Source organism: Cibotium barometz, chromosome 17, assembly GCF_041138505.1.
Source record: "Cibotium barometz isolate CiBa-2024 chromosome 17, ASM4113850v1, whole genome shotgun sequence".
Classification (NCBI taxonomy): Eukaryota; Viridiplantae; Streptophyta; class Polypodiopsida; order Cyatheales; family Cibotiaceae; genus Cibotium; species Cibotium barometz.
The window spans coordinates 12013107-12085195 of NC_141062.1; the positions used below are offsets into that span (position 1 = coordinate 12013107).

Genomic DNA, 72089 nt, shown 5'->3' on the forward strand with positions numbered 1-72089 from the left:
TCACCAAGAGCCTCATATCTACTAGTCAATTGGATGATGGTGGAAACCATACCATGTTTGGCAACCGTGCCTGGAAGATCAGTAAGGGCAATCTTGTCATTGCTAGAGGAGCCAAGTGTGGCACATTGTATACTCTTCATGTTTTGTTAACCCATGATGGACATTGAGACGTACTATGTTTTACGTCATTTATTTAAATATTCTGAGTCATGGGCCGGGCTTGTCGGCACCATATGTTAAGGATGAAGGGATTGGGTGATCGCCGATGAGAGGCGCACCTTGAATATTAGTAGGATAAGGGTTAGGATCGGCCGGCCATGTATGGGCGCCCAAGTGTGAACGGCCAAGTCACCTATAAGAGTCAAATGTAACCCTAAAATCCTCATTCTCATGTGTTGTGAATACAAGAGTGCTCTTGCCTTATCTCTTTGGTTTTCTTCTCCTGCGTGTGTGTGTGAGAGAGAGAGAGAGAGTGAGAGAGAGCGATCGAGCGCACTGTGTAGCGGCACAGCGGCGGCGGTGAGGCGGTAGAGCGGCGACGGCGGCTCCTCCTTCACGGCTGCGACGCAGGAATCCTTCAAGGCGGCGGTTGAGCGGTGAGTGACACACCCTTTGGCATTCTGTTTGAGCTTCCTTCCCTGGTTGTATGCTTGTAGCCATTCGTGGCTCGCATACGGTGTCTGGCAAGTCCCCAGCTACGACCTGTGCAGCAAAAGCGCACATTTTTGGCGTTGCTGCCGGGGAGTTGCCCTGCACCAAGCTCCAGTTTGCAGCTCGGCTGCTGTGTGAAGTTTAATCTACACTGTAGGAAAGCGACTGTGTGTTTGTTGTTAAGGTGTTTCTGTGTTGCATTTCTGTTTCTTTTGTTATATTTTCGCTCCGCGTGTGGGCGTGCATTCTGTTATCTGGTTTCTGCGTGCGAGAGGGATTTCTGAATCCCCAGATCTGTGCTGTGTGTGCGAACTGCGCCGCGGCCAAGGCTGAACCCTAAGGAAACCCTAAAAAACTTATCTCATAAAAAAAACAGAAAATAAAAAATAAAAAAATAAAAAAAATAAAAAAGAAAAAATTAAATTTTATTTTCAAAGAAAGAACCGAACGTGTGGAGAGGAAAGATTTTCTAATTGGAGAAAATTTTTTTGAAAAGAAAGAACCCCAATCAACCCACGACCCCGGCCCCGGCCTCGGTCTTTTGATATATATATATATAGGAGAGTGAGCCTCCATAGCTTTCTTTCAAGTGAGAGCTTATGGGAAGTTGTGCCCTATATGTAGCCCACTCCCCAAGAAGTAAAGTGAGTATGTGGGATAAAGCCCTCACCCTTTCCTCCACAAGCAAATAGGCTTTTGCCCCTCCCCCCCAAGGGAAACGGACTGTTTTGAGGACTACAGGAGCTCTAGATAGGCGAACACGGTGCTGTAAAGCACACTAGGACCCTTTGAACGATACGCTCGTTTCGAGCTATCATACGCCGACCGTAAGTAAGGGGGTCAAAAACGAGTTAAAAACAACACAAAAACAAGTAAAAACGGGGTGCGAAACACCTGAGAAACCACTTGTGTGAGTTTCAAGGGTAGTTACCAACGCACGTAGGGTACCCACGTCACATGCATCTACGCTCTGGTCGGGTGCTGGAGTCTGAGCCACTAGAAAGCGTTTCAGTCTACGCAGGCTCACACCATCCCTCCACGTTAGCATCTTGGCCTTCGGCTGGAACCCAAGGGAGTGCGATGACCCAAGATCCACGAATAGTGGATAGTGGCTCATCTTCTGACTCAGAAGCCATGGAAGGACACCCTACCAAGAACCCTGAGGAGACAAGCCAAAACATGCCAGTGTGGGCCCCACAACCTGGATCTAGCATGTTTAGTCGTCTAATAGAGACCTTTAGTAGAGCTACACGCTCTGAACATGCGACAAGCGAAGTAAATGAAGAAGGAGGGGTAGTGGATTCGCCATTCACATCTTATGTAGACCCTACCCTCCCAAAGAGTGTCCATGTGGATATTCTACCCACTTCGTTTAATGAGGGCCCTACTGAGCTACCACCTCCCGATACTCTTCCTAAAGTAGAGGTCCCTAGAAGCCAATCCATAAGAAGTGACATTGCGTCCACTTCAAGAGAACCGTTTGGCACACCAAGTCTAGATGGGATATTTCTCAATGAAAATTGGGAATATGATCTGCACACAGAGACTCTAACGGACCTATACACGGGTTACACATACCATGTAGGTTGGTTAGAAGTCCTACGATCTACATCTAGCGCCACTAATCTAGAGGAGCAACAACACATGATATGTGATGTTATTCATAGAATTATCCAAATTGAGAGGCAAAATAGGGGAGTGGACCTAGTTTCCACTGGCCCTATGAGGTTTTTGGATACGGGCAAGGCCAAACAACCAACCCTATCACAATTGGAGACTCCCTCGGTGAGTCCCATAGACCCTTCATATGTTGTTTCGCCTGGAGTCTCAATGCAAGTTGAGCCCACGAGTAGTAACTTTAGCTTTCCAACCTTGGCTCAACTTTCCATTAGGGAATCCGCAATGCCTACCCCAATGATGAGCATAGCTGAAAGTGCACCTGTTACCGCTGTAGTTAGTACGACACCGCTACCTAGTGGAACAGTACCTACAACAGTGCGTGCCAGTGCCTATCGACCCTATGTACCTATCGCTACTCATGCTCAGGTAGCTCCTACGCCTCTTAGTATGCCAATGGCATATGCTCCATGACCGCCTTATCACCACCCTTATCCAAGAAGAGCTAGGCCTAGCCACATATCATATCCTACGTCATTTGCCAACCTACTCAGACCAACGCCAACTCCTATCAGCCAGGCTATCCCGGCGGAAGTGCCTCCACCAGCTATGCCTACTCACCTAGGTGATCTCGCAGCGTTTGCTCAGACGATTGGACGATCTATTGCGGAAAACATGCGGGGTATGCCTGAGAGAGAACCTAGAAGCAAGGCAGTACAAGTGACTAAGCTCACTCAAAACTTCAGTGGTAACGAGGATGTTAGGAAGCACATTGAAGTCTTTGAACACGTGTGTGATTCCTTGGAAGAGCACAATGAGCTGCATAAGTGTAAAGTCTTAGGCTTAACCTTGAGTGGGAAGGCCGGAGATTGGTATCGAATCTTAAGGGTTGAAGAGCGCACTCACTACCCCACTCTCAAGAGATTGTTCTTGAAAGAATACATACGTGAGGGTGTGCTTTGGGGAGTAGCATCTCAACTCCAAAAAGCTGAACGCGAGGAAGGGGAGTCAGTGAGAGACTTTATAAGTCGATTGAAGCATCTAAATTCTCGCTGCACTCCCGATGAACGCTTCAATAACAACCAACTCCTCGATAGATTCATCCGAGGATTGCGCCACGAGGACATTTACAATGGCCTAGTCATTAGAGGTCTTACAACGTGGGAAGCAGTCACTGCCAATGCAATCCAGTTAAAAGATAACTTGATGATTGCAGGTAAAAAGGTGTCTTCAGAAACAAAATCCGTTAGTTCGCAAGTATCTGGGCACGAGCCAATGACGGTAAAACCTATTGCCAAGGAGCCCAAGATATCTGAAATGTCTGTGACCGACCTTACTAAGGCTCTCCAAGAATACTTTAGGGGTAACCGAGCTCCTCAGAATAGCCATATGTACCCAAGGAGAGAGCAACAATGGTGTTCGGTGTGCTTAGGACCACATAGCACGAGTGAATGTCCCACATTCAGAGTCAAATTCAATGGGAATTGCAATGCATGTGGTAAGTATGGCCATCAATCTAAAGATTGCCTAGTACTTAAGCGAATGTTGGCAAATCAGGCACCACTAGCCTGGTCAAACACACCTCAAGTACCCGCGCTAATGCCTGCACAACCTGTCGAGCAACCGTCACAGCACATAGTTCCAAGGAATCCGAATGTAGTCCAGTCTGTGCCGTTACCACCGCCAGTTGCTAGGACCACAACCTCCACATCCCCAAGGATAACCCCAATAAACCAGATGGGTTGTGAGTCACATAGTGCATGTGGGGATTATGAAGAGGAGATAGACCCTACTGCTCCATACGGGATTGATACGTTTGAAATGATTCCCCAGTACTACATGGAGGATCATTTCGGGCAAGTCAAGCCTGTATATCAAGCGGCTGCTCTTGCCACAAGAGGGCAAAACCTTAATACCATGGCGAGGAGACCACCTCTTCAATGTTACGAGTGTGGTGGACCGCATCGTGTAGCGGAGTGCCCTAATAGGCTACAGAAGATCGCTACTCATATGCAACCAAATCAAGGGAGCACATCGGGAATGCCGGTACTTACATGTAATCGTTGTGGCATAGATCATTTGATTGCTCAATGTCCACATAATTCTAATGCACCCAAGATTACGCCATTGAATTTGGTTGAGGTCACCAACCAAGCACGAGGAACCACACCTGTTGTACCCGCGAATGTAGTTACATGGTCAATGCTTCAAAATCAAAACTACATTCTTGAAGAGAGGGATACTGCATCAATCGCTCAGGCAAAGAAAAAGAAAACACGACGAAAGAGATCGCTTAATGCCACGAGCTCCAAGCCCAGTTCAAAGACTAACATAGGGACAGGAGACGACCCCGTGTATATGAATGATCCTGAAGATGATTCTGATTCAATAGAAACCATGGGGACCAAAGCCACTACCTTAAAGGAGGAACCCACTCGGGAGCTCAATGAAGGAGAATCAAGCGAGTACATAAATAAGGGAAAACAGAAGGAAACTTCCTCGGTCCCACAACCAAGTCAGTTAATGCCCTCTCGACCACCCAAACTAACTGAGACTCCCTAAGACAAGCCACGTGGGCCAAAAACCCGCAAGAAAAAGATTGGAACTTACCCAAACCCAGTTGAGGAGATTGAACAAGTGCAACACTTAAGGGGTTTGGTGGAAGAAACACAAAGAGAACTGGAGCCAAACCCGAGAAAAATCAAAATTTCAGACACAGTGTTTCCTACGCAAGTTCAGCCTCACCGGAACCATAAACCGTTAGCTATACCTAGTATCATTCGGGGAGAAAGTGAGGATAGGACATCCGGAAGTGGGCAAATACCCTTCTTGCTGGAAAGAATGTTTAGTGAGGGAATGCCTGACCCCATCGAAGAGGAAGTGATTCCATCTTCACCAGTCCCTAGTCAAGGGGCGATGTCTCGAAAAGTACCGTTGAATGTGTCCAAGCTAATGGATTTCATGTCCTCCGAGATCAGAACCACGATCATATCCAAATTATACGGAGATCCTGAGCTATTCTTAGCTCTTCGGGCATTTCTCAATGGAGAACTAAAGGCGGGGTTACCACAATTTGCAAATATGGATAGACCCGACACGCTTCAAGATGAAGGGGAGCATTGGGATCTACAACCCAACTTTGATGAAGATTCGGTCGTGGAAATACCTATGAACAAGTTGGGACAGTACTTTGAAGGTGACGAATCTAATGCCACCCTCCCCATTACTACCAAGGGATTAACTCTAAAGGGAATCCTTGATGGTGGTGCTGGAGTGAGCATTGTGACTAAAAACTGTTGGGAATCTATGGGAAGGCCTCACCTCGAAGTCACAAACATAGTGGTTAAGATGGCAAACGGAACCATAGCTAAACCTATTGGAATGTTAAGGGACCTTAAGATCAAGGTCCTGGGATACAAGGTAAAACATACCTTCATTGTAATGGATTTCTCCAAGCATCCTATGTTATATCAAATGATCTTAGGATGTCCTTTCATGAGGGAAGCACAAATGGTGCATGACTGGTCGAAAAACCATGTCTATCTACAATTCCAAGACTCTGTCATTCGAGTTGATCTTGAGAATGGTCGTGCACATCCTTTAGGAAGCAAGGTTATCATTGATAATCGATCGGATACCACTATTCACTCCGCCCCATTAAGGTATTGCTATACATGCAAAAAAGAGACTGATGATAGGAAGGATTCTCCTTACATGGATGTCCTACCGGGTATGACTGAGTCGGATAACGTGGATTGGGTACACCTAGCGGCAACCATAGACACATGGGGAAATAGAGGCACAAGTTGGGTAACACCTGAGGGGCAAGATATGCCACCGTTAGTGCCAATAAACATGATAGGTGTTATGCACTTGACTCCTGATGGCGAGAACGTGGCAAACTCCACCGACATTGAAAGTAGCGAAGACTTTGACCAATGCAACTCTGAGTATGAATCTCAAGAAGAAACTGACCCTGAGCCTGATGGGGAAAATGAATCAAATATTCACCCAAATGTGGAAGCAAGGTGCTCAAGGCCTAGGACAATGACCTCCTGCAGTTCATCCGAAAGTGAAGATCAACCAAGTGAGTTCGAATCTGATAGAAACAAAAATAAAAAACTTGGTAAGAAGAAAACGAGACATAAGCGCCAACGCTATCGAGCTAATGTACGAACTGCAATAAACAAGGAGCGATCCACTGCAGAATGGCTTAGTTATGTAGGAGCCATTGATGCTCATCGGAAGATAGCGGATAATTGGGGACAATACCTCCAAAGTGTCATGTGGTATATTCCGCAACCTCATGACGTCGCCCAATTAGAAATCGAAGAGAAGCCAAAACTAAGTCGTACTGCAAGAAGGCGGCAAAACCAAGAGTTGGCTCAACAACAAAAGGAGGCGGAATTAAAAGAAAAAAATCGGGCACAACAAGAACCAGTAGACTTACACCCCGCACCCGAGCATTTCAAATCATTCACCACAGGGGAACATAAAGTGGTCTACACAAAAGCCCAACGAACGCCTACCAATGGGAGTAGCGGTGTCTACGATGGCCCTGCGGTAGTCAAGGAGATAGACTTAGCAGATCCGGGTGAGGAGTCTAAACCAGTTTTTATTGCTCAAGACCTCACCAAGGCGGAAGAAGAAGCACTTACGAAGCTTCTTAAAGAATTCAAGGACATATTTGCTTGAACATATCATGATATGAAGGGTGTTCCACCCTCTCGGTGGTGCAACACACGATTCCAATGATTAGCACTACTAAACCAGTCCAGCAACGTCCCTACCCAATGAATCCTAAGTACGCAAAGATTGTAGAAGAGGAAATTGAAAAGCTGGTAAAATGTGGATTCATATATCCTATTGAGCACTCAGAATGGGTTTCTCCGATAGTCATCGTGCCAAAGAAGAATGGAAAACTCAGAGTGTGCGTTGATCTCAAAAAGGTTAATGTAGCCACCAGAAGGGATCATTACCCCTTGCCATATTCTGAACATGTGCTTGAAAGAGTGGCAGGCAAGGAGGCATATAGCTTTTTAGATGGGTACTCGGGTTACAATCAGATCACAATTGCAGTCGAGGACCAAGCTAAAACAGCATTTGGAGTGTTTACCTTTCGCGTCATGGCCTTTGGCTTGACCAATGCACCTGCAACATACCAATGATTGATAAACACGGCCTTTAAGGAATATCTAAGGGACTTTTGTGAAGCTTTCTTAGATGATCTTTGTGTTCATTCCTCCTGGGACGAGCACCTGATGTGTTTACGAAAAATATTTGAAAGGTGTAGATTATATCGCATCTCCTTGAATCCTTTCAAATGCCAATTCTGGGCTAAACACGGAGTTATCTTAGGGCATATAGTGTCCAAAAATGGGATTTCCACTGACGAGAGTAAAATCAAGGTCATTCTGGAATTACCCCCACCCACCAACTACAAGGGAGTGGGATCTAAAGCTCACGACAGCTTTATGGGCCTATCGTACTGCGTACGAAGTGGCTATTAATTGCACACCATTCAAAATGGTATATGGCCAAGAAGCAGTCATCCCGTGGGAATTTGTCATTCCTAGTCTTCGTGTTGCTACTCAAGAGGGTTGGGATGGTAATCCCTTAGTAGAGCGTCTATATATCCTTGAGCGGCTAAACGAAGAAAGACAATTGGCTGTATACAATGCCCTTGTAGAGAAGGATAGAAGGAAAAAATGGTTTGATCGCCATCTAAAGGACAAAGACATCAAGGTTGGGGATAAAGTCCTGATGTATGGAGTGCGAAATGAAAAGAAGAAGCTCAAATATGCTGGTAAGGGACCGTATAGAGTATGTGAAATTACACCGCAAGGTACCATCAGAGTGGAGACTCTCGACGGAGTTGAAACCATTGGATTCCTTAATGGGAGTAAATTCAAAAGATACTATGACCCCCTGAGCCAGGAGGAGTTACACGCAATCCATCAAAAGAAGGCAGCTAAAGAACAGGCTGAGCTTAAAAAGATACAAGCAAGAGTCGAAGCCAAAGAACGTCAACAGCGTGCTAGGAGACAACGAGAAGCCAACTTGGGAATTACGCAAGTATTTTTCGAGGAAGCAGAGAAGGATGCACTGGAATCTGACCCACCTCTAAGATACCCAATTGACTTACAGAGTCCTTACGGGGAGGTGCTGTATAATGCATTATTGGATACAGGAGCTCAACACAATTTGCTATCATATGGCGTGTGGTGTCAACTGGGAAAACCACCTTTATCCAAGAGCTCTATCCAAGTTCAAGGAATCAACAAGAAAACCCTTGTCTCAGGAATTCTGCACACTCCGGTTGCTTATGACAAGGGAACCATAATTCAAAGCTTTTTGGTTATGCCTGCTGGTACCATGGAAGGGACTGTAAACTTAGGGCGCAAATGGATGATAGCCACCAAATGCAATATCGATTGGGCAACCAGACGAGTCACGATGCAAGAACCAACACTAGGTCTGACCGCTCAAAATCTCGCTCCTAAGCCATCGACTCTGGACAAAATGATGGATAACGAAAAATCACCAAGTCCAGTGGCAAAACCATCTTTGATTGTTTGCCACCCCTCTAACGCTTCAACGCCAAGACTGGAAACAGGCAAGGTGGTCTCTAAAGCTTCGCTTACTATGCCAAAGAGTACATACAAATGGGTTCCCAAAGCTTCGTTAACAGCTACTTCCCCTGCTCAATCTCGTTCAGCCACCAAGAAGCCTTGTAAAAGGAAAGCAGCTACCCACCCGAGAAAGGGCAATGTAACATCGCGATGGATCCCTAAAAAATTATTAGTAGCCCAAGGGTACTACGAGGGAAATGATCAAATTTGGGTCCCTAAACATAAGTTGAAACCCTCTACATCACCTGTAAAACCTTGCAAACCAATTGTTGCCACCCCAATGACAATTCAAGACCGTGGTAAGGGAAAGGTAATAGAGTGCTCTGCACCACTTCTTCCAGAGTTAGTTTGGATTCCCAAACGATATCGATCATTACCACCTAGCTCAGGAAGGGGGGAGCCACTGAAGCTTCTAGCTCCTCATGCCAGGCACACACTCATATAGAAGTTTCTACATGCTCTACACTTACTCTTGTCAACACCCAACAAAAAATCGATGAGTCTACGTCTCCCCTTGTAATAGTATCGTCGGAAACCATTTCCTCCATTCGTCAATGGGAGCGTACACTACCATCTCTGCAATTGGATGTGGCCACAAGGGTCATAAAAAGCTATCTGCCCACATCACAACCTATGACCCGCTGGACAAATTGGTTCCAAGGGGCTGCAACATCATTGCAAATAATATGATCTACCCAAGGAAAGGGGGAGCATGTACTCACGCTCAAAATTCTATTGCTTCCTCCTTAACCTTCTCCCCTGACCATGTAATTGCCAAATTCAAGGGGATGTATATATATAGCTTCATACATAGAAAAGAAAAGAGAAAAACAAAAATAGTAAAAAGAGCAAGAGCACAAAAACAAAGAAATATCCGTATACAATCAAGAACTAGATTGTCCTGTCATAAACCTACTGATGCTATCTCTGTGTTTGCAGATATGGCAGATGCCCGATCATCATACACTTCATCCACTCCTACCTTTGGTGAGAGGTATCATCTGTACCTTTCTCAGATATTCCACATGTGTTATCCTGTAATTGAAACTGAATGGGATCATATAGATGTACTAGCCAGAGAGGAAAATATTGAGGAATTAGAATGGCTAATTCGCCTATTGACCATGACTGACCCCTACTCCGTAGAGGACATATCCTCGATAGCCCAATGCTTTCCTTTTCCACAAGATGACTATCCTCACATGGTTACATTTTTGATGAGTTTATGTGGATGGGAAAATGAAAAGGAAATATCTGACAATGATGAATGGACGGATGAAACTCATGGCACTACTGAGGTTGACTTTATTTGTTTGGATGATGCGGATAGAGGCTTAGCCTTAGGGCTAGAGCCAGGACTCTACAACATCCTCTTACCGTATCCTCAGTAGTAGTGTGGTGACTGGTAGTAGGTTAGTGTTTTTAAGTTTTTTCTAGTTTAGATTCCTTAAACAAGTCTTGAAATTTTCACACTGATGTGCCTCTCGAGGTATAGTGCTTGTTAGTTGATTGTACAGGTTAAAAAAGTTTGGTGGGTTCGCTTTCAAGTCCTGAGACTGCCGCAACGTTCATCAAAATATATCTACATCAAATTGCAAGCTGTCTCATCGAATCAAGAAGATCTTCAATTACAGGTGTAATTCTTCCATACCCACTCTCTTTCGTTTTTACTGTTCAATCAATTGCATAAACTATAATGCATGACCACATGGAAATTGTCAATGTACTACTTAGTTTTTGAAGTTGCTTGCATGCTAGTGTAAATCATTAATGAGCTTAACTTTATTGGAAATATTCCTAGGCAGCATGACGTCTTTAGTTAACCTTGGAATACGATTGTCTTAGGTCTAGGGTCAAACCATCTTAATGTTTGACACCTGGCCATGTGTGTGTTGACCTGTAGGACATAGCTATTACCCCTTTGTCGAAAGGATGCAAGACAAATTATAGTTCAGGAGCGAAGATCAAAAGAAATAGATTATTAAAAAAAAGCCTATAATAAATGGCAATACAAGTCTATGATGTGCTTTAATGTTGGCCTATCGCCTTATTGATACTTGGTAGGCGAGGAGTATTCTACTCCAGACCGATGTCTTGGTTGGTAGGGGGTAGCCTTGCCTAAAGTAAGCTAATAGATTCCTGGATAATGCCTTGTGTTAAACATGGTACCAGGATCGATGTTAGTTTTGCCTTAGGAAGGTTGCCATTGTGTGTAAAAATTGTCACGTGCATTTAAAAAAAAAAGGCAAAAAGCTCCTGTAACTCTGATGTTTCTTGTGTCCCAAGGCTTGTGGTATTAACTTGTTCTTAGAGTAGACACAGTGTGGTCATCTGTTTATTTATTAAGCTTGGTTATTTTCCTTGACTTAGGCCAGTTATAAACCTTGATTAACCTTTGACACCTTGCTTACTCTTTGATTTACTTTCAATAATTTTAAACTCCTGTTAATTTGCTACACTAGCTCATTCATGTGACCCTTAAACTAAGTTCTCATAGCAACATCCATTGTGGTCTAACATGCTTGAATTTATACACTTTATATCTTTTGAATTCCAGCATACTTTCACTCTACTTCCTTGTTTTGCAGACGGTCAACAACAGCCCTCTCGAGCTTACCATACCATAGCTTCCGAGGACGGAATCTACATCAGGAAGGGGGGCATGTTAACCCATGACGGACATTGAGACGTACTATGTTTTACGTCATTTATTTAAATATTCTGAGTCATGGGCCGGGCTTGTTGGCACCATATGTTAAGGATGAAGGGATTGGGTGATCGCCGATGAGAGGCGCACCTTGAATATTAGTAGGATAAGGGCTAGGATCGGCCGGCCATGTATGGGCGCCCAAGTGTGAACGGCCAAGTCACCTATAAGAGTCAAATGTAACCCTAAAATCCTCATTCTCATGTGTTGTGAATACAAGAGTGCTCTTGCCTTATCTCTTTGGTTTTCTTCTCCTGCGTGTGTGTGTGAGAGAGAGAGAGAGAGAGTGAGTGAGAGAGCGATCGAGCGCACTGTGTAGCGGCACGGCGGCGGCGGTGAGGCAGTAGAGCGGCGACGGCGGCTCCTCCTTCACGGCTACGACGCGGGAATCCTTCAAGGCGGCGGTTGAGCGGTGAGTGACACACCCTTTGGCATTCTGTTTGAGCTTCCTTCCCTGGTTGTATGCTTGTAGCCATTCGTGGCTCGCATACGGTGTCTGGCAAGTCCCCAGCTACGACCTGTGCGGCAAAAGCGCACATGTTTCTACTGCTAAGGACCATGTTGTCGTCTCGTACCTGAGCAGTCGAATGTTTCCTTATGGCATGGCCGGTTGGGACACATGAGTCAGCATGGAATGGAACTTCTATCCCGTTTTCAATATCTCTTGTGTTTTAATTTTTCAAATTTTACTGTGTGCGAGCATTATTTGTATGGAAAACAAGCTAGGACGCCACATTAGAGGTCTTTACAGAAGAGACAGGTTGAGCCATTGGACTTGGTCCATAGTGATGTGTGCACTATGCCTAATGTTTCGTTAGGCGGGGCAAAGTATTTCATTTCGTTCATAGATGATGCCACACGAAAGGTGTGGGCATACCCTCTCAAGAAGAAAAGTGATGTGTTTGACATTTTTCAAGCATGGCTAGCCTATGTAGAGAATCAGTCAGTAGAAAGCTTAAGTGCTTGAGGACTGACAATGGTGGAGAGTATACTTCTCAGCGGTTTTGCAAGATGCGTGGCATCAAGAGGGATGTCACCTCACCTGAAAACCCTGAACAAAACGGTATAGTCGAGAGGATGAACACGACCATCAATGAGAGGAGTCAAAGCATGCTATCTATGCAGACTTATCGCATGGCTTTTGGGCTAAAGCTATGGACACGACAGTGCACTTGATTAACAGGTCACCTAGTAGGCCGTTGGACTTGAAAGTCCCTCAGGAGGTGTGGATTGGCAAACCACCCTCATATGAGCATTTGAGAGTATTTGGCTATGAGGCTTTTGTGCACATCTCTAATCAGAAGAGGAAAAAGCTTGATCCAAAGAGCAAGAAATGTATTTTTCTTGGCTATGGGAGGCCTGGATAGATGGGATACCGCTTATGGGACCTGGAGGCAAAGAAGCTAGCGTAGCAATGACGTCATCTTCAATGAGGCCAAGATGTATAAGCAGCCACCAATACATGATATAGAGTTCAAGAAGGTCATTTTTCATGATGACATGCATACTCCATGTTATGTTGCACGACAGGTACCGCCGGTTAATCATGAGGTGGGAGAGGCACAACAGGATGTGCAGCCTCTAATTGTGCAGGAGAATGGTTGAGCCAGCGTTAAGATGGTCTACGAGAGTCTCACGCCCTCCAGTGAGGTTTCAGTCAGGTGTGGATTACATATAGCTCACAGATTGTGGCGAGCCTACATGCTTCAGAGAGGCCGTGTCACGAGATGACAAGGTGAAGTGGGAGTTAGCTATGCAATCAGAAATGTGCTCACTGATGAAAAATAAGACATGGGATTTGGTGTCTCTACCACATGGAAAGCACGCTTTACCATGTAAATGGGTGTACAAGATGAAGGACACAAAGGGTGTGCCTACGTATAAGGCCCGTTTAGTTGCCAAAGGATTCAAGCAGGAGCAGGGAGTAGACTTCAATGAGATTTTCTCACCAGTGGTGAAGATGACTACCTTGCGGATAGTGCTTGGCCCCGTTGTTGCGAAGGCGGACATGGATCTTATCCAGATGGATGTAAAGACTATCTTCTTGCATGGTGATTTGCATGAGGAGATATACATGCCAGAGGGATTCGTGGTGTAGGGAAAGGAGCGCATGGTGTGCAAGCTCCAGAAGAGCCTATATGGTTTGAAGCAGGCACCACGGGAGTGGTATCAGAAGTTTGATGCATTTATGCGGTCACACAGGGCTATAGGCAGAGTGATATGGATCACTGCTTGTACACGAAGAAGGCATCAGATGGTAGCCTTCTCATATTGATCCTATATGTGGATGACATGCTTATTGTCGGAAGCACACACATGAGGTGGATGTATTGAAGCAAAAACTACATGAGACCTTCGATATGAAGGATTTGGGGGAGGCAAGTCATATACTTGGCATGCGGATAAAGAGAGACAGGACGAAGAAGCTTCTTTGGCTGTCTCAAGAGAGAGGAGTACATTGGTAAGGTACTCGAGTGTTTCAATATGGAGGGGGGGAAGAGCATAAGTACTCCGTTGCCTCCAGACGGATGAGGAACGAGCTGAAATGGCCAAGGTTCCATACTCATCGGCATGTGGTTGCTTGATGTATGCCATGGTGGCTACATGTCCAGACATTGCATTTGCAGTGGGAGTGTCAGTAGGTACATGGCAAATCCTGGCAAGAAGCACTGGGAAGCAGTGAAATGCATCATGAGGTATTTGAATGGTATACGAATCTTGTGCATATGCTTCGGGGGAAAGGATTCTTTTGTAGTCCTTGGTTTCGTGGATGCGGATTATGCAGGAAATGTAGACAACAGGAGGTCTACGACGAGCTATGACTTCAGTTTTGCAAGGAGGAGCAGTATCATGAATGTCTCGTTTTTGCAGGCATGCATCACTTTATCTGCCACTAAGGTAGAGTAGGTTGCAGCCCCACTGAGGCGTGCAAGGAAGCCATATGGCTTGCTCGTTTAGTGGGAGATTTGGGCATTGCAGCAGAGGTTCCATTTCTGCATTGTGGCAGTCAGAGTGCCATCCAGTTGGCACGGAATCCTGTGTTTCATCAGAATACAAAGCATATCGATGTGAAGTATCACTTCATCATGGAAGTGCAAGAGGACAAGCGCATCAAGCTTGTCAAGGTTCACACAGAGGACAAGCGCATCAAGCTTGTCAAGGTTCACACAGATGACAATCCTGCAGATATTCTTTACGAAGAGCTTATCCTTCGAGCGGTTTGCACATTGGAGGTTACTCATGGGCATCAGTTGATCCTAGGATGTCCATAGGTCCCTTAAAGGCACATTGCCTTTAAGTGGGAGGTTGTTGGGGTAAACGGCCATGTGCCCGGGACCCCACTAACAACCTGTGTACAGCTACACGTTATAGCTCATGTACAGCTATATGTACATGTGTACCATTCATATATAAGTGAGGATAAGGTTTTATTAGGGTACGGAGTACCCACACATTGTGTGTTTGTTCTCTCTCTCTCTCACACACATTGCACAGTTCTACTGCGTAGAGTGCATGCTACAGCTTAGCATCACCCATTGTAAGGAAAAGCCTTTTCTTAAGGTGACTATAAACCAAAGGCAAAATGAGCCCACTCTTCTAGCAAGGATACATACAACATGCTTTTGTGTTTCATATACATCGAATCTGTAAAGGCCATGAGACAAAGTACCAGAAACAATAATTGTATTGCCATCACTACTACGATCATAAACAATACATCTGTCATCCATATGCATACATCATGTCACATATGGGCCAATTCTAATGATCCTGATGGACAACATTCCAAGTGTACGTGTAAAAATAAATTTTCCCAATGGTTTGGCATATGTATCCAAATAGTGCATCTTCAAATCGTCCATCGTCCATTTCCAACTTGTACGGCCTATACTTTCACTTCAATGCAGCATCTTCAAATCATCCATCATCCATTTCCAACTTGTGTGGCCTACACTTTCACTTTAATGTGGACAACATCAAAGTCATTTCAATTTATACGTGGCTCTTTACACACCTATCTTGCATATGCATCACGAATAGCTCGCTTACCATTGCGAGAGTTGGTGTCAATTGTTGTACCAGTAATGAGTCCATTCTACAACTATAAGTGTTTCATAAAAAAATAGTGTCTCAAGTTCATTTTCTCATATTTCTGCCTTGAAGCGTGGGGAAGGCTCTACCAAATTTTTGCCAAATCTCTACAAACCTATATCCTTGCCATCAACCCCATCAACAACATTTTCACATGTTTTTGCCTTGAAGCTTGGGGAAGGCTTTGCCAAATTTTCACCAAATCTCTACAAACCTATATTCTTGCCATCGACCCCATCACCAGCAACATTCTCAGCATTCTTACCAAATCTCTACAAACCTACTCTCTTGCCATCAACCCCATCCCCAACAACATTCTCATCATTGCTAACATGACTAGAAGCAAAGAAAAAAGCCTATTTTTAAGTACTCATTTTTGTTAATCATAATTAATAGTGTGATTAGATAGTAAACACACATGTACATACTTAAAGGAAGAAGATGCTACATTGCACATGAATATGATTTTGGAGGTTCTTGTTAGCACCTCACTACTACACATCAGTGGATTGCCTTTATATCAACACACACTATGGCAACCCATAACACATCAACTTTCACATATTATTTTGCAGAGCCAGATTAATTAGCTCGTAATCATGTCTAAGCACTAAGATATAGAGTTAGAGTAAGAACCAAACTAGGTTAACTGAAAAGAAGAAGACGTCCTGGTGTACATCACACAAGTGTAATCATAGTTGGTGGTGAGAATCATAGCTTTGTAGTGACCCACCATTCTTTGGAATTCTATGACGCGTTCAAGAGATTAGATGTGCAGGTAGTAGCTATGTAGAAGATAAGACAAAGGAAAACGATCGATACTCTACCATGGGGACTAGAGTTTTGCAAAGGGTGGTCTAGTATGTTTCAACATGCAACTTGACTACCAAAGAGGGTACATTTAAAGATGATAGTGGAAAAGATGTACCAATTGAGCTCAACATTGATATGGTCAGAAGTTATTTGGACCTACAAGTATATAGTGACAAGTTATTTGAACCAACATTGATATTGATATGGTCAGAAGTTGTTTGAACCTACAAGTATATAGTGACAAGTTCAAGCATAACAAGCTTACAAAGAAGGATAAGGAGAATATTGGATTCATCAAATCTCACAAACAAAAAAAAGGCTCTAAAGCTAGAACACAAGGTACTAGCAAGCACTCCACTTTATCACTACTATCAAGATAGTGTGACGAGCACAATAGGTGTAACATGAGCATGGCACAAATGATTAGCCAGGGCAACTAACTACTTCACCATGCTAAGGAGCAAAACCTACAGATGTTGACCAAAGTCATCTACCATGCTTGCCAATACACCATAGGAAGTAATGAAAATAGTAGTAGAGGCTATCTAATAGAAAAAAAGGCTCTTACACTAAAGCTATGGCTAGATAACTTTTTGGAGAATCTTCAAAGGGTCTAAGGAAAAACAAAAGGATTAGAGGCCAAACAACAAAGAGTGCCACACATAAGAGGCTACTATAATAGTAAAGCCAACTTAACCATTACACCTACCCATGAAGTGGACTACCTTCATGAGATGATGTAGAAGATGTCTTAGAAGTGCACAAACTTACATAAGAGGTGTTGAAGATATAAGCATTTGAACTGGTAAAGAAAGCACAGCTGATGGGTAGGTACATGGGGGGGCAAGGTGAATAACCTTCAATCCGCTAATCATATGTTGGAATAGAATAGAAAAGAACCTGAAGTAAGGAAAGCGGATGACTGAACTCTAAAGAAGCATAGGAATCACATAAATGCATCTAAATTCTCAAAGGTGACAGAGAGGAGACAACGTAAAGAAACAATTATCAAATTAGATAAATTTTTTAAATTTAAAGGGACCAAAACTAAGGAAGGACTTAAAAGAGGAATGGATGGAGAGAAGACACGCAAGAGGTTGAGAGGACTACTGTCTTGAATGTGTTAGCAAACTCATATCAAAGTTTTGCTTCATCACCTTACGCTGTAGAGGCTGAGGCACCAAAATCCAAGTGCCATTCCGTTCGATATAGCATCCAGCTCTGTCTGCATAGCATGACGCCAAGACTCATGTGAAAGAGCCTCGTCTACAGAAGTGGGATCAGAAGGACCATTAATGATTGTAGACATAAGAGCATAATTAACAAACATGTTGCCCTCATGAATTTGTTTCCCTATAACTTTGGAAGAACGCCGAAGAGAACCATGCGGAGGAGCAAAAGGAAGCTCACGTAACCCAGAGTCACGAACTGTCTGATAAAACCAACTAGGTACAGATCTGCTCGAACTCGCCGAAGGAGGAGCAGGGTCATCATCATCTGACTGAGAATCCTCAGCGGAGGTGTAACAGTAACAGCGGGAGCAGGAGGACGAGGACGAGGAGGAGAAGGAGGTGCAGGAAGAAGAAGCTCACCACCCCCCTCTGAAGATGTAGGAGTCTCGTCGAACACCACATCACGGCTCACAACAACTTTATCGGCTTGAGGATCATAAAGACGATATGCCTTGGACACAGTGCTGTATCCGAGAAAAGTCATGCGCTGAGACTTCGAGTCCAACTTGAGCGGTGCTCCTTAGGCACATGAACATACGCCGTACATCCAAATATCCGGAAATGAACAACGGAGGGCTTCTCACCATGGAAAGCCTCATATGGAGTTTTGTCAGGAAGAGTAGCAATAGGAGACCTATTCTGAATGTAGACAGCAGTGGAAGCCGCCTCAGCCCAGAAACGTCGAGGTAATAAAGAATGCTCAAGCATAGCACGGGCCATCTCCATAATGGTCCTGTTCTTCCTCTCGGCAACTCCATTCTGTGATGGAGTATATGCTGTAGTAAGCTGTCTCCAAATGCCATGTGTCTTGCAATATTGCTGAAACTCCTGGGATGTGAGCTCATCCCCTCCATCTGTCCTGAGAGCCTTGACCGAGTGGACGGTCTCTATTTCCACCTCGGCTTTCCAATCACAGAAGTGATGAAAAGTCTCATCCTTGGTCTTCATCATCAGAAAGAAAACCCAAGTATATCTGGTAAAATCATCCACCATCACGAGCATGTACAACGCCTTACTCAAAGACGCGATACTCATAGGACCACATAAGTCTGCATGAATGAGAGCAAGTGATGTCGAAGATCTGTGTGTCGCCTCCTTTCGGAAAGGCGGCTCGGTGTTGCTTCCCCTGTAAACAAGAGGAACAAGCAGAAGACGGAGCCTTGATGGTTGGTAATCCATCAACCAACCCATCCTTCGAAGCTCGCTACAGAAGCTGATAGCTCAAATGGCCAAACCGAGCATGCCAAACAGCAGAAGAAGCACCAGAAGAAAGCAGAGCGGTTAATTTGTAGAGGCCACTATCTTGGACTCCCTGAGCCAAGATGCTACCAGTCGCCTTATCATCATCACGAATGGTAATAACGAAAAGATCACCTCCGCACCCTGAGCTGTAAGAGCACTCACTGACAAAAGGTTAAAAGACAAATCTAGAATATACAAAACGTCAGAGAAGTACCTCTTGTCCTCGTCAGAACGGAAGATGGGGATAGTGCCATAACCATGCACTGGCACAGAAGAAGAATCACCCAGAGTGATCTCGCCTGGTTTGGTAGTGAAGTCCTCGAACCAATCTCGTTGGGGTGTCATATGAGCAGTAGCACCGCTATCAACAATCCAAGACCATGACTGAGAAGTCACAAGAGCAAGTATACGCCTGCTAAGAGAAGAATTCCATCATCCTTCTTGGGTTGAGACACTGCCGTTGAGGAAGAGTTCTTTGCTGCTTCATCACGCTTCTTCTTGTGACATTGGGGTGACTTGTGACCCTTCTTGCCACAATAATGACATTCAATGTCCTTATTCTTTAAAGATTTGTTGTCTTTATCCTTATCGAAATCCTTGGAGTTCTTGTCAGAACCCCCTTTTCCTTTCTTTTGTTGAGTCTTCCCTTTATCTCATGCTGCCACCAGAGCTCCATCAGAGCCACCGGAGGTGCCAGTCCGCTCCTCAAAAGCGAGACTCAATCTGTATAATGGAGGGGAGAACTACCTCCCAAGTAACTGGAACAGGACGAGGAGAAGAAACCAGAGACTGAAAGTATAATCAAACCTCTCTGGAAGTTTGGAGAGCAGCTGAATAGCCATATCCTTTGTGGAGATGTCCTTGCCACAAACAGCAAGCTCGTCTCGGAGATCTTTCATCTTCGAGATGAAAGCAAATAAAGATGGAAACGCAGAAACTCATAAATTCATAAGTTGCTTTTCCAATGCCAAAATCCGACCCGGAGACTTAATCTCATAGAGATCTGCAAAAGCCTTCCAAACTTCATGTGCAACATCTGCTGTACGCACATGAGAGAGAACAACGTCCTGACAGTTCAACATCAGGAAGGAGAAAACACGTCGATCATTCGATTGCCAAATATCAATCTGTGCCTGAGTCACACCACCGGAAGCAAGGGTGGGAGGGGTGGCATTGGCTGGTGTAACAAGCCAATCCCAGAGATCCATGCCACGCAAGGCCGATTTCACCTTCACCTTCCATAGGGTGTAGTTGGAACCATCCAACTTGGCAGACTCAGCAAACATATGAAGAGAAGTGGGAGCAGCCATCACAAAAGCTTGGGCTCAATCTCAAAAAATGCACAAACTCTAAAGAAAAAGTGTCCTCCATAGGTACCAAGAGTGCCACCAAAGCCTGCAACACCACAAGCCCCCTCTGTAAAGGGAAAGGGCCACTGGAGAGGAAAACGCAGCAGTGAACAAGTGCTATCCTGTAAAAAACAGGCCGCCGCCTGCAGTCCAATCTCCAAGTGGGCAATGAAATGTTGATCAACAAGAGCCAAACGGCTGAATCGGTGAAGCCAATCTGAAAAAAAAAACGACCAGCAGAGTGGTGCTGTCCAGAAAACGTAGCAGCAAAAGCTATGGATCTAGAAGAAAACGCATAGAAGAAGGTGCTGAAAACAGGGCTGAATCTGGGACAACAGAAAGGTTGCTAAACCGGGAGCGATGATTTCATGAAAGAGTGCACAGAGCGGAAGCAGAGTTGCACTAGAATGTGCTGAACAGAGAGTGCAAGAGAGAGAGAGATATGGAGCAAATAATGCTGAATATATTGAACCAAAACAGTCCCAAGCAAGAGATAGTGTTAGTCTCATAAGTGAGGGAGCAAATATGTACAAGAGTGAATGAGAAATGAGAGGCCAGCACCCACTACTTATAGTGGGGAAGTGCTGGCTGACTGGAGCTCATAAATAGGCCGATTGGAAAAATGCCAGAATGGTTGGGAAAAATCCCAGAAAAATAGTAAAAAAGGGATGGCCAGCCCACAAGCAAGGGCCATACAAAAGGGGACCAAATGGGCACCATAAAGGAGCAAAAGCTGGGGATGAAAGTGCTAACAGGTAAATCCTTTCCTCAAGGTAGTTACAAGCCAAAATCAGAGTCATTGGGCAAGCCTGTTAAACAAGGAAGGCGACAAGTCAAAGAAGAAGGAAAAATGCAACTACTGCAAGAAACATGGTCACTACATTAATGAGTGCAGGAAGTGACTGGAGAAGGAGAAAAAGAAAGAACCGGGTATGGTTGTTGCTAATGCATCAACATCTAATGTAGAAAACAACTAATCTACAAACTATGCACATGATGATTGGGCGTTCATTGTGCAATGCAGTTTTGACCCTTTGCATAAGGATGTATGCATGGTTGTTATAGATGTACATGTCTGGTATTTTGACAGGGGTGTTAGTAAGCACATTACTTCTCATCACAGTTTGTTCTATTACATGCATAAACAACTCTTCATACCATGTAAAAGGAGTTGGTAAATTTGTTCTCAACTGCTACAAATAGTGGAACAATCATGCTCTTAGATGCATTATATGTACCAAGGATCAAGAAGAACTTGTTATCTGTCTCTGCCATTTCTAAGGCATTTTTTTTTGTAATGCTAGATTTTTATTTGTACCAAGCACTGTCTTACTGATGAGAGCGCTGGAAGTATCCCAAACAATGTACCAAGCAGTGTTCGTGTCTTACTGATGAGAGCGCTGGAAGTACCCCAAACAATGTACCAAGGAGTGTCTTACTGATGAGAGCGCTGGAAGTACCCCAAACAATGTTCTCTATTTTTTTGATTGCCCATAATCTATACAAGATTAACCACAACCCCACCTCCTTCCACGTGGGCAAAGGAGGTGGGACTATTTCAAAATAACCACTCCTCCTGCAAGCGTGAGGAGGAGTCAAATCTCACATCTTCCAATGCAATTTTGAATTTGAATCTAAGAAGATCTCATCTCACATATTTCAATGAAATCTTTGTATATATGCTTACATACCTATAGATACACACACTTATATATATTATGTATCTATGTATATCTATAGGTATGTAAGCATGTATATATAAATAGTGTGCATGTGCATGCGTGTGTGTGTGTGTGTGTGTGTGAGAGAGAGAGAGAGAGAGAGAGAGAGAGATTACATATAAGATGCATTTATTTGAGAGTGAGCACACCTCACCACTCATCCCTAGCATTAAAATTTAATTAATTAAAATTATATATATGTGTGTAAATCTATTTAAGTGTGTGTGTGTGTGTGAGAGAGAGAGAGAGAGAGAGAGAGAGTGTGTGTGTGTGTGTGTGTGCATGAGAGAGAGAGAGAGAGAGAGGTTGAGAATTTCTATATGTAGGAGATAGTTTGTGTGGGAGGAGATAGTGTGTGTTTTCATTAGTGTGTGTGCGGTGTGTACATGTGTGTGTGTGTGTGTGTGTGTGAGAGAGAGAGAGAGAGAGAGAGAGAGAGAGAGAGAGAGAGACAACAGATAATTTCTACGTAGGAGAGAGTTTTTGTGGGAGGAGAGAGAGAGAGAGAGACGACAGATAATTTCTACGTAGGAGAGAGTTTTTGTGGGAGGAGAGAGTGTGCATTTAGATTAGTGTATGTGCAACGTGTACATGTGTGTGTGAGAGAGAGAGAGAGAGAGAGTATATACATGCATGTGTGTACATGTGCATCTATGTGTAGAATGTGCGAGAGAGAGAGAGTGAGATGGGGCAGACCTGGAGAGAGAGAGAGAGAGAGAGAGAGAGAGAGATGTAATGAGGGAGGGTGAAAAGAGAGAGAAAGAGAATGAGAGATAGAGAATAAAAAGTATCTTTTAATAAAATATAAATTAAATAGAAAACATATATGTATATGTGTGTATAAATGTGTGTGTGTGTGTGTTTTTATTTACATTTATATATACATACATACATATGTGTGTGTATATATATATATATATATATATATATGTATATATATATGTGTGTGTGTGTGTGTGTGTGTGTTTAGATGTGTGTATGATATATCTATCTATATATTTAAAAGTGACCACAACTTATCACCCATCTCCGCACATTAAACTTTAATCAAAATTAATTAAATTATGTCGATGTTTGTATTTATATTTTTAAATACATGTATATATGTATAAGTATATGTGTCTATGTATAGGTTTATGTATCTAAAACATAATATTGTATATACTATATATTTACATATGTGTATGTGTGCGTGAGAGAGAGAGAGAGAGAGAGAGAGATTGAGAGAGAGAGAGAGAGAGAGAGAGAGAGCGCTTCTATGTGTGGGAGAGTGTAAGAAGAGAGAGGGGGTGTGTGCATGTGTGTGTGTGTGTGAGAGAGAGAGAGAGAGAGAGAGAGAGAGAGAGCAGGTGTGTATGTGTGTGCATGTGTGAGAAAAGAGAGAGTTTCAACATTTGAGAGTGTGTGTACGTGACAGAGAGAGGGAGAGGGTCATGTGCATGTGCATGTGTGTGTGTGAGAGAGAGAGAGAGAGAGAGAGAGATGGTTGTAGAGAGGGAATAGTTCATTTCTGGAACCTTAACGCGCGGGTGCAATACTAGTGTTCTATATTTGAAGTCCTCTTTGCAGTATGCGTGTTTGACAGAGGAAAATGTTCTCGCCAGCAGACCCTCGCTCGAAACCCAGGGATAAAGATGGTGCCGCAGCCGCTGCGCGAGGGAGAGCCACTCCCCTCAAGCACAGGGACGGGCGTCTGCTTACTTTCGGGGAGGAAGCGTCGCCCGGGTCCCCCTCCACCCCCTTGCAGATGCAGCACTCCTCCTACCGCTTGGCTTCTCCAGGACTTGGGCCCTCTCCTTCTCCCTCGTCTCGCCGCTTGGCCAACACATCCATCAGGTAACTCTCTGCATTCAGGTTCACAAAAGAAATAATCTTGTAGCGCGTGTTAGAAAAGACATGATCCTTTCTTCAGCTTCCGTCGTGGTAGCCGGCAAATGGGAAGGCATTCACCCTATCCTTTGAATACCACCAAACGTTTACTCACAAAAGCACACAAGGCATGGTGATGCTCTCACATTCTCACTTGTGCTGATGCGTTGTACTGAAGTTGCATTCTGTCTTGAAATGCGCCTCCCAGCCACCATGACGGTCAGGAATGGATCGCTGGTATGCCCATTCAACCTCAGCCTCCTGGCTACACTGGTTGTCTTGACCAGTGGAAAGGGGCATCCTGGCGACCATTTAGTACTCCTTGCAATGCCATGTTTTGATTATTGTGGTTTTTTCCCTTTTGAATTGGGGGGCTCACAGGTCGCCCTCTGTTCTCAAGAGTCTCAAGAAGAGTACAACAGATAACAGTCAGCCTGTTTTTGTGAGTGATTTTCCACAAAAGCTTAGGACCGCACAACTGGACGAACCACCACATTTAAGACCAGGTGGATGTTTTGTGGCTTGATTATCATTCCCATTTTTGTGACATTGTTTTATCACCCACTAGTATAGTGGCAGTCCTTACTCAGCCTTGCTGCAGCAGATTACTCCAGAGTATGCGGTGGGATGGATCACAGTATGGGGCTATCATGGATGATTCAAGGCACCCACATGTTTGTTTGGAGCCATGTTTCTAGTCAATCGCCTGAAAGTTTCAGGATTTTACCCATGCCTCATCTACTTTGTACGGCTAACCATGACAGCATTGATCCCAAGCATGGCGACAGCTGGGCAGTTTGCATCATTAATTTGCATAACGAGACACAGGTGGGGAACAGAAAATTTGCTGAGAAGTGCACGGCTGCATCTATGATTATGTGCAGTCAAAAGTCTCTAGCGGTTGTCTTTTGGCCCAACATTTTCTCAGAAGCAGGCTGTGTACCTATAGTGAGTATCACTTCTGAGGAAATTATTGGGGACAAGCCCAGTGTAGCGGTAGGACGAAAGGCAACATCTGGTTGGAGTGGTGCTGTTGCAGCCAGTCATGTTAATTCAATGGTAGCTTCTCCATATATAGGTACAGATAAGCAGGGTTGTGTGGCTATAGCCTGTCGATCAAGTGGGGAACTGTGGCGTTTTGATTGTAGCTGCAATGGCATTTCTCGAGACCGTGTTCCAAGAGAAGTGGACGATGGACCTGCTCGAGGTGAATTGGGTCAATCTTTCTTCATCATGAACAGTTCTGGTGCAAGATCCGTTACATGGCAAAATAATGAAGGCTCTTCAAAGGAAGGTTGGAGGCAAGTACTGCTATTGACTGCCACTGGGTTGGAATGCTGGGATGTTGAGCTTGATTCAGGCCACCAGGTCCATTTAGCATGGACATTTGATGTGCTTGCAGATCTGGACGACAGTAAAATGCTTGCTGGCCAAAAGCAGGTTTGGTTATTAGATTTGCAGATAGATGTGGCAAAGAAAAGGCTAAAATTGTTGCTTGCATCCTACTCTAAGGATAGAATTAACGGTTCCAGCTATATGCAGTATTTCATTGCCACCTACTCATGCCTCTCTAATTCTGCACAAAGGGAAGGGGGTATTCAGGTTATCCTGCCTAAAGCCAGGATCGAAGAAGAGGAGTTTCTATATTCCATGCGGCTTCGTGTCGGAGGGAAGCCTGAGGGCTCAGTCATGATATTAGCCAGTGATGGAACAGCTACTGTAGCTTACTGCAGTGGAGGAACTATAAGATTATATCAGTTTGACCTTGCTTGGGATGCGGGTAAGGTGGTGGATGCTTGTGTTCTTTCATCGTCCGAGGACAACGAGGAGGGTTCATGGTTAGTCCTTACAGAGAAAGCAGGGGTTTGGGCAATTCCTGGCAAGGCAGTATTACTCTGCGGGGTAGAACCTCCAGAAAGAAGTTTGTCACGGAGGGGCAGTCAAAACGAGGGAACTGGGAGAGAAGATCGACGGCGGTCTTCTTTGGGGAACAACCCGATGCTGCGGAGGGCTAGCGCTGAGACAGATGGATTTGGACAAAGAAATGAAACTTCTATAGTTCACGCACAACCTTTACATGATGAAGAGGCGGAGGCTTTAGTTGGTCACTTCTTCCAGGACTATTTAACAACTTCTCAGACAGATTGTGTGCTAGAGAAACTTCAGCAGGCTGGGGCCTTTGAGAAAGAAGCAAGTACAAATGTGTTTGTTCTTGCTAGTAAAGGTCTAGTGGACACCCTTGCAAAACATTGGACAGCAGGCATGGTTACAAATGCAGCTATACTGGCTGCAGTTTCTTCTCAGCTTGCAGAGAAGCAGCGCCGTCATCAACAGTTTTTGCACTTCTTATCGGCTTCAAAGTGTTATGAGGAGCTCCAACAAAGGCAGAGTATGTTTTCAAATTGGCACTTGGTACCTGCTATTGAAATATTTTCCTTTTGTAAGTCAATTATCTCAATGATTTATGTATAAACACGGAAAACTGCAAGGAAGCATTTTTGCTTCATGATATAACAAATTACTGGGTTTTTTCACCCCTTCAAGCAGCTTGTTTGATAAGAAATTTATTTTGTTGGTTTCTTATCTAGGAGGTGCGTTGCATGCTATCATGGAACATGGAGAAAAGCTGTCGGCAATGATTTGGCTCCGAGAAATGCACAATACTTCGGTTCAAGCACGGCTACAGAGCCCACCTGATTCTGCAAAGTCCATAGAGACACAGTCTGCTGAACCGGGTGGAGCATTGTGGGACCTTGTACAGCTTGTGGGGGAAAAAACACGCAGGAACAATGTCATGCTTCTGGACAGGGACAAGGCAGAAGTCTTTTATAGTCGGGCTTCTGACATAGAGGATTTGTTCTCTTGCATTCATCAGCATATTGATATAGTTGTTAGGAAGGATCAGCCTGCCCACACACAGGTGGAGAAAACTTGCGAGATCTCGTATGCGTGCACTAAAGCACTGCAAACTGCAATTCGGTACAGAGATGCTCAACAAACCTGGTATCCTTCGCCAGAGGGTTTGACACCATGGTACTGCAAGCCTGTTGTTAGATCAGGACTGTGGAAGCTTGCCACCCTCATCCTGGATTTGAAGGAAGAAGCATCTATTTTGGTGCCTTCACTTGTGGCAACATTAATAGTTCATTTGGAGGAGCTTACTGACATTTTGCTGGAAGCTTATGCTGGTGCCATCACTGCCAAAGTGGAGTGCGAGGAAGAGTACAGAGGCTTGCAGATGGAATATTGGAGCAGAAGAGACACACTTCTTGGTGCCATGTATCAGTATGCAAAAGGAGTTACGGAGGCTGCAACTGAGGTAAGGTGTTTTTTGTCTTGATGTTTTTCGATTGCGCCAGAGTCTTGTCTGTGCATGCTCAGGAATCATTCTTTGAGCAATGAGACTGTCCAAAGCCTTTTAGGTAAGTGATAATTGCATTCTGTTACAACCATGTTCTATTTGCCTTTCTAAAGCTTCACCAGACGTACTTGTTTGGATTATTTTTTTTGTCAATGTTGTAAAATGCATATTGTTTTTCAGGACCTTGATGGTGCCAATGGAGAACAGCAAAAGCTGAATGTTATAAAGAGACTGTATCCACCTTTAGTGTCTCTAGCAAGACGGCATGCGGGCTACCAAACTTTGTGGGATATCTGCACTGAACTGAATGATATGAATTGTTTGCGAAGCCTCATGGTGCTTACTTCTTTCTTCATTTTCATCAAATCTTCTTGCTATCTTGCAGTTTAATATGTGTGAGTAGATGCAAAAGCATAGCAGTTTATTTGTGTTAGGGTCAGAGGGTTGACAGAACTTAAAGGCTGAATGACTTTGTGATTGTAAATGTGTACTGCACTTGCGAGCATGTTCATACAGTGACAAGATTGAGTGATGGTAGGCATTTGTGCATTCTTTGCATCGTGCAAGTTCTGCATTTTCTCCTTTAGCGATTTCTTTAATGCTTAAGCAAAGTTACCAGTTTACCTTGAACCACTCTTCACACACCATATCCCCACTGGCACTTACATCCAAGTCACTGGTTTACCTTGGACCACTCTTCACACATATCATATCGCCCCACTGGCACTTATATCCATAGACCTGGGCAGTCCATACGACCATGTGGTCCATCTAGTGCCACCAATCCATGCACCCATACCAACAAAAGGCGTCCCCCCCCCCCCCCCCCCAGGAATAGCAATGCCATGCAAGCACTGCTCCGAAATCAAAGCAACCATGTATGGTAGTAACGGGTGAGTGGCGATAGCATATAGCAAGGCACTGAGAGGACAGCCTTGCCAGACAGAGCGGCCCAATGTCCAAGAGGAAGAGAGAGCATCAGCCAATAGGCAGCGGGTAGAGCCATCCGCATAGAGCCAATGCACCACATGTTGCATGCGATGACCGAAGCCCAACTGCCGCAATGAAATCTCATTGAATGGTATCAAAAGCTTTCTCAATGTCTGCTTGCATGATAAGAACATCCTGACCAGTGTATTTGGCATACTCTATCCCAATGTAAGTATTAGCAATATTATCAAGAATCTGCTTGTGACGAGGCACAATACCATACTGGGCAGGGTGCAAACCAGCATATAAAATGTGGGACAGCCAGCGAACCAGCATCTTAGAAACCAACTTATAAACCACTGGTATCAGAGTAATCGGATGCCAATCTGATAGACACTCACACAATGGTTTTTTGGGAGCAAACACAGCAAACCTGTTAGATTACTGTAACACCACTACGGGCGTTACCACGAGAGGGGACGGCCTCTTGCTCACCACCCAGCCATAGAGGAAGAATGAGGATTACCCCTCATCCCCCAGGCTATATAGTGTGTGGCCTGCCGTCCACACTAGCCTGGCCGCCCATGACTCCGCATGGGCGTCTCTCCCAATGAACCCCGGATGGCCACGTCCTCGGCCATCCGGTCTGCCGTCGGTCACAGGCGTTACAGCCTATGTGACATTACCCCCCCTTTAGAAGAGTTTTCGTCCTCGAAAAAACAAACTAGGGAAACCTCTTGGAAATTGCACTACAGCGTTCCCAAGTAGCTGCCTCCTCATCCCTGTTTGTCCATTTAACAAGTACCTCCTGGTACACTTTATGTCGGGTTTGTCTGTCACGATAGTCTAGAATCTTTTCAGGTTCATGTGGTATCTTTGGTGGCTCTATCAAGTCCACCAAAATCTCTGGAGAAACTGCGTTCTCTAACCCGTGAATTGATTTCTTCAGTTTACTGACATGGAAGACAGGATGGACTTGAGAACTCTCCGGTAACTCAAGTTTATATGCTACGTCCCCAATCTTCTTAAGGATTTTAAAAGGACCACAATATCTCGGAGAAAGTTTATCACACTTTTTCGTTTTCATGGTTTCTGACTGCGCAGGAACCTTAAAGAATACAAAGTCACCTTCTACAAAGGTCACCTTTCTATGTCCTTTATCCGCATAAGTCTTAGCGCGATCCTGAGCGCTACGAATGCTCTCACGTGCGGCTCTGAGCATATCATTCATATCTTCAAGGAAATCCTTGACAGATTGAATCTTCTCCTTATCTAGGCCTACAGCCATCGGAGATCTCGGCTAGAATCCATACATTAACATGAATGGTGTAAATCCAGTCGCTGAGTGTTTGGAGCTGTTATAGGCAAACTCCAATAAGGGCAAGTACTCTTTCCAATTAGATTGCTTCTTACTAACATAAGAACGCAACATATCCTCTAGAATTTGGTTAACTCTTTCAGTTTGACCATCAGACTCCGGATGATCTGCCGTACTCATACTCAGAGTAGTATCCAACTTTTTGAAGACTTCCCTCCAAAAATGACTGTTGAACTTTCTATTGTTGAAATCATAGTATCTCATGTGGAATTAAGTTGTAACATTGTGAGTCGGCCAACCTTCATATGTGGATATATAAACATACCCATGCACACCATTGTAATCATCTATTCATTGCTAATCAAGTTCAAGCGTTGTTCACCAATCTCTCTCTCTCTCTCTCTCTGCGTCAACTTCTCTCTCTCTCTATGTGTATTCAAACTTCCGCATGTTCGATTCTGACATGGTATCAGAGCTTAGTGCTCGTTGATTCTTGGGTACACGGAGGAGTTGGAGAAGGTGGCTGCTGCAGCACTGTGGTGGCAAAGAGAGACAGAGGGCAGCTCGCGTGTCTATGCTACATGCTTCGAAGGTGACACAAGACCTCAAAGGGCGGCAGCGTTTCAGCGTTTTTTTTCAAGTGGCAGAGCACAATAGCGAAGGTGTTGGCGGCTGCAACAAGGCGGCTGGCTGAGAAGGTGAACAACCGTGGCCTCTGTGCTATTGCGCAGGCAGAATCCCTGCGTTACAAACTCTTAGGTGGTCTTGCTGTCCGGAGAGCTTGCTATGGAGTTCTGAGATTTATCATTCATGTTTTCCCGAGGGAACTGTTGAATTGTATGCGGAGAAGAAGCAACACACGTGGCTTGGGCAGCGTTTCATAAAAACGCTACTGCTCTCTGTGCTTGGCAAACTTTGAAGCGGGCAGACCGGGTTGACTGAGAAGAGGTGGACGGAGTTTTCGAGATGGGACTCCCGTGTTCGAGCAAGGATGACAAACTGAATGGCGACAATTATGCGCATTGGAATTTGATCATGAGGCTGTGGTTTAGCAGAAAAGGCTTATGGGACATTGTTGATGGCTCGGAGGAACGTCCCCGAAGGGATAGCAATCGGTTTACACGTCTTCAGGAGGAGTAGTTTCTCAAATCTCTTGTGGATTGGGATGCTCACAATGCGAAGGCGATGTCAGCGATTGCAGAATCTCTCACCAAGGAAATTTCCCCTGCCATTCAGACTTTAAAGACTGCCAAGGAAATGTGGTCAAAGCTTGCAGGAATGTTTGATCGAGACTCAACAATGCGAGCAGTAACCCTTCTCGGCCAGTTGTTTTCCATCAAGTTTGAAACCGGGACCTCTATGCAGTCACTTCTAATGAAGGCAAAGGTTATTCATGATCAGTTATCGGCTATGAATAGTGCGTTAACTAGTACCCAGTTAGCTGCCTTGGTTCTTACGAAGTTGCCTGAGGAGTACGAGATGGTCTCGAGGGCATTACGCTTACAAGTCACGAAGGAAAAGCTGGAATTTGATGATCTCAGCTCTTTTCTCATTGAGGAGGAAGCAGTGCTCATTTCCCAAGGCAAGATTCGAGTTCTGAAGGATGTAGAATCGGCACATGCTGCATCGGAATCCAATAAGAAGTCTAGGAGAGCCGTTGTTATAAGTGCGGAAAGCGAGGGCATTTGGCTCGGGATTGCAAATCCAAAGCTAAAGCTCAAGGCTCGACGAATGACAAAGGCAAAGGCAAAGCTGACGAGGATGACAGTGACAGTGATTCTACTAAGGATGCTACGGCGTCTGCCGGTGTGGCGAGGACTACACTGGCACATGCTCCAGCATTCTAGCTTGGTGGATGGATGCTATCACGTGCTTCAGCCAGAGAGAGGCATGTGAGTGGCAGAGAGGGGCAGTCTGTGCTCCCGTTTTTTTGGTGATTTGGACCCGTGTGTCCGAGTTCAAGGCACATGCATCTGGCATGGAACAGCTTGACAAATCTATGGACGTGATGAGTTCGTAGTTCATTGGTAGCACACTATGGATGGGATGAGTTCCTAGTTCATTGTCAGAGAATTTTGGGCGTCATGTGTCGACAGTTCAAGGTTCAGAGGATTTTTGGACGTGATGTGTTCTCAGTTCAACGAATGGGGGATCATGGACGTGGAGTCATCTGCAGTTCATTATTCTATGTGGCAGCTGAAGCTCAAGATGGCATTTTCTTGTGGAGACAGGTTGATTGGTGCATGATCCGAGGTGTACCTAGCATAGGCCATGCTAGGGTGTCCATGGTTGCATCTGCATCGACTTGGTTTCTTCATTTATGCCCACTATGAGCTACAGAGAGGGTGTTAAAATTATAGTATCTCATGTGGAATTAAGTCGTAACATTGTGAGTCGGCCAACCTTCATATGTGGATATATAAACATACCCATGCACACCATTGTAATCATCTATTCATTGCTAATCAAGTTCAAGCGTTGTTCACCAATCTCTCTCTCTCTCTCTCTGCGTCAACTTCTCTCTCTCTCTATGTGTATTCAAACTTCCGCATGTTCGATTCTGACATCTATCTCTATCCGACACTATATCTGCGGGCAGGCCATATAGCTTTTAGAGACGTTCAATAAAGAGTTTTGCCAACTCTGGCGTTTTAACAGTTTTCTTCGTGGCGATAAACTTTGCCATTTTAGTTAACCTGTCCACTACCACCCACACCGAGTCATTCCCTCGACTCGTCTTGGGTAAACTGGTAATGAAATCCATGAAAATGCTTTCCCATTTTCCCTGAGGAATCTCCAGCGGATGGAGTAGTCCTCCAACCTTAAGACGTTCGTGTTTATTGACCTGGCACTTATTGCATTTCATCACATAAGTCTGGATGTCCTTAAACAAACTAGGCCAATAAAACTGTCTTTTTACTAGTGCATAGGTCTTTTGAATCCCGGGATGACTCGCACTTGGACTATCATGACTTTCTTTAAGAATTTGGGCCCGAAAGTCACCAATAGCTGGTACACATACTCTACCCCTGTAGAGTAAGTACCCGTCGTCAATGGAGTAATTAGCATATTTCTCCCCCCGACGAAGTTTATCACTCCTCTTTGAAGCCGTGGCAGTCAAAGGTGATGAAGGGTCTACGTCAGAGCTCTCCGGCTCCAAATTGTACCCGGAAGACACGGCTAGTCTCTCCGGACTAACTCTCGCTTCCCTTCCCGTTGCACCTTCGGCCAGTCTCTCCGGACTAGCAATCCGTGCCAACGAGGGAGGTGGTCACATCTGTGAAGAAGTGCGTACGCGTACAGCGCGCCAGACCTCTGTAAAAGATGGATTGTGCTCACATAAACCACGTAGTGACTCCAAGAAATCATTCTTGAAGACTGTGAAACTAAGTTCATTAATCTGTGGCATGCGACTAAGTGTATCTGCCACCATGTTATACTTACCTTTCTGGTAACGTATCTGAAGGTCAAACTCCTATAGAATCTCCGCCCACCGAGCTTTTCTACCCTTCAGTTCATTTTGACTTGAAAGCTATTTCAGACTTTCATGGTCCGTCCGGACCTCAAAAGTAGCACCATATAAATAGTGTCTCCACTTTTTCAGTGCATGAACTATCGCTAATAACTCTCGCTCATAAGCCGAGTAGTTACGCTGCGCACGATCTAACTTTTTACTCTCAAATGCAATTGGGCGTTCCCTTTGCATAAGTACGGCCCCAACGGCCTCATTACTAGCGTTTGTTTCCAAGACAAACGGCTCATTTGAATCGACAATAGTCAAAACAGGTGCAGCTGCTATAGTCACCTTGAGCTTATCAAAGCTCTTCTGTTGGGCTTCCCCCCAACTAATGTTTTTAGTTTTTTGACCGTAACTGGTCAGTTAACGGGACTGCGATCTTCGTGTAGTCCTTCACATACTGTCGGTAGAACCTCGACATGCCAAGAAAAATCTGCAGTTCCTCGAGATTCTTCGGCGCTGGCCATTTAAGAATAGCCTCTACTTTTTCTGGCTTCATCTGCGTACCATCGGCGGATATAATATAGCTAAGGTAGTGAATTTCTGTTTCAAAAAATTCACATTTGCTCTTCTTTGCAAATAGTTTGTGCTCTCGCAACAACTCGAACACTAGACGCAAATGCTCTATGTGTTCTTTCTGTGTCTTATTATACACAAGAATATCATCTAGGAAAACTACTACGAATTTTCCTAGATATGGACGTAAAATACTGTCCATCAGCGTCATAAACGTCACTGGAGCATTGGTTAGCCCAAATGGCATAACCAAAAACTCAAAATGCCCGAAACGGATCCTAAATGCTGTCTTCGCAACGTCTTCTGCTTTAATTCTAACCTGATGATACCCTGATCTCAGGTCTACTTTTGTAAAGTATCTCGATCCATAGAGTTGATCAAACAACTCATCCATGCGTGGCATTGGATACTTGTTCTTAATCGTTATCTGATTAAGAGCCCTATAGTCTATGCACATCCGCATAGATCCGTCTTTCTTCTTTACCAGAAGAATAGGCGATGCCCACAGACTTGAACTAGGCCGAATGAAGCCTTTGTTCAAATATTCCGTCAATTGTTTTTCCACCTCCTGTGCCTCGGAGTGGCTTAATCTATAAGCAGGTTTGCTTATAGGTTTTGATCCTGGCATAACTTCGATGCCATGGTCTACTTCTCTAGATGGTGGTAAACCATTTGGCAAATCATCAGGAAAAACATCCTGAAATTCCTCTAATAAATTCGTTAAAGTATCTACGTACTTCTTCTTTAATGTCTCTTTCACCTTGGATTTTTTCTTGTTTGAATCGCATGCATGCCAAACAGGGTTTTCAAACAGTGGGTCTCGTCCAAGGCTATTTTGTTTTCCTTGTTTGTCTACGTAAACATCATTTACAGTTTCATCTACGGAAACAGAATTTAAAAGAGGGTAACAAGCATATACCTCTGCTATCTGGTCTCTGCGGACCGCTGTGCATAGCTCCATGGAGGAAATAAGTGGTGTGGCGGGGACAGTACGGTCGCCTTGCAGGGTAATGACTCTACCTCCATGCTCAAAACGTAGCGTATTATGTAGGTAATTCCAAGCTAGACTAGGGCCCAAGCCATACAGCCACTCCCTGCCTAGATATACGCCTGCTCTGGCTAAGTGCATGACCTGAAACCCCCAATTTGGAAGACGTTAATAAAATCTTTCTTTCTTTCTTTCTTTCCCTCTCATCTCTTAAAGTGTGAAGTGATAAAGTGGATTGCTAAAGACTCACGAAACTCAGGATACAGAAGGCGGTTTGAGACTTTGTGTGATAGGATTCTACATCTACGCATAATTCCATTGCATGTTACATGGAGGAACTCGTTCCTTAGTGCGCCAGTATAGGGAGAACATGTTTGCGTGCATAGCAGCTATCCTTAGCAATTGGTTTTGCTCCAAGAGTAATTTGATGAAATCTTCATTGCTTTGCGGAAGCGTTTTTGTAGTGGTTGTGCTTCTTTGTAGATCTCTCCTTCCATATCTTCTCTGTAGCTTTCTAACGATGTCTCTTATTGACATTGTGGAGGCTTGGGTGGTTTTTCCTAACCGTAGTTTTACCATCCACAGAATGCTCCCACTTTTGGGTAGCCAAGCTGGGTCACAACTTGCAGCTTTGATACCAATGTAGCATGCAATAGGTTGATCGTCATGATGCGCAACAAAGCCTTCTTTAATTCTGTGAGTCTATGCAATTCCACTTTACTTGAGAGAGAAGAGAGAGAGAAGATAGAGTTGACACAGTATTGGGTCCCAATCACCCATTGAAGTTCCCCACCGTGCAAGCAGGAGTATTTGTTGATATTTCTTTGGAGAACTTTGTACAATGAGTATGAATGATGATTGAGGATTGTCCGACGCAAGGATGAAGTAGACCGAACACATGCTGAGAACCATATGCTGTCCAGGCTCCCTTTATTTGCTCTTCAATTACCACAATGCAAACGCAGAACTGAGGGATGCACATATGCTGGCTGAATGTTGAAGAAGCTCTTCATGGAGGCCTTGGGGCTGTAGCACAGTGAAGTGCTGAATGCTGAATGTATGCTCAAGAGGCCGGAGGCACACATAACTGCTTGTAAACTGATTTGATGAGAATGCTTATATAGGGATTTATGCTGCTGATCGGTTCATCCATATCTGTCGGCCTGTTTTGATGGGACAAAAAATGCTATTTAATAGCGTTAAACGCGCATGTTTCCAATGCTATCCCTTATGCTGGCCGACTATAGGAGCATACCCAACTGTTGCTGATCCAGATTTAATGCTGGTCGACTCATGGTTGTTTGCAAGACATGCTGGCCGACCGATGAATGGAAGCTCTTGTTGCTGGCCAACTGCAATATGGAGGCCTCTGTAGGCTGCCTATGCCATCCAAGGGCTAGAAGGTGGCTGATATGCTGAGTATGCTAGCTAAGCTAGCGATCATGCCAAGGAGCATTGGCATAGGGTCCTTAGACCCATGTGCTAGGCAACCCCCATGATGAGGTGCCTTATGGGCTGGTCCATGTGCATATAATCCATGAGAATGATGGAGAAAGAAAGAAAGTTATATTAAACGTCTTCAAAAGACCCAATGGCTCTATGAGACCAAAAGTAATTCCATGTAATCTCATCATGGTACAAAAGAAAACAAAAACTAGAGCTATGAGCTGGGAATGTCAAATCCGAGCCATATGATACAAAGTGGGACCATCATCATCATACAACCTATGGAGAGAGATGCGATAGATCACAAGCGAGAGATGTTGCACAACTTAAATGATATTCTTATTGCCATACGAACCTCCCAAGTGCATGGTTTTATAGGCATCAAGCCTCATCTTTTGATCTAGACCTTAGTAAGGGCTGTTCACACCTCTAGAGGGTGTTCATACCAACTAACTCTGAAATCCCAATAATGCCTTTGTAGAATCAAAGATGAGGACTGTCTTTTGCATATAGTAAAATGGGCACAACCGCCTAAGCTAATCGTAAACATGTCCCCCTTAAACTTGTCCACAAATGATGAAGTCTCATCTATATACAACCCAGATAGTGTAGGAGCGAGTAGGCAGCCCTGTTTTACCCCAATAGTACTACCAATGTCCCCTAAAACTCCTCCTGGTGCCTGTACCCTACCAATCACAGCCTCATATAACGCCATCACCTTGCAGAAGAGGGAGAGTAAAGATATGATCTGGAGTAGAGTGGTTTCTCTTGAAACCTGCCTGGCCTGGGGTTCTTTGTCCCCCTCTCTTTGCCAAAAATGTAATCTCTGTTGTCCTGTAGATCTTGGCCATTGTTATTAACATCTTCTAAAGACCCAAAAAGTCTATGAGACCAAAATGATGTTATCTGTGATCTTTGAGTCAAGGCAACATAAAAAATGAAAAAACTAGCTGCAGAAAAAAAAAGCAGGGCCAATGCACTATGCAGGCTGTGCTTGTTCAATAGAGTAGGCAGCAATAAAGCCTCATGTGCCATCCTCCTCATAAACTGAGTACATGGCCACTATATCCACTAGCTATGTTGTTGAAGCAAGTCCCGGATTCGAAGCAAGGGTCCCGAGACTGGGAACCTCTAGTCCTCTGGAGGGCTGCTCTCTCGCAGAGGACTCTGCAGGTGTGTGGGGCTAACAAGCTGCGGGCTTGGGGGTGCTCACTCAGTGGGGGTCACGTGGCTCTCTCCTGGTCCATCTGTCCCAGCGGATCTCATACAGGCTGAGAGAGAGAGATTAAAATTTGCAAAAGACCCAGAGGGTCTAGGAGATTAAAAAGGTAGTACAGAGAAAGAAAGAAAGAAAGTTATATTTACGTCTTACAAAAGGCCCATCGAGCCTATGAGACAAAAGATGATTACAAGTCTCCATGGAATATCATTATCATGGAATACTAAAACGAAACTGAAACTGAAACTGAAACTGGAAACCTAGTAACTGAAGCAACTGCTAGGTAAATGCAGAGAACAAATGGGGGAGCATGCTATAAAGTATCCAAGAATGATCATAATGCACTGTATCCCGAATCTATGGAGGGGAGGGGTCTATGAAGGAGATCCATCATCAGGCAGGAGAGGGTGGCCGCAAGATCTGAAATAGTGAAGAGAGGCTGTGAAGAAGAGGCCTCCATTGTGCATCGGTGACGTGTAAGGATCACATCGATCTGGCCCTGATGGACTGGGTATGGTCGTGGTCCAGGGGGCTGAGGTGGTCTCGCAGCTCAGAGCACTGTGGCTCGCAGGAGAGAGAGAGAGAGAGAGAGAGAGAGAGAGAGAGAGAGACTAAGTTCAGTGTGTCCAATGTAGCATGAAAGTATGGGATTGAAGGAGGGCAGATTCAGCAATTTTGTTTTTGAGCAATGCTACCGCAATCGACAATATTCCAAACTCTTGCGCTTGGGGGAAGAATTCAAAGACGAACTTTTATTATTCCTTCAAAATCACAAGGACCTCCTTTGGCTCCATGAGCTCTACATGCAGCACTTCACCCTCGCATCAAGCACGCTGCGCTGGTTGGCTCTGTCGAAGGATGCAGCAGTGTCTGCTACAGTGGATTCTATTCAAGGAAATTTGAAAGCTTCCTGTAAGGTTGGGAAGCTGAACTTACGTTACAGAAAAAGGCTTCTGAACTTGGCTAAACTTTCAACTCTTGCAGGTTTGAACATTGTTTGCGCCGACTGTTCTGGGAGGAATAATTTCTGTTTCCATTTTGATAGATTTCAAGTATGTTCTCAGGTCAAAATGAATTTGTGATGCATGATCCAGGCGGAGAAGTGGTATCAGGTGATAAAGCTATGAGTATCAATGCAGACATTGAGATGATCAATGTCCAGGTAGGTTCTCTCTCATTGGAGTGCAAGCTCAGTTTTGTGTCGCTTAGTCATTGAACTAGAATGTCTCTGAAAAGCTTGTACTGGAATTTCTGCAGGGGGAAGCTTATCAGTTGGGGATGGTTGAAGATGATGATGTCTTGACACCAAGACAGCTTGTGGAGGTCTGCCTCAATTGTGAAAGCAGGGACCTAGTATTGCGGGCATTTGATGTTTTTGCTTGGGGTGGAGACATATTTCGAAGGTGTAACAAAAGCCTTGTTGAGACTGCTTGGTTGAAGGCTGCTGACCAAGACAACTGGATTATGATGAGACAAGTATCAGAAAGAGATGGTTGGAGTGATGAACAACATTTGGAAGCCTTACAAAATACAGTTTTATATCAGGCAGCGAAGCGCTGTTATGGTGAAGACTCCTTTTGTGTTGGAGGTTCCTTCCAAGATATCCTACCCCTATTGCAAGAGGAGGCAGAAGAAAATACAGATTTGGGTAAAGAGACGGATATATCAAGCGTTGAAACCGTGTTGATGCAGCACCAAGATTTCCCAGAAGCAGGACAGGCCATGCTTGCTGCTATTCGGATGGGTAAATGCACAGTTGAGCTGTATGACAAAGATTTGAGCGATGGAATGGAGGTTTAGCTGTTTTGGGCTGCTTTACTTGATTGTTGTGTAGTGGATTGACAATTGTGAGAACTTTCAGTCAACTAAAATATGTCAGTTTACTACCGTAAATGATACCAACTTCACATCTAGCCATCTTTTTTGTGTCTTCAGGATCCAGGATGATTTTATGAGACAGCGGTCAGATAATTGTCATAAGGAGATTTTATGATGGCTGTTGGTTTGCTCAGCACCTTAGCAATTCAAACAGGGGAAAGGGTGGATAGACGTGTCTCATAGGGGGCCTCCTTTGCCTCTTTCAAAGGCCTCTCACTTGCAGTGCCAATCAACTGCAGACCCTAATGTCAGCTAGTCATCTCAATGTTGCAATGCAAGTGCTCTGGTCTTACTTTGGTTCTCAATTTGTTCGTGGGTGGAGTTGAGAACCTCCCCGGGGCACTCGGCACCCACGGAACCTCTCTCGCACCCAGGAAGGCCTAACGTGCCTACCCGGTGCGTGAGTGCGTTCCTAGGTGTGCCTACCATGGGTCCGTGCTTTGCCTCTCCTTGCACCTCCTCCCCATATAGATGCATATTCTTCGGGGCGGGCTAGCATACCCTGAAGGCACCGAGTCCCCTTGGATAGTTTTCCCACGTCACATAACTCTTGAATGATATTGTTTTCTCCTAGCATGTCTTTGTATCTTATTTAAGAGGGACGCATCTGTGAGGCTCGTTCTTGTCGCTTGGCCTAGAAGACCGAATCCTATTAAAATAAGCAATGGAATTCCCCTCTAATTTAAGAGAATGTTGGGCATGGCAAGATGGCCTTCGTCTCTATCTTGTGCATGTAAAATGCCGTGCATATTCACTCTCCCATGTCATAGCTTGTGCGTTGAGAGACCCTAAGACAGAGAGGCACGCGATATTTTAGGGGCCCTTTTAAGGAATTCATTAATGATTTTATCTATTGGACATAAGCATACAAACTTACTTAGCAAAAAGTGCTCATATTGAAATTTTAATTTTAAAATTTTTAATTCTCCATCTTCCTCTCTCTCACTCCACCATCAGATTGGTTTTGGCCAAGGCGGGTATATTGTCATCAACTGATCACAACATATCTCACTCTACATAGGATCATCTCTTGGTATCCATGGTACCATTGTATTACTTTTGGTCTCATAGGCCCTTGGGGTCTTCAGTAGACGTTAATATAACTTTCTTTCTTTTTCTCCACCTTTTCACACCCATCATGGTGGCCCAACCATTCGGACACTCAAAAACGGTAGATCACAAGACCATGAGGGCCTCTTGCGAGAGTACATATCCCATGTGGGAGGGACTCTATCGATCTCCTTGGCCCATATGTTCACAATCGGGCTCTTTTGGAAGGCTTCGCACCCACTTGGATAGTCCATATCATCATGAGATCCCATGGACCCTAACAATTACAAGACTATTATGATTGGCCACACATTGGCCAACCTTTATGGGTTAGTATTGAGATGGAGCTCAGCACACTAGTAGAGAGACATGGGCACAAAGAATTAGGACATGTTGGCTTCCACAGGTCATTCTCCACATTGGATCACATCTTCAGCCTCCAAGGAGGCCCAGAGTGTGACATCGATGGGTTTATTGCATTTTCGCGAAGGCTTTGATATAGTGCCTGAAGCTAGACTATTGCAAAGACTCCAAGATTTGGGAATCAATGCATTATATGAGTCGGTCATAGGGCAGGTGAGATGCCCAGGAGATCTCTAGTACTATCAAGGTCATAAGGCAGGTGAGATGCCCAAGAGGAGATCTCTAGTACTATCAGAGTGAAGCAAGGATGCCCACTCTCTCTCACTCTCCTTGGCCTCTACACTGATGAGATTTTGGTCTTCATTGATAGAGGGGGGAGAGGAGGCATATCACTAGTAGGCATCCTTGTTCCCATACTACTTTATGTTGATGACATTGTGGTTATTGCAAATTCTCCAAAGGCTCTACAGAGGCATCTTGACACATTACAAGACTTTTGCACACATCTCATAGTAAACCTTGGGAAAGCCAAGGTTATAGTCTTCAACACATCCTCTCTTTTCACATCTTGATTGAGTTTCACCTACACGGATAGCTCAAAGGAGATTGCACACTCAGGGAATCATTTTTACTGGAAAAGTCTTCTCGACGAACCATGCTGTAGAGGCTAGACTAACGCATAGGTATGCTTCTCTCGCTCTCATGAGAGACAGTGCTTCCAGGCCCATTTCTAGGAGCCGAGGACCAAGATGTGGATATTTGACACCTTGGTCACTCAAGCATAGATATATGGATTACCCTTTTGTGCACGTGCTCTTGCAACAACCAAATGGCTGAAGATAGAGAGGCCTCAAGTCTTGATGCTCTCCCGTATGATACGCACCAAACCATCGGTCCCACATGAAATTATACTGGTAGAGTTCACGGTAGCACCCATGTCAAGGCACTCTTCTAGACAGTCACATACATTCACCGGATCAGTGGCATGGCCCCCTGGAGACTCCAAGGCTCGCCCTATAGTCCTCCCAGTAGCTAGTAGAGCAGATGGGCACGAGTCATGGTATAACTGAGTATGCACCTGCTTTACAAAGCAGAGACTTAGGGTGGATCGTCTTCCGCTGCTCCATTATGACCCAGACATCCCATTCATCATGCAATCTCAAGATGATAGGAACCAGGTGATCAAATACGATTTATCGGGACTATACATATAGGTTACCTGGACCACAACACATGAGCCACTCTCACACAAACGATAGTACTACATAAATACTTTTTGAGGCTTATAGAGGGTGGTTTCATACTAAGGGCTAGATATCTTGACATATACATGTCACATGCCATGTAGATTGCAATGACCAATTGCGGGTGTGATTGCACCTTTTGAGGATAGAGATAAGGAGAGTCATGTAGAGACCTCACACGATGACAGGATATGCACTATATGCTAGAGGGAGGTCAAGTTAAAGGAGCACTTCATATGCAAGTGCACCGTATATTATGAGATTCGAAGGAGGTTCCACTATCTCTTCAGAGAGGGGTTTGAACCCTTATCCAGGATCATGGATTACCCAGATGAGCGGTGCCTAGGCCTCTTCCTACTAGAGCTTCATCGCCATAGTGACTCGCTCATTAGGGAGTTGAGACCCCATGGGAGACGTGCACCCCGATCCCAAGCGACCACCATCACCCTGTTCTTCCGACCATGAAAGGATGCCACACCAGCCATTGATAACATACCCATAGTCTCATCGAGCCACACATTCTCGAGTGGTTGACCTCCCACTAGACCCCACTCTGGCATGACTCTAGATCGGGCCACATCACTATAACAAGCCCGATGCCCGAGACTCCATGGACCTTGCCAACAACAAAAACATTAGCCCTAGATTTAGGAGATCTTGGAGAGTCACAAAGCCACCTTCCCACGCCCAACAGAGCTGTCGAGCCTTCTATAGGCTATTCCCGTGCTTGATATCCTTGATGCATTAGGGGAGTATTGGACTCAATTTTGGGCCTTTTTCCTCGAGAGGGTTTAGACTAATAGGAAAAGAGCCACCGTAACGAAACTTTTGGTAATTAGATGTTTTCCATATATTCTTTTTATAAATATATTATTAACAAAGAAATGCGAAATGCGCTTCAAAAAACTTAGAGCACACTTACTATATGTCAGTTCTTTAATATATATGAAAACTAGAGTGTCGTTAGCTCATTTTATATAGGTAGTTTTTCGGTCTAAAATTTAACCTTGAAAACGTCTAGATTTCAGCATTAAGCCATAATCATTATTACTTATATACATTCCTTTAAATTCTGCGTGTAGGTACCACGGAGAAAAGAAAGGACCATTTCATGTAAAGACATTATCACACGAAGCAAGTTTTCCTGGTGCTACCAACTATATCATAAAGATCATCACTATAACATGGAGATACATAAATAGAGCCTCCTATATTTTCGATAGCGAATAGTTACACCAATGTCGTGTTTACATCAATTATGAGAAAATTTTGTACATCCTGAGAGCAGTTAATACAAGGATCAATGCCTTCTTACATTGTCTAATATATTGAATTTACATATTGCATGAGAGATTTGTTCTAAACATTGGATGAGGCTTGCTTCTGCTCTTGGGAAGGTGGCTCTCCGAAAGGAAAACCTTGTTGTTCATGAGCCAGTGATGCTTGCTCCTGTGCGGGCCACTAAGGTGGTGGAGAATATCAGACATGGATTCACTCCCTATCGAGACTGGTGTTTGCGGATTTGCTGCCATGGACAGTGTCCTATCAGAGAATGTACAAGGAAATTGAGATATCATTAAAAGAAAAATTACATGCTTACACTTTTCTGAGGGTAGTCCCAACATTGAGTGCAATAGCAACATGGCATTGTACCACACTCTCCAACCATAGCTATAGCCATCCTCTTGGTGTGGGACTTGGTATCTAATAATTTGTGTTGTCTCCAACATCTCCTCTTGGGTGACGACCTCGGTACCATCTATTAACTTTCTAATAGATTTGCACGTGATTTATAATTATCAATACTAAAAGCTCTCTCTCTCTCTCTCTCTCTCTCTCTCTCTCACTTTCTCAGTTATATTAAAAATGATTGTGTGGACTTACCGGCTTACGATACTATGAAAGCCATTGGATGAATTGGCAAGATAACATCGCTCTCTCTCTCTCTCTCTCTCTCTCTCTCTCTCTCTCTCTCTTACTTTCTCAGTTATATTAAAAATGATTGTGTGGACTTACTGGCTTACGATACCATGAAAGCCATTGGATGAATTGGCAAGATAACATCGCTTTAATTCAATATCAAAAGCATTCAAACTCCATTGTGAACTACAAAAAGTAATTAAGACTATGAGAACTAACACCTAGTATCTATATGTCACAATACCAAAAGTGCAATTTAGGTCACATGTCACTTACTCTTCATGATAAGCCATAATAAAGACCTGGGCTTCGTCCAAATTCACACGCTTTAACCATGGACATACATCTACATAGGAATACTCCTCTAAAACCAAAATTGCAGATATCAAGGAATCCAAAACATACACTTTATGCTGAGACCCCCGTGTGTGATTTGATAAAATTAGGCTACACACATAATTTACATTATATTACATACTTTAAGAAGGCACAACACTTTACAATAGAGTTAATTACATGGTCATAGCATTAGATTTTTATTTTATAAAAAAATTATACATGCATAATTGAAGCATCGTATGGACCATTTGGCCCTCCCCCTAGGCTTTATGGATACACGAAAAAGCTTAAAAAACCCTAGTTGTGTTGTGGCATCTAGGGCTCCTTAGGTTTTTCTAATGGTAGGACCCATATGGATTTATTTGATGCCTTAATTGGGCATTAAATGTTGTCATATTTTGAGCTTGTCACTTTAGCTCTTACATGGATACCCACATATTGTTCATTCTAACATTGCTTGAATATATATTTTGATTTGAGTATGCAATCTCAAAACAATTCAAGATAGCAATAATTTAGGAGTCATGATATTCTCCATTACCTTTGGAATTATAGTAGTGCTAGGAATTGCCTCCTATTATCAATATAATATGCCAATGTAAAAGATATGTCAAAGTAAGTTTGTATGCTTATGTGCCTTTAACAAAAAAAGATATAATCATTATCAGTTTGTGATGTAGCATCTTGGGCTCCTTAGCCTTTTTTAACGCCCAAAACCTAGGAGATTTATGTTAGGAGCCATATGGATTTATGAGGTGGCTTCAAAATATTGGAAAAAAAATATAGGATGAAGTTTAAGACCTCTTTTGTCTTCACGTTTGATACTTTAACTAATGTGGCTATCTTGTCCTTTCTTGAAATCCCTCAAACATGTTTTAATAATAGCAAGCTGTTTTCTAATATTTTAAAATAACTTCCTAGCATCTTGCATACTATTAATTAACTAAAGATTTTTTACTTATTGAACTAGTATTGTTCTTTATCTCAAAATTTTGTGCTTCTAATAATTGACCTTGGCATTTAGCTCTTTAACTCGATCTCTCCATAGCCACAACTCTTCATCATGCCTTTGTCGCATCTCTTGAACATCACAAAGTGCAAGGAAATATAGCCTATTACAATATCCAAAAAGTCTATTTTTCTCATCACCGTTTGTACAAATGTAGTTAAACGAGGGGGGAGAGAGACTCCTACCATTTGTTTATAGATCAATGCTTTTCCAATTTCTTGCATGCAAGCTTTTCAAAGTAGGATCTATTATAGTTTGATTTCTCCTGATACTCCAAAGTCTTATATACTGAAAAATCAATATCGACTTGCAAGCTAAATTAACATGAGTGTGTTAGCTTTCTGAGTGAAAACTTTTGAGTGGGTCATTTTCGAGCGAGAAAATTCACACCATTCAATTTATATAGTTCTCTAGGAAACTATAAGTTCACTAACCTACCTCGAGAAAATAAATTAATATTTTCTCTTCAAATATTATAAAAATATCTATTGAGTTCATATTGTATGCACCCTATTAAAGGACCTTGGGAACACTCACGAGAGCAACATCTCATGTCTTTGGCCCATGGGATTCCTTTTTCTGTGAGGTATTCTTGGTCCTCTTATTATACTTCTTCAAAGACCTATACTCAATAGAGAGTCTATTATGTATAGTTTCTTAGAGAACTATATTTAAAAGGGTAACTAGACATATAATTTTGGAGAAGTACACTTATGTCCCTACATGATGCTCATATTATAATATATAAAATCTTCTATAAAAACAACTCTCTAGAAAATTAAAAAGGCAATAATTATATGATGAAACTTAGAGGTTTCATATGATAGAATTTGATATATTTGATTATGTAAATAAGCTCAAATGATGTTTTCTATTTCATTTGGGTGGTTGAATGACTTATGTTTTGATATCGAATGTGAAAGTTATGACTCTTTCAACAAGTGTTATCCCTTGGTAGTTCACCGGGCGAACTACCCCTTGAAGATCTTTTCAAAACATAGTTCTTTAGAGAACTATGCTTGTTAGATGAGATCCCAACAATAACAACTTCAAACCATAGTGGATATGTGTGCATAAGTCTTCCAAAAGACTTAATTAAATTAGCATGAAGAAATTTGTGTGTATCCATGTATAGTTCTTTGGAAACTATACCTCAAAAAGCTCCTCCTAGGGATAGTTCTCAAAGAACTGTATTATAAACACCCATAATCCCCTCTTGTCTAGCTTACCTAATATTCTATTCACTTAAACAGATATATGAGGATCAACATTTTTTTAATCAACATAACTATAAAATAATAGTTCTTAGGAAAACCACATTTGGAGAATGTGTCAAAATCACATATTTGGCCCAATAAACATGAGGTTTTTCTCCCTCCTCTTAGACGCTCGATAAATTTTTCTCAAAAAATTGATCCCCATTTGAGAGGGTTGTTTGTATTATCCTAGAGAGGCATCTTACATTGATGCTTAACTAAAGAGAAAGGTAGCATAATATAATTAATAACTCAATGATTCATGACAAGTAATTAGTGGGAGAAAAGAGGCAAGAGAGATGGGATAAAATGGACTTGCAACAACAAAATGAACGAGAGGGAAGAGGTATGGGATCTTCAGATAAGTTTGCATCATCAAAACTAGAAGAACAAAAAGAAGAGTTAGAGGGAGAGGATAGCTTCCTTGTGCTACAAAGCTCCAAGTAGTACTGCAAGAACTTGAGAAGGTGTTTTAAGACTTAACTAAGTGTTGCAAAGCTTATAGTAGTAATGTAAAAAGTGTTGCACAGCTTAGAGTAGTAATTTAAAAAGCTTAGACATAACTAAGTGTTGAAAAGTTGAGTACTAATGCAAAAACCATAGGGTATCTCAAAGTGGTGCTACAAATCTTAGAGAGGTGCTACAAAGCTGTGGAGTTGAAGATAGGAGAGGAGAGAAATGAGACACGAATAAAGCATGCACCATCAAATAGAAAATGAAGAGGAATGTGACGAGATAGAGGGAAGACGAGGGAGGGATATGTAAATCAAGCAAGGAGGAACATGAATTCCAATTGGAGAGGAAAAGAAGGAGATTCATATGAGATGAGAAAGAAACAAAATTATGTTAAACGTCTTCAAAAGACCTAATGGGTCTATGAGACCAAAAGTACAATGGTATCCATGTAATCTCACAATAGTACAAAAGAAAACAACAAAGACGAGAGCTACAAGTTGGGAATGTCAAATTCGAGCAATGTGATACAAAATGGGACCATCATCATCATATAGCCTATGAAGCTAACACTCCAACGGCAAAAGGGAGCCATTAGTTGTACAACCTACACATCGAGCTTGAATGTGAATATGAACCTATGAGTAAGAGAATATACCTAATACTTTGTCTACCGATTCTAAAGAAATGTTTAAGATGCAAGGAAAGAAAAACATAGATTTTTGGTTTGATGGGAGACTATATCTTAAAGACTCTTTTATAAACTCCACACCCCCATTTAGGGATATGACATCTCTACTTAATTTTATTGGAGATGGCTATAATGGGCTTCTTGAATATACACATCTTTTGGAAGCAACAAGCAATGTTCTTAGATTAGAAATAGATTTATTTGAGAAGGACATCATTTATTTAAAGCAAACCATGGAGTAGTGTGTGCATAAGTATTAAGCAACAAGGAAACCATTAAACAAAGGGATGAATTAAGACTTCAGAATACCTCATCAGATCTCCGTAGACGAGAAAAAAAACTCACGGATATTGAACAAATGAAGCTAGGAGGTGGTGGCATCAAACAAAAGAATACATGCAATCAAGTAGGCTCCTTTGTATTACTCAGTTGATTGTTGTTATTGTAATATTTTCATAAAAATATTATTATTATTTTATCATTATTTGCGTATGTTCATGCATATCAATTTGTGAATTTTTATCATTATTTGCGTATGTTCATGCATATCAATTTGTGAATTTTAATTCGATATTAGATCATTATTACATCTTGATAAAGAATAAGAATCAACAACAAAAACTTCTAGCACACATTTTAGTTTTCTTTTGAATCACCGATATGTAGAAGCAATAATGAAGAAAGTTGGAGATAAGCATATACAAGACTTTATTAGATTATTATTGCACCTTGATAAAGAATTAGAATCAACAACAAAATCTTCTGGCGCACATTTTAGTTTTCTTGTGAATCGACAATATGTAGAAGCAATGATAAAAGATAATAAATATAAGAAGGTTGGAGATAAGCATATAGAGGATTTGATCAAAGAGAATCAACTCAATCCACAAGACATCCAAGCAATACTTGATGAGGCGAATATCACACAATGGATACTCCACCATTTATAAGACTTTGCAAGCAAAGCTGAAGGAATCTAGTATGAAAGGATCATTAGTGCCAAATCCTTCTGTAGTAAAAAAAATCATTCCGTAAACAAGTAAATGACGAGATACTACAAGCATTGGAAACCCCATTTCATATTGAAGATACATATGTTGTACCAACGAGAGATGTGGTCTACAAATAGATACAATAATATTTTTTACGACTTGAAGGCCTTGCAATATGGCATTCAATTGTTTGAAGTTACTCCTAAAGAATGTGATGGTATCCTCAAATTTGTGATAAAGCTTGATGAATGTTGAATTGTAAAGGAGAGAACGTTAGAAAGAATTACCATCACACTAATGAATAAGGCACTTGATCCTCTATTAAAAAAGATAATCCTACATGATTTAGTGTTTTGAGGTAATATATATATATATATTTGTTTATGCAAAAGCATTAGCTACAGCAAACAATGAGTGTAGCATTCTTATACTCTTTATGTGTTGCAGGTTAACTCAGAGAATTTTGATATTCTACATTGGGTTTTTCATAGGACATCTATATCCAAGAACATCACCAAGCATAGATATGGCAAAATCTTTGATGTGGAAGGCATGGGACAATATAAGGTGGAGTGGTATATGGCACGCGATCTTAAAACTCTAAAATATGTGTATAATGTATCAAAGAATGTCAATTCAAAAATCCCCTGCTTATTTTGCGTGTGTAGTGCAAAGGTGCTTAATAAGAGGTATTGGAAGAAGACACCGAATAGGAACATGAAAGACCCAAACTTCAAGCCAATTCTCGATATTCCATTGTCGAGAGTCCACATTTGTATAATGCATGTTCTCTATAGAATCATTGAAAAACTTTTGTTCTTATACATATGTTTTGCATGGACTCTACGGCCCAATATAGCAAAGATTAAATCCATCAAAGTACTAGAGAAAAGTTCTATCAAACATTGGTTTGCATTTTGGACATGTAAAGATTGAACAAGATGAAAAAAGGTATAAGGATGGAAGTGATATACCTAAGAAACCTTCCATTCGGGGTGTTGAAGCAAGAAGGTTTCTATATTCACCAGAGGTTAACCCTCATCGTCAAAGAAGACAATTAGTGTAAACCCTAAAATACAGCCGTCGATGGAAGTAGATTCATAACGTAGTAGTAGACCATGCAGATAACGGCCAAGCAAGATCACGTAAGACCAACGTGTGAAAATGTTTAGACAATATGTTTAAGTTCTGTGATTTGAAAGTGTGGACCAAGAAGGACCATGAGATCTTTCAACAGTGCTAGATAAGTTCAAGAGATCAATGATTGTTGCACGGACATATCAACACATCACCCGGTATATGGTATTTGATTCATTATGCATTGAACTAGTTCAGTAATTAAAGTATTGTTTTATTCTTTTACATCGTATCATCGCAAAGGAGTATTGTAGTTTATGAATATGGTCAACCCAAGGAATGGAAAAAACACATTTTCAAGCATGCTTCAGGTATTTCAATCATACGAACATGGTGGAGGAGCAGAGAAAGCTAACAGTTTAGAGGAATTGCATCAGTGGACATATAGGAAGCTTGTACACAGAGACAAAAAGAAGGAGTAGTTCAAAGCACTCGAAATTAATCAAGAAGTGAAACTTTTAAATCGAGAAAAAAAGCAAAATATATGGAGGAGTCTAATGCAAGTATTAAGCATGTTGAATGGGACAAAGAAACCAATGACATGGAAACATTTGGATGCCATAGATTCATGATTAACATTTTTACTTCAAAAATAAACATAGCTTGAAGTGTCATTGTATTACATCAAAGAGCCAATTATTACAAGAGATAGAAGTCTACTACTACTCCTGATCCTACTGACTAGTATCCTCTGGTGCGTAAAGTCGTGCCCTCTTTGAAGATGGCTCAGCATCATCATGCAATTGTAAAACTAGTGAAACTCTTAAGTCTTTTGGATTTGAGAAGCTCCCTTTTGCCATATTCACTTAGCATCTTGGGATCCCTGGTCCCACATGTTAATCCATATGCAGTATAGACTAAGTAATATTTACTTCTTAGAGCATACACTCTAGGGCCCTACCCGAAGATTCACACTGCCAACTGCTTCTCTAGAAGCACGACTTTGTATGCATTCCACCTAATGGGATATTCTCCAAGATATTTAGATAATGTCTTGATTGCAAACAATGGAAATTCTACATTATCCTTTGAGAAATTTTTGTGGAATATAATGAATTGTGGACGTTTCAGTCGGTTAATGTACTCTCCTAGTACCGAGTCCTTTCTCAATCCTCCCACTCATTTTCCTAATTACCCGTGAGAAAATCATCCTCATACACCACCAGCTACAAAATAACGTTGTCTATAAGCCATCAAAATAGATGCAATATGAAACTTCATCACGATATTCAACATTATTGTAAGGAAATCTTCTGATTCTTGTCATTAACAAGTAAATCATTTGTCCATATGTTGATTGTTGAGTTAGTGTCCTTGATGGTTGAAGATACCCCTTCCTTTCTCATATGCGAAATATTAAGTCTTTGTTGAGTATCAATGAATCCTTGTACATCATTGCTAATGTCTCAGAAGGAGTATGGAACTCACTATCCTTGACATTTAAATCCAGGTGGAAGATATTTATCCATATCTTCTTGAAGATTCTATGCGATAATGGCGAGACAGTAGTCCTCCCTAATGTCAAACACAGCTTGAATATCTATTATTAGGACATACTAATTGTCACCTATAGGATAGGTAGGGAGAACTGAGGTCAGAATGTGCTCTGTTTCCTCTGTCACAAAGGGATCCTCATCAACTATTGATACCACTTGGGTGTCTTCTCTTCTAAGGGCATTAATATCAAGCTACTCACTAAGGTCCCTCTCCGTAACTAAGTTTATCTCCTCTGCAATCTCCTGAACCTCATCTTTTGCTCTTGGAGGTTTTCCTCTGCTCTCACCTCACCTCCTTTAATTGAAACTTGCTCATCCTCAAGCAGCACATGTAAGTAGCAAATAAACCCATAGTGGTAGTTGACAAGATGACATTTGCAGTTGTGGATGGGTCACTTCCTGTTTGCTCTTTTCTTATCCTTCGGCACCTTTAAAATACCCATGTTTACCTTTTGTTAAAAGGATGTTGAAGGAACAAGATCAATGGCATGCATGTATCGAACATTGTCCACGATGACTCCATCATTCGAAGTGATCTCCTGGTATCATTGCTCTTTCTCTCTTGGAGATATGAGTGTGCAGACAAGATCATGTCCTCTATGGACACATTGCAAGCAAACATACATGTTATCTTCGAATGGCGACGATGATGCTGACCAGCTCTATGAAGGAAGTCAAACAATTTCTCTTCTGGGTTTCTTCAATCATCCCAGCATTGGGTTCAACCTCAATCTCAATTAGATCCATCTACAAACAAGTAACTATCAAGAGAACTATCAATATCACACTATCAAAGTGAGGATCTGCAGGAGAGGAACAATGTCACAACTTGTTGCAGAAAAGCAAGGATGTCTGAAAATCACGATCAGTTTTGCAGAAGAGCAAGAGTGTCTATGATAATCATGTTACTAATAATGCATGTGGAAGTGTCTTATTCATGATGTCAAATGGTCTTTACGTGTGGTAGGCATGCATTGGCAAAGTTGTCCCATGTTCGCCTCCACACTTGCGCTAACACGTGTCATTCATGCATTTAATATTATCATTCAATACCATGAGTACATGATGTCATCATGCCTCATTCACCACTATTTAAAGTGTGACCTCTCTTGTTAAACCCTAAACCACCATATTTAGTAGAGCGCCCTTCGAATTGACTTTTTCATGTGTCTGCCTCAACATCATCAGTTGGGCCTCTTCTACGCCATTTCAACTATTCACACTTGTGGGTCAATGCTAACTCTACTACTGTAGTGGGTAAGTCTTCTTCTCCAAAATGAATGTTTTGATCAAAAAATCAAGTGTTCCATTCACATCAATGCGCGTCAACCTTGGCATTCATCATAGATGGCAGACATGGTATGATTCACACCAACACGGGACAACCTTTGTATTGACCATATGGTGCGAATCGGCACAACGCGTGCTTGGTTGTACAATTTTTTGGAGACTCCATCACCGTATTTTATTAAACCAGACCATGTTTGCTCAAAGCATGTATAATACCCCATTATATAACGTGTTCAATTCATGTTAGTCTTGAATAATCTCCCCCGCCGACGGGTAGGATCACAACACGAGGTGGGTGCCATTCACATTTTCAGATTGCCCCCCCACTTTGTATTGATTTGATGGACATTACATAGTGAAGGGTCTTTTACACGTGTAGATGAATTATTATGTGATCTTTTGCTCTTTGTTTAAGAAATCAGTACTACGTGAGAAGGGGAATTGTTTGGATGCAATGTGCTAATCTTGTTGTAGTGATTTTTCTCCAGTAAGTGTCTGATCGGTTCGAAAAGAGTGTTTGAAAATCATGCTAGCCGTAATGCATGTAGGAGTGCTATATCCACGATGTAGAGTCGTCCATACATGTGTAGTATAGCCCTTTGTCTATGAAATCAATACAACGCAAGGGGGATTGATTGCGTGCGATCGTATTGTAGTGGTTTTTATTCAGTAAGTTTTTTTTTGATACTTTACTGAGAAGACTGACCATCTATCCGTCCATTTTTTTTGAAGATGGTGCGTACAAAGCAGACCGTGAGGGTTTCATCATCCAAAGATCCTCAAATAGCTAAGAATGTACGACTAGCTAAAAACATACCCACCCTTCAGTCAATGAGAACTCAAAGGTATAAGCAACATAGATCTATTCTCCACGAACTGTGAAAGGTGCAAAGGCACATGCAAAGCACAATTCTGAACCTCCCATTTCAATGCCTGGTTAGATCCATTTGTGAAACGAATCATATCACTATGCATTGGCAAGTTTCTGCCCTTGGTTGCTTGTAGGAGGCTGCTGAGGATTGGCTTATCGAGTATCTGTAGGATAGCAACATTCTAGCCGCTCATGCACACAGAGTTATAGTGATGCCGAAGGACATGAACTCCCTTCGACTGCTTAGGTTCTGGTATGACAAGACCCTAGAGCCAATTCAACTTCCTGACACAAGGATGAAAAGTATTCTGGAAATCCCTCCGTTGAGTGATAGAGTTAAGATCGCTGAGCTAGAGGTCACTCATTCCCGTGACACACGGCTCAAAGCACAAAGGACCCAAAACCAAGCCAGAAACAAGAAGAGGCTGGAAAGGGTGAAGGCAACTGCTTATCTAGAACTACATCGATCCAATGTAGAAGCATTGAGTTATTTGGGAGATAGCTTCAATGGTGTTTAATCTGTCAACAAGGGCATTCGACCAGTGATAGGTGTCGAGTCCTAAGGGCGCACCATAATGGAAATTATACTTTTTGTGGACATTATGGTCATGAGGCTTCATAGTGCCGCACACGTTTGCAAACCCTTGCTAATGCTTTCGAACCTCAGCAGTTGGCTTTACCAACTCCATCATAGCCACAAGCCATAATGCCTACTACAGCACCTCAACCCAATGCTAAGCAAACGGCACATCAACCTATTGCAAGGGGGATTTACAATGCACAAAATGTGTGGTTACCTTCACTAGTTTTGGAACCTCAACCTCCGAGGATCACACCATTGAATCAAATAGATTTTGAAGAACCTTTTGAGTTTCCAGAATACGAGATTGACTTGGACAGTGCCTCACATGTCGCTGAGGGCTCCATGGAGCTTTATCCGGACAACTATATAGTTGATGCAAGAGGCGAAGTCAAACCAGTATACCAGCTAGCCGCACTAGAAAGAGGTCGAGACATCAACAACTCTACTTTCAAGAAAATGCCTCTTCAATGCTTTCATTGTCCAGGGACCACACCGAATTTCTAAGTGTCCCATTAGAAACCAACCAATCACCCAAGTTGCATCTTCCAACATACCACCTGCAATGTGGAATCCTCGTGGCATAGATCATTGCCAATGAAAGTGGTGGTTGATCAATAAAATGGTCCTAGGTCATCACACCTCCCAACATGATTGAAGTGGGTGGTCAAACTCAGAGATCAATTTTGAGAAATCCTAACCCACCTGTGAATGCAATAACAAGACTCATGGCTCAAAACACACCTGTTGTGGAAAAGAAAGTAAAAAACGAGGCTACTTCAGTAGCGAGATCCAAAAAGAAGAGGGGCCATAGAAGAAAAAAATCCATAAAGGGGGCAAAACAAAGAAAATGAAGCGAGTGAACTTGGGAACACCTGACAAATCAATTTACATGAATGATATCGATGAGGATTCTGATTCAGTGGACACACACGTTGGTTCTAAGCAAACTAGAGACACTCAAACAACAAAAACTAAGGAGACCAAAAAGGAAAGAATGCAAGTCCTCAAGAAACCAAACAAAGAGAAACTTGGTTCATACCCTTACCCTGTAAGAGAATTGGAACAACTTCATGACCTCAAGGATATGGTCACACATACTCATCAGGAGGAGTTAGAATCAAGGCCAAAACAAGTAAACGTCTCTAACACTGTTCATCCAAACAACCTAAAGACTATCGTAACCCACAAACCCTTGGATATACCTAATGTCATTCTTGAGGTCAGTGAGAACTCACATGTCCCAAGCATAGATTCTCAACTCTTCATGAGAATGTTTGAGTATGAGAACCTTGAACTCGTATAAGAGGTGAAAATTCCAAGATCACTAGCACCCTCATATGGTAAAGAGGTGACGGGTACTCCCTTGAACATCCCTAAATTGTTGGAGTTCATGGCCTCTGAAATAGAGACCACAATGACTACGTGCTTGTGTGGAGATCTTGAACTCTTTAGAGCATTGAAAGCTTTTTTAAATGGAGAACTCAACATAGGACTACCACCATTTGGCAAAAACCCACAAGACAACCCTACTATCGCCGACTCAAGTCATAGAAGATCCAAGAACCCAAGTAGAGGATAAGTACACCAAATCAATGGTCAAAATTCCATATGGACCTCTAATAGGTCCAATGTTCTTCTCATTGATGTGAAGTTCATTCCACATGGTCCCACAAAAGTTGTTGAACCTTCTCCATGTCTCATGCATGCTACTCTGCACTAGTAGAAAAGATCAATATATCATCCAAGAAGATAAATACACACTTTCCAATTAGCTCTATGAATACTCGAGACATTATTTTATTGAATGCTGCTGATGCATTGGTGAGACCAAACGGCATCACCATGAACTTATAATGGCCACCTCGATCCAAAAAGCCGTTGGGATGTCGGCCGTAAAAATCCAAACCTTATGGTAGTCGCCCTTGAGGTCTATTTTTGAAAATTACTTAGCACCATTAAAACGCGCCAAAATGTACTCAATCCTCAGCATTGGAAACTTACTTTTGATGGGTCTTGTCTTACTTTTGCATGAATAAGATGGGTGCAGCAAATGAGGAAGATGATGAGTGGATAAATCTAACAACCTGGAGTGATTGAGATAATTGTTTCTCCAGTTTGCCCTCCAATGCCTTTGTAAGGAAATAGGGGAGCTTACTAGGTGGCTCTGTCTCAAGAACCAACTCAATGCAATGATCCTCAGAATGATTGGGTGGGAATTCGTTTAACATGATGTCTTGGAACTGTTGAAGGAGACTTGCCAAAATTTTCTCTAAGGGTGTTGCAAAGTTGAAAAGCATACAATTGGACACAGACATAAATCAACGCACACTCAGCTCCTTGTCTGATCGCTCGCTGGGCTTGGACATGTGAAATTAGTGGGATTCCAGGGATGCTCCTATCCCTGCAAATTAAAACACACTCAGGTAAACAATCAACAATGCTAAATGTGGCCTGCCTGCCAATCACGAGTGGGCGCATGTTCTCGAAGCCACTAGATGCCGATACTCATGTCACACCCCAAAAGTGTTGAAATAATGAAATCTCGTTGATATGTTGCGTTTTGAACTGGAACCCAAATTGTTGAGCTTTGTGAGCAATGTGTGTCCGGAGACCATGTGTGAACCCATCCACAACTAGATGGTGTGACACCAAGGTATAGTGGGATTCGAGGAATGCTCCTATCCCTGAAAATTAAGACATGCTCAAGTAAACAGTCAACAATGGTCCTGCTGCCAATCACGAGTGGGTGCATGTTCTCGGAACTAGGATCATGTCACACCCCAAAAAGTGGTGAAATAATGAAATCTTGTTGATATGTTGCGTTTTGAATTGGAACTCAAACTCAAGTTGTTGAGCTTTGTGAGTAATGTGTGTCCGGTGACCATGTGTGAACCCATCCACAACTAGATCATGTGACACCAAGGTATAGTGGGATTCCAAGAATGCTCCTATCCCTGCAAATTAAGACACGCTCAGGTAAACAATCAACAATGGTAAAGGTGTCTTGCCACCGCCAATCACGGATTGGCGCATGTTCTCGGAACGAGTGGATGCCGAGAATCATGTCACACCCCAAAAGTGGTGAAATAATGAAATCTCGTTGATACGTTGCGTTTTGAACTCAAATTGTTGAGCTTTGTGAGTAATGTGTGTCCAGAGACAGTGTGTGAAACCATCCACAACTAGATGGTGTGACATCAAAGGTACATCCCATCTTCGTAGCCAACTCCAGAGAGGTTGCATCCTTAGAATTGCCCATGTCAAAATGGACAATGAACTCTTGTCCCTTCCTAGTGCCATAGGCACAAATGGTAGTTTTCGTCCACACTTCAGCCTCGCCCTCATGCAAATACCACTAGAGGTACTAGATTCAATGAGAGCAATAACTGAACGACGTTTGCAAATGAGGGTGGAGAGGTGGAGGTAGCTTCGATGATGGCCATTGTAGAGGATGACGCTTTGATAGCTTTCTCAACCAACCACTTGGTGCAATCCGTCTTACCATGGCCTATTTGATGGAAGAAGAAACATCGATTCTCTACATGGTACCACTTTTGCTCATCCGACTGGAGATAACCTCTAGTAATTCTCTACTTGGCCAACGTCTTTTTAGGCTTAGCCCATGTTGTTTTCTTTCTGCCTCATTTGCTCTAAGACTTATTGTCCTTTTAGGCTTGGCCTTTGTGGTTTTCTTTCCGCCTGAGTTACTCTATAAGACTTATTGTCCTTATTGTCTTTAATGTTCTGTGTTCCCTTACCCGATTGGGATAAAGAATGCTACTGTTGTTGGGGTGTGGGGCTTTTGACTAGAACTCCTTGAGCTTGTCTCCATTGAGAATCATCTCCTAGTTCTGAGCCAAAGTAAAGGCCTGGTCGTATGAATGAGGTTTGAAATTATGTTCAGGAAATCAAATGTTCATATCCAACCCCCTAAGAAATTGTTACAGCTTCTCTTCTTCCGACTTCCCCATTTGTTATGCCATGGTTATGACCTTGTTTGAATAGGTCAACAAGGGAGACCCATTCTCGGAGAGTTTGTAAAACTCATCCCCTTCAAATTGGTCATGTACTGAGACGGAAGAAACCTAGCTTCGAGATTAGATACAAAGTATCTTATGCATAATGAGTCATGCCGACGGTTGGATCTGTATGAAGACCCAACCAATGCTACCACCAAGTAATAGCTCCCCCAGTGAAATGTGGAGCCGCCAAATGTATTGTCTTGAGAATCTGCAACTTTAACCAACAAAAAATACACAACAAATTGATATATAAATTGAGTGCCTACAGAATGATCACGCTTACCATCATACTTAAGCTTCGTTGAGCTCGAATGGTGGAGGAGGAACTACGACCAAGAGCCAAAACTTGGGATGTCTTGCCATCAAACTGGGATGTAAGGTTGCCAATAAGTGTGAATGCTAGAGTTGCATGGCTTCCCAATCGAGCTTATGTTGATACTCCAATGCCATGTGTTCTGCCTGATGCTGATCTTTAGCATCCATGCGTTTGGTTTTCCCTATCTTTCATTCCTTAACAAGTTCACGTCACCTTTGTTTCTCCATGAGAAGAAGCATGTGTTCAAAATTTTAGGGACCTTGCTCTTTATACTTTTCAGTTTCTTTCACCTCATGTAGCCCTAACTTTGATAGCTTGTTTTGTTCCATCAACTCTTGAAGGAAAATGTTAGTGCTTTGTGGAAATGTTTCTTCTTTTGTTGTCTTTGTGGACACTTTCTTTTGCAATGGTATCTTCATGGAATATTTCTTCTGTGGTGATGGCTTCTTTCAATCTTCTTTCTTCTTCTCCTAACATGGTGAATGGTTGGGAGGTTTTTCTTGACCTCAATTTTACCATTCATAGAATGCTCTCACTATAGGGAGTCAAGCTGGGTCACAACTAGAAGCTCTGATACCAATGTAACATGCAACCATATAATCGTGTAACGCACAACAAGACCCTTTTACCTTTATGTTAGTGAGCATAAAGCAATTAACTTTAATCTTTATTCACAAGTCTTTATTCACACGAGATAAGAGTTAATGATAAAGAGAATGTAGAGATGACACTAGATTGAGTCCCAATCTACCCACTTCGGGTCCCCTCCCGCAAGCACGAGTATTTGCATTCTTGCTTTGGAGAAGTTCCTTACAATGCAAAAAACTTATTGAAGACGGTTGACTAAGGAATGCCAAATGCAAGGATGATGTACACCAAACGGCTTTTTGAACCATCAAACACATGGAAGACAACTGTGAAGCCACTTTGAAGAGCCTCATGCTACTGAGGGAGATGCAAGAATGAAGGCTGAATGCTGAAAAAAGCTTCGGACTGCCTTGGATTTTTGCACAATGAAGTACTTGGCTGAGATGATGTATGCAAAGTCCAAAGACTCAACCACACACATTTCTGCACTTGTTTATTGCTGAATCTATGAAAGACTGAGATGATTTAGGCAATGGGCTGAGGGCCTTCTTATTTATGAACATTTGTTGCTCGTCGGGTTTACCTACTGCTGTTGGGCTGCTTTATTATGCTCGAGTCTTCTTAAATAAGCATGAAATGCATTGTTTCGTAGTGCGAGTTAGACTGCTGGCCAACTATGCTTGAGGCTGCGGACTGGGTATAGGACACTTATATGCCCCTTTTGGTCGCCCACATAGAGTTGGGCATAGAGCTGGCCTAGAGCCTTGAATGCCTTTGCTAACACTTCTTCTGCATACTTCTATATGCTTGTTGTGCTAGGGTAACCTACATGAATTGATTGTTCTCCAAGTGGGTTAAGTGATACTCTTTTAACACCTAATGCTTGGAGAGACCTATGTAGCTCTTGCCTAACTTGTCCATTCTAGGGCTCACAATGGGGTCACGGCGTACAACAAATAATCCTAAAAAATGAACTTAATATGTACAAGTATCGCACTAATGATGAGCTAGTGTGTCACATGGCACCTTGTTGCATGGGTGCATGTGAAACTGCACGTTCATCTTGGCTATTCCCCCCTAGTTCCTGCCTTGGGGGCCTGAGCAGGGTGGATGGGATAAGGGAGGTAGAGGGCACGGGCAAGGATAGAAAGAGAGTAGGGATTCACGGGCAAGGGCTGGGAGCACACGTCGCAAACACCAAGGCAGCCACCAAGCAGCACGAACAGCAAGGCACAGATAGAGAGAGAGAAATGAAATGAAATGAAATGTTATATTAACGTCTTCAAAAGGCCAAAGTGACCTATGAGACCAAAGTTACAACCATGTGACATCTGATACACTATCTGGAAAAGAAAAGAGATGGCCCCACAATACATCAGTAGGGGGGAAGCTAATGCTACTAGTCAAAATGGGGTACATGAGTACATGGATACCTGAATACATGAATATGGGGGAGTACAAAAGTGACAATGAGTACAACAGTATATGGCTGGAGTCGTAAACATCCTAGGAGCTCTAGCATGGGTCTCTGCCGGATGGCCTGGATATCTAGATGCCTGGTCGAACGAGCCCGATGCCTCGCAATGATGCTCTGAATCCTCCGGTGTAGGCACCGTCTCCGATGTGAGGATCCGCGAACCCTCAGGCGTCTAGATCTGCCCAATTGGATAGCTCTCTCAACTAGAGTCCCACGGGGTGCCCACTGCTGAGCTGTCGGCTGTGCGTCCTCCCGGGTAGTCCCTCTAAAGAAGTCAGTAATCTATCTGTGTGGACTCCCTGCCAGTCGGGCGTCTACTCCTGATAATGGACTCTCTGAGCCTGCGGATCTCCAGGAGATAAAAACCCAAGCATCGCTGATCACAATAGTCCATGACTCTAGCCAGTGGTCCAAATCCCTCTCTCAAAAGGCAACGGTAGCGCCCTCGAATCTCATAATATGCTGTGCAGCGACAGATGTAGTGCTCCTCCGTCTCTCGCTCTATCCAACAAATCTGACAAATCCTGTCCCATGGAGGTATGCCTCTAAATCTGCTTGTCTCTATCTCTAACTGATGTGAAGAGGTGCGGATCTGCCCAATGGCGCACCTCAATCCATGAGACAGATGGGTATCCATGTAGCTTGGTCTAAGTATAAAGCCATCCTCAGTGGTGCGGAGAAGATGGTCTCTGTTGGGTTTTATGCTGTGTATGAACCCAGAGGAGTGCTAGTGATCATCAGTAGGTTACTGGGGCACTTTTTACTTCAGTTAGTGGAGGTTTTTTCCCCCAGTTTAGTTCAGTTTCACTTATATGCAGTTTATAAGTGTTTTGGTCCACCCGGCACATTTATGGCCGGACATGTGAACACTTATCCTTTAGGGGTCACTATCGTGTGGCTTGTACTTGATTTTTCTATCATTGAGATATACAGCAGTCGTGTTCATTCCTCCTCCTTGTTTTTCACGCTTGCTTGAACCTGTGTAAACCCTAACCCTAACCCTGTTTGTCTTCAATTGGTATCAGAGCCTTGAAGCTCTACACTACCTGCCCGTACACAGCCTGCGCCGCCTTCAGCAGAGCATTGAAGCTCTGTATTGCTGCTGCCCGTACAACAGTACCTGCCCGTACAGTAAGCTCAGCCAACGCCGCCTGCAGCTGTGCGCCGCCTTCAGTCGGGTACAGCATCAGTCAGTCGCCGCCTTCAGCCCATGTACCTGTGCGCCACCTGTAAGATGCCGCCTACAGCCCCAGTCAGCGCTATTTAGCGTACGTGTACCAGCCACTGTAAGCGCCGACTGTCACCTGCCTGCGCCAACTGTACAAGTCAGCGCCGACTGTCACCTGCGCAGCCATACGCCTTCAGCGCCGACTGTACCTGCACAGCTCTGGTCGACTTTGTCATCGACTGTACTTGCTACGAGTACCTGCAACTACTTACAACGAGTACCTGCTGTGTACCTGTTCGCACTGCTCCGTACAGTGCTCCGTACAGCACCAGCTGAGTACATCCGCCGTACAGTCATCGTACCTGCAGTCTGCTCCATACAGTCATCTTTACCTGCACAGTACAACAGTCCACGTATCTGCACACTACAGTCAACTTGTACCTGTTGAAATCTCAGCTAGTAAGCATTACAAGTTTTGAATATTGGGCACTTTAATTTTCTTTGTGAAAATATACAGGCACAACAGGCAGATTTTCTAGCAAGAAAATATACAGTTTTTTTGCACAGTTTGGGTGCAACAAATTTGGGCATTTTTGGGGCATTTTTGGGGCATTGTGTACGCCATTTGCTGCTCTACTCAGTTATTGGTGCATTGAGCTGCACATTCAGAGGATTGAGAGTGCAGGCAGATTTGGGTGAACTGTATTCAGTGGAGTACAGTTGTTATCAGGGTTTTTGCTATTGGGTTTTTTGGTAAACAGGTACAACATTGTGCGTAAAGCATAATGGCAAATCAACAGCAAAGTGATGTATTCACATATTTGTCTAAGGAAGACAAATTGGATGGCACGAACTACTCCTTGTGGAGTTTTATGCTGAAGAATGTGCTTGTGGCAAAAGGTCTCTGGGATTTTGTTAGTGGTGATGAACCACGTCCAGGTCCATTGGCTCCAGAGACTCCTCCCCAAGGGGGTGCTCGTGGACGAGGACAACAGGTACAGGCTCCAGGACAGCCATTGCCTGTTCAGAGAACAAATGCTCAAAAGACATGGGATGCCAGGGATGCACAAGCTTTGTCACTCATTGCATTGTCAGTTCAGAGGTCCATTATACCTCATATTCGTTCAGCTGGCTCTTCACAGAATGCATGGGTGACTTTGGAGCAGATGTATGCTGCTCGTAATGAGGCTAGGATCTCATTTTTGAAAAGAGAGCTTGAAAATCAGAAAATGAATGAAGGAGATGATATGTCTAGCCACTTAAACAAGCTGCAGGATTTGAGAGAGCAACTCATCAATGTGGATGAGATTATTCCTGAGACACAGCTTGTGTCCACCATCTTGCACTCTTTGCCAAGATCTTACTTGGCTTTCCATACCTCTTTGAACCTCAGCATGAGGAATGCTGTTGAACCCCTCAAGTATCAGGAACTTGTTGCTCTCTTACTACAAGAGGAGCAAATGAGGAAGAATATGAATATGAACACAAATGCTGAACAAGCATTTACTACAGGTCAAAAGGGGAAAGGGAAATCTCAGCCAAAGAGTGCAAATCAAAACTCAGGTGATGGTGGTTCTTCACAGGATACCAAGAAAGGTGATGGACAGCCCAAGAAGAAGGGCAAATGTCATTACTGTAAGAAGCCAGGTCACTACATCACGGAATGTAGGAAGAGGATTGCCAAAGAGAAGGCAAAGGAAGCTGGGATGTCTGTTAATGATGCTCCTAAAGCTCCTCCAGAGACTGCTTCTTTTGTTGAGGACAGGGATTACTGTTTTTTTACATGCAGCTATGATGCCTCTTGGCACTCACAGGCACTCAGCTTGACAGAGCATGCATGTACTTGGTATTTTGATAGTGGTGCCTCAAAGCATATCACAGCAGGGATTTGTTTAGTCATGTTGGCCCTGCCCCTGTTGGCAAAACTGTTCAGTGTGCCAACAATGCTTCATATCCAGTGTGTGGCATTGGGGAGATTCAGCTTACAGCCATTGATGGCTCCATTCTCCGCCTTACAGATGCCTTATATGTACCAGGGATAAAGAAGAATTTGTTGTCCATTTCTTCTTTAGCACATTGTGGAATGCAAGTCCACTTTGATGATGATAAATGCATGGTCAGAGACAAAGCAAATGCCTTGACCTTGATGCTTACTGGTACATTATGTCATGGACTTTATGAGTTGGATGCATTTCAGCCAGTGGATCAGTCTGCTTATCATGCATTCACTCTTACTCCAGCTATGGTTGATGCGGAGTTATGGCATGCTCGCATGGGGCATGTAAATTTTGGTAGTCTTATGCTTATGCAGCGACATAATATGTTTACAGATCTACCTCTCATGGAGAAGCCTCCAGATCACATTTGTGAAGGATGTATTTTGGGAAAAATGCATAGGTTTTCCTTCCCACGTGATCAGGCTCTAAGAGCAACTGCAAAGTTGCAACTTATACACAGTGATCTTTGTGGTCCCATGCAGACGAAGTCATTAGGTGGTTGCTTTTATTTTGCAACATTTATTGATGACTTCTCTCGTATATGCTGGGTCTATCCTTTGACACAGAAATCACAGGTATATGATGCATTTTTGGCCTTTGTAGCACTTGCTGAGACAGAGTCAGGATGCAAGGTGAAGACTCTCCGTTCTGACCGAGGGGGGGAATATATGTCACATGTGCTGAATTCCTTTCTTGGGAGTAGAGGTATAAAACATCAGTATACTACTCCTTACACTCCACAGCAGAATGGGGTTGCAGAAAGGAAAAATCGGTCACTCATGGAGATGGCCAGATGTATGCTAAAGGCAAAAAGACTACCACATATCTTTTGGGTGGAAGCAGTAATGTGTGCTTGTCATATTTTGAATCGATGTCCCACAAAGGCATTGGTTTCTATTACTCCTTTTGAGGCTTGGCATGGCCGCAAGCCTTCTGTATCGCATTTTCGTATCTTTGGGTGTCTTGCATATGCACACATACCCAAAGAGTTGAGGAGGAAGCTTGATGATAAAGCCACAAAATGCATTTTTGTTGGGTATAGCCGTGAGAGCAAGGGCTACAGGTTATATGACCCACTATCCAGGAAGATATTCATCAGTCGGGATGTGATTTTTGATGAAAAATCAGAATTATCCATGGCTGGTTATGAGGCAAATCAGGCTGAAAATGATGTGTTTGAAGGTCTACTACCCATGGAGTTTCATTCCACAGTTGGTGATCCAACTCATGAGGGTACTGGACAGCCAGCAAATGATGTAGGTGGTGCAGAAATTCAGCAGCCAAATGAGCCAGAAGCTGAACCAAATATGGGACAGCAGGCACCACAGGTCAGACATATACCTAGATGGTATTTGAGGACATTACAGGACAGCCATTTAGAGGGTCCTCTTGCTGGTCGTACTCGTAGGGAGACAAGGACCAATGAGCATGCACACATCATGGATTTGAATCTGGTCATGGCAGCCAGTTTACAGGATGATGATGAGCCTGATTCATTTGTGGATGCACGAGATAATGTGCATTGGAACAAAGCCATGCAGGATGAGATTGATTCTATTAAAAAGAATCAAACATGGGATTTGGTTGATCTGCCCAAAGGCAAGAAAGCCATTGGTACTAAATGGGTCTATAAGTTGAAAAGACATGCAGATGGATCCATTGGCAGGTACAAAGCCCGTCTAGTTGCAAAGGGCTATGCACAGAAGAAGGGCATTGATTATGAGGAGACATTTGCTCCTACATCCCGTATGTCGACACTTAGGTGTGTCATTGCATTGGCTGCACATCGTGGTTGGGTTGTTCACCAGTTGGACATAAAGACTGCATTCCTACATGGGGACCTCGAGGAGGAAGTATATGTATTTCAGCCCATGGGATTTGCAGAACATGGTCATGAGGGGAAAGTATGCAAGGGGAAAGTATGCAGGCTGAAAAAGGCCTTGTATGGTTTGAAACAAGCTCCACGAGCTTGGTATGCAAAAATAGATGCTTTTCTACTCACTCAGGGATTTGTGAACAGTCCATCAGAGGCCACTTTGTATGTGAAGAAAGAAGAGACAAATCTGCTGGTCATCAGTCTTTATGTGGATGATCTCTTGCTCATGGGATCAAATGATGACAAAATTGCAGCTTTTAAGGAGATACTACAACAGACATTTGACATGTCTGACTTGGGCCTTGTACATTTGCACAGCCCACGGTTGTCACATTGGCAAGCTGTGAAGCGTGTATTCCGTTATTTGCAGGGTACCTCGACTCTTGGTTTGCTTTACCCTGAGGGGGGTGACATGCAGTTACACGCTTACAGTGATTCAGATTGGGCTGGTGATTTTGATACCAGACATTCCACTAGTGGGAATTGTTTCTTCCTTGGCGCTTCATGCATTTCTTGGCTAAGCAAGAAACAGACCACAGTGGCCACTTCGTCTTGTGAGGCAGAGTACAGAGCAGCCTACACTACTACTGTTGAGTGTGTTTGGCTGCGTCGTCTTATGACTGATATGGATATTTCAGTGGAGGAGCCTACACCTATCTATACTGATAGTCAGAGTGCCATTGCTGTGGCCAGGAATCCTGTGTTTCATGCTTGCACGAAACACATTGAGATTCACTATCATTTTGTTCGGGAGAGACTCCAGGCAGGAGATATCAGTCTGATCTACTGTCCTACAGATCAGAATGTGGCAGACATCTTCACCAAGGCATTACCACGTCCGAAATTTGAAGCATTCCGAAATGCTTTGAATTTGTTTCCTTTTGGTGGATGATGTACAGTGATCACATATCACTCCAGGGGGGTTTGTTGGGTTTTATGCTGTGTATGCACCCAGAGGAGTGCTAGTGATCATCAGTAGGTTACTGGGGCACTTTTTACTTCAGTTAGTGGAGGTTTTTTCCCCCAGTTTAGTTCAGTTTCACTTATATGCAGTTTATAAGTGTTTTGGTCCACCCGGCACATTTATGGCCGGACATGTGAACACTTATCCTTTAGGGGTCACTATCATGTGGCTTGTACTTGATTTTTCTATCATTGAGATAAACAGCAGTCGTGTTCATTCCTCCTCCTTGTTTTTCACGCTTGCTTGAACCTGTGTAAACCCTAACCCTAACCCTGTTTGTCTTCAGTCTCTATAGAAAGCCATCTTCGTCCCCAACTCCTGTGAGGGCTCTAGCCATGTCCTCCTAGTGTCCAACTGAATGAGGTCCTGTTTGATGACTCTACTAATCTCAGAATGTGTCAAGGTGAGAGGGGGTGCCTCCACACACACACACACACACACACACAGGAATGAAATGAAATGAAATGAAATGATATATTAACGTCTTCAAAAGGCCAAAACGACCTATGAGACCAAAAAGGTTACAACAATTGGTGGATCTGATACAATGTCAGTGTAAGGAAAGCTAAAAACAACTAAACAACTAACTGAAACTGAAACAACTATGAGGAAAAGTATGGTACTAGGAGCTCCTAATGGATAACATCTGGGAGGAAAACTCCAGCAACAAAGGTAAGCATCATACACATCACTATCCAAAGATGTCTCTCATCGGTCGATGGCGGATATCCTCAATGTCCTCCATGCTGAGTACTCTGACTGGACAGAGAGAGAGAGAGAGAGAGAAAGAAAGATTTTATTAACGTCTTCCAAAAGACCGAACTTGGCCTATGAGACAACTCAGTGTACCTATGTGGGGTATCCCAACAAAATGAAGAAGTACGGAACTAAAAAGCTGAATCTGGGTGTGCAATAAGTACAATGAGTGGGGGAGGGGATGGAGCTCTACTACTAGGAGAATGCAAAGCTATATGCATGGAGTATACAATCATGATATGCAACCTAGCTAGCTCCATCCTGTACCATACTGGGGGTATAAAATGGTATACATCAATGAAGGGGGTGTCCACAACTCCCTGAAGAACATGCCCGCATCCTCTCTGTGAAACTGAGCTCTGATCTCTGTCATCTCTCTGGTAGAGGCGTGAGAGAGAGAGAGAGAGAGAGAGAGAGAGAGAGAGTTGTATTAACATCTACAAAAGGCCAAAATGACCTATGAGACCAAAAGGTTACATCATGTCCATGAAATACATCATCATGGGTACTAAAAATAAAAATCAAAGAAAGTAACAAGAGCTGAAATGTCAGATCTGATCCCAAAACAAAAAGTGTCCAGCTCTCATATCACCCTAAAATATCCCGCATAGGACGCTGCAACATGACACCCGGTGTAAAGCTGGGCCGGCAAGAGAAAGTCCTGTGGTGGTGGGAGTGATGGCTTTGATCCTCCTATAGCGACGCGGGTGTGGGCGTGGACTACGGGGTCAGGGGTGTCGGGCTCTACATAGCTCAATGGCTCTGTCTAGTGTCACTCCTCTCAGCCGAGCTCCTGCATCAACCTAAAGGCTGAGTGTAGTGGGTGAATCTGCCCTCGTTGCTCTAGTATGGAAGAAGTCCGTGAGAGCTCTTTGTACTCGTTCTCTGATGGGTACCGCTGGTCTGGGCCGTAAAAGGGACTCCCTGTGCTACAAAGCTCCAGGAGGAAAAACCCCAAGCATCTCTGGTCTAGGAAATCCATGATCTTGGAAAGTGGTCCAAATCCATCTCGGCAGAGGTAGTGGAACCTCCCCCTAATCTCATAGTATATTGGGCATCTGCATACATAGTGGGCCTCTATCTCAGCCTCTGTGTGACAAAGCTCAGCTCCCAGCCCATATCTGCCTCTATCGCAATCGGTGCAGCCCCTATCTCTGCCCGCACAATCTCGTGTGGCACTGATGGCTTACTTCTAATCATGTGTGAGATCATCAGCTGGCTCCTCCCTCCATCTCCTCTTGTGGTATAAACTAGGACCCTGGATGGGAGCTCCATGTAGTAGTGCAGGTGTGACTAGTGTGTCAAATAGCCAGAGCTTCGTCCTCGGCTCTTGAAACTGTATCTGTGACCATTGCCTCTCAAATGAGCCCAAAGCTGCACAGCCACGCATCAATCTGGTTTCGGCTGCCTTCCGCATAGAGATATGTGGTTTGGTAAAAGTGGTATGCATAAGAGGTCGCATGCTCCACTGGCTCCCCACTATATTAAACGTCTATGAGACCGAAGTGTTACAATGTTTCCATGATATATCTCATCCTAGATAGTGCAAAAATGAAATGACATGAATGTAAAAGGACAACAGCTAGGTACAATGATAGAGCTAGGTGATAGATGAGGTAATGTGCAGAGCTCCTTAGGATGCACCTCTCCTTGGTAGTGGTCCATGTAGAACATCGGCCATGGGGCAATCAAGGGCAACTGCCAACAGGCCACCTAGGTCTACCGAGTCAGATAGCTGAGTGGAAATAGTCTGGTGCCACTGTAGGATGTCCTGGATCTCAATCTGTAGACCAGATGTCTACTGTGGGGGTGGGGGGAAAACTGACAGACTACTATCACCAGCTTCTTAAGAGACGTGAGCACCTTCATGCCCCTCCCCTCTGTTTTTGTGTGCGGGCTGGTGGCTGCCTTGCTGTTCGCGGTGCACGCCCCTTGCCGTTAGCGCTGCCTGGTGGTCACCTTGCTGCTCATGGTACGTGCCCACTACCCCTTGTGTGCGTATCCCTTCTCTCTCTCTCTCTCTCTCTCTCTCTCTCTCTCTCTCTCTCTCTCTCTCTCGGTTTCTACTTGAGATGGGAAGACACCGGAGGATCCTCTCCAGAAGAAAACAAAGACGAGAGCTATGAGCTGGGAATGCCAAATCTGAACCATATGATACTAAGTGGGACCATCATCATCATACAACCTATGGAACTAACCCCCTGATAGAAGGCTCTGCAGATCCACCGGGCGTGGGAAGAGAGAGAGAGAAAGAGAGAGAGTTTGTCATTTATCCTCTGACAGTGTACAAAGTAAACGGAAAAATAGCTTCACATGTGGCTAAGTCTAGAGGAACTATCAAGAATAGATAATAGAAACTGCCTTTGGTATTGATTAAAAAAATCATACCAAGCCTAGTTTGTACACACATTAAGACCTTCCTTTGCAAAGGCATGCCTCAAAAGTTGAATCCACCCTTGGAAAGGTGAAGATCATCTGCAATAAAACCTTACAAAGTGATCTTAGTCAGAGCTACCAAAAATAACAGTGCTGGCGTCGAGACTTTACAATGCCTTCTGGTAATTTTTGCCAATAACTGCTACGAGTGGACCACCCAGAATATTGGAAGGTGTTAATCCCATAAAGGCTGTGAAAACTAGCTATAGGATTCAGCGAAGTATTAAAAAGAACAGCTTTATGTGCTATTTGCAAGAGAGTCGATGATGATCTGATATCCCTCAGGTACATGGCCCTGGATTCGAACAGCCTCAGCAAGGTGAGGCACATCCCCGTTTACATCAAGAAACTTTGCAAGAAGTAAGAGCAAATGAAAGTCCGAAATACGCTTGACAAAAGCAACACTCTTTGTGTGATCCAGATGCACCTTTAGATCTCTCAAAGTTGGCAGTATAGCACGGTTTTCAATAGGGAAAGTACAGGACAAAGTCCCCTGCACAAGGAGAAAAAACCCAAAAAAACTTTCATGTTTCATGTTGATACAAACTAAAAATAGCGTATCAAAGGTTCTAAATAAACTCTTTACCACAGGAACCTCCCTCTTTTTAAGAGATACATATCAGAAAGGATGCCCTCCTATACTAGTTACGCAAAATGGGGACGCAAATGAAAATAGAAACAGAAACAGTAATAATGAGGGGACTGAAATGGAAAACGCATCAGTAAGGGAGATGCAAAATGGGGGAGAGAGGGGAGAGGAAGAGTCGTGTGCGCTCTCTCTGAGATCCCCCCATCCAGCCTGTTTCCTGCGCCCCCCCCCCCTCTCTCTCTTCACTGCTGTGCCGGCCCCACCCCCACTTCTTTGCCCGTTTGCTGCCCCCCATCCCCCTCTCTTCTCTGCGCCGCCCCCCCCCAACCCGCCCGGGCCCCTTTTTCTTCCCGGTTCCCCGCCTCCGTGCTTGCTTCCCGTTTCTCCTTCCTCCCCCTCTTCCCGCAGGAAGTTTTTTCAGGTTCTTCGGAGCGTTTCATCTCAGCAAGCCTCGGCATTTTCTAGTCTTATCCCTCAGGAAGGACTCCATGGCAGCCGCTCCGTCAACCCGAACCAAGACCGCCATTGTTTGCTTATCTTTATCCGAAGCGGACCTTCGGATCCTCGCCACGACTATTGCTGCATTAGAGGCCTCCACCCTGGTTTGCAAAATTGTTGGTAGCCGCCCTGCGCACAGACAACTCAAAGATCTCTTACAGGCGAGCCTCACTGGTGAGCCTACAAAGATCACATTCATTCACCCGTTGGGGTGTGGCTACTACCAGGTGGAGTTCAACTCACCAACGGCGTCAAACCAAGTCATGCAGCTGAGCCCCCTTGCATTGTGTACGGCGCAAGCCTTCTTGCACAGTGGCAGCATGGTTTCAATGCTACATGTGACCCTCTGGCTGGCGTGTCTGGCTTCCTAGCGACAGTTTGCTTCCTAGGCCTTAGGAAGGAATACCTCCTCTTCTCCCAATGATTGGGGGTGCCATCGGGACTGATGGAATACCCCCCCCCATTGATGCCTCGGCCCTCGCACGGGCAGCCGGGATTCCACCCTCTGCATCTGTGTTGCCTCGCCGGATTAAGTGCCTCATGTTATATCTATTCCTTGCCTCCGGGGCGACCCCATCATGCAATGCGTGGAGTATTCAGGCCTTCTAGGTCAATGCTTCATTTGCAGGTAGACGGGACATCTAGCCAGCATTGGCATCAGTCCAGGCGACTACCTCTGGTGGTCCCCCCCCCCCCCCCCCCCCCCCCCCCGGGGCGGTTCCCCGTTCAGATCCTCACCAAGGGTCCAAGAGAGGGGCAGGTTCCCACGCAGCGGACCATCAGGTCCCAACCGCTGCCTCTCATCTTTGTTGCCTCGCCAGATTAAGTGCCTCACATTATATCTATTCCTTGCCTCCGGGGCAACCCCATCATGCAACGCGTGGAGTATTCAAGCCTTCTAGGTCAATGCTTCATTTGCATGCAGATGGGACACCTAGCCAGAGCTTGCCCTCGGCGTTAGTCCAGGAGACTGTCTCAGGTGTGCGCAAACACCCCCCCAGTCGGTTCAAATCCTCACCAGGGGGCCAAGAGAGAGGTAGTTCCCAGGCAACGAAGCATCAAGTCCTGACCGTGGTCGATCGAGCTGCCGGAGAGTGGCAAGTGGATGACCTATGCTCGGGCTGCCAACCGACCACTAGAGCTGAGCGCCGTTGTCCCGTGCGCAAGACTGGCGGAGTACAAGAGGATTCAGTTCTGTCAAAGAACCGTTTTGAGCATTTATCACAGCACCTACCCGTTGGCGATGGCCCCCCTCAAGTCACGGAGCGCCCCCCTCTCGCCCCCGACTTTACCCACAAGAGTCCCTTCTACCCCTTCCTCCTCATCCAAGCCCCCCCCCTCCACCTCTCCAGAGTACTCCAATCGGCCCCCAGCAACCCCCGACCTGGAGTGGAGGCAGTCAGCGAGATCCGCTCACTGCTTGATTCACCGTTTCTCTGAGCCGGTTGAGATGACATTGCCGCCTCCCCGGTGAGGGCTCTCCCGTCAGAGTCCCCAAGTGGGTCCCCCAAGATCTTGGGGCTGCCTATGCTCAGGTGTGCACAAACCCCCACCCGTCGGTTCAGATCCTCACCAGGGGGCCAAGAGAGAGGTAGTTCCCAAGCAACGGA

The 72089-nt window shown here is 43.6% G+C and overlaps 2 protein-coding genes across 3 annotated transcripts in view; one reads left to right on the forward strand and one right to left on the reverse strand.

Annotated features, from left to right (window-relative positions):
* The first annotated feature begins 23513 nt into the window (after positions 1 to 23513).
* Positions 23514 to 39133, forward strand: LOC147629682 (Nucleoporin, Nup133/Nup155-like protein). Of its 2 annotated transcripts, none has more exons than XM_086811207.1 (8): positions 23514 to 23892; positions 24307 to 24431; positions 24530 to 26314; positions 26514 to 27244; positions 27467 to 27622; positions 37856 to 38204; positions 38285 to 38382; positions 38478 to 39133. In XM_086811207.1, exons 1-8 carry the CDS (start codon positions 23648 to 23650, stop codon positions 39018 to 39020), a joined length of 4032 nt encoding a protein of 1343 aa, XP_086667333.1. In that variant the 5' UTR covers positions 23514 to 23647; the 3' UTR covers positions 39021 to 39133. The 2 variants fall into 2 exon arrangements, with proteins under 2 accessions (XP_086667333.1, XP_086667334.1); XM_086811208.1 differs by having other exon boundaries at positions 23515 to 23892; positions 38315 to 38382.
* A 30171-nt stretch (positions 39134 to 69304) lies between these two features.
* LOC147629683 (NPL4-like protein B) overlaps positions 69305 to 72089 on the reverse strand; it is a 62915-nt gene continuing 60130 nt past the window's right edge. The window contains exon 2 of the mRNA XM_086811209.1: positions 69305 to 69885. Within this exon, the coding sequence (XP_086667335.1) occupies positions 69631 to 69885 (255 nt within the window). The 3' untranslated portion in view covers positions 69305 to 69630. The remainder of the gene's footprint in view (positions 69886 to 72089) is intronic.

Coding starts and splice junctions, on each gene's coding strand:
- LOC147629682 (XM_086811207.1), top strand. CDS start 23,648: ATGTTCTCGCCAGCAGACCCTCGCTCGAAACCCAGGGATAAAGATGGT. Junction 27,623..37,855: donor ATTGTTTGCGAAGCCTCATG/GTGCTTACTTCT, acceptor TGTCCAATGTAG/CATGAAAGTATGGGATTGAA. Junction 38,383..38,477: donor TTGAGATGATCAATGTCCAG/GTAGGTTCTCTC, acceptor GAATTTCTGCAG/GGGGAAGCTTATCAGTTGGG.